General features: G+C 25.6%; 2 protein-coding genes across 3 annotated transcripts; one reads left to right on the forward strand and one right to left on the reverse strand.

Moving 5' to 3' along the window:
- Nucleotides 1-17,656: 17,656 nt before the first annotated feature.
- Nucleotides 17,657-55,567, forward strand: LOC135925424 (1-phosphatidylinositol 4,5-bisphosphate phosphodiesterase delta-4-like). Of its 2 annotated transcripts, XM_065460729.1 has the most exons (21): nucleotides 17,657-17,833; nucleotides 25,627-25,794; nucleotides 43,904-44,132; nucleotides 44,754-44,883; nucleotides 45,053-45,171; nucleotides 45,942-46,011; nucleotides 46,073-46,157; nucleotides 46,723-46,840; nucleotides 46,942-47,027; nucleotides 48,797-48,917; nucleotides 49,631-49,716; nucleotides 49,764-49,843; nucleotides 50,749-50,853; nucleotides 51,561-51,648; nucleotides 51,831-52,010; nucleotides 52,118-52,225; nucleotides 54,021-54,073; nucleotides 54,355-54,490; nucleotides 54,582-54,731; nucleotides 54,976-55,058; nucleotides 55,396-55,566. In XM_065460729.1, exons 1-21 carry the CDS (start codon nucleotides 17,755-17,757, stop codon nucleotides 55,540-55,542), a joined length of 2,421 nt encoding a protein of 806 aa, XP_065316801.1. In that variant the 5' UTR covers nucleotides 17,657-17,754; the 3' UTR covers nucleotides 55,543-55,566. The 2 variants fall into 2 exon arrangements, with proteins under 2 accessions (XP_065316801.1, XP_065316802.1); XM_065460730.1 differs by lacking the exons at nucleotides 17,657-17,833; nucleotides 25,627-25,794 and having other exon boundaries at nucleotides 43,913-44,134; nucleotides 55,396-55,567.
- Nucleotides 55,568-56,558: 991 nt separating this feature from the next.
- LOC135924396 (heterogeneous nuclear ribonucleoprotein A1-like) lies at nucleotides 56,559-57,083 on the reverse strand. The gene has a single exon (XM_065459453.1). It carries the CDS (start codon nucleotides 57,081-57,083, stop codon nucleotides 56,559-56,561), a length of 525 nt encoding a protein of 174 aa, XP_065315525.1.
- Nucleotides 57,084-72,089: the final 15,006 nt, after the last annotated feature.

The following is a 72,089-nucleotide window of genomic DNA, read 5'->3' on the forward strand; positions in this document are numbered from 1 at the left end:
TAAGTTTAATATTATATATATATTTTTTTTATTATTTAGTTTTAATATTTTTTAATATATATTTATTTACATTATATGCCCATTGAAATAAAATGAATTTTGCATTCAAATATTTTATTTTTAATATAAAAAATCGTTAAATAAAAGTATAACCTTTAAAATAGTATCAGATATAGAAACAGATGCTTTTTATAAGAGTATCTCTAGAAACAGATGTTTTTTATACACCTAGATACAGATACCACATTTTCATATCTAGATATAACAACTCTGGTGGCCGTATTGAAATAGATATCTAGAATATTACCTACTATAATATTTCATATTAAAATATCAATTGTATACATATCTATATAATTTACCAGATATATTTCTTATATTATCAAAGAAAGTGTAATTTAGTTAAGTTTTTCTTTACTAAATTCCGGATGTTCCCATAAAGGAACGACTATTTTTGAGAGAAATCGTATATTCTTAAGAAATGGGATTCTATTCCTATTTATATCATAATTATGATTTAATAAAAATCATTTTATAAAATATCGGGCAAAAATGATTTAAAATCTTATCAATGCCAGAGCTTTTAGAATTTGGTCATTATAAATCATTTTGGTTGCACAATGTAAACTGTTTCAAAAAGAAATTGAAAATATGAGAGGCAAATTAATGCAATAATTCATAAAGTCCTTTCTAGTTAATCGATATTATATTTTTTATTTTATTACATTAGATTATGTTCTAGTCGATTAAAAAAATTGGTGTTTGGGTTTGTAATTTATATATTTTTTGGTACCAGCTTGGGTTTATTTGATTATTTTATTTTACCAAGTCAAATAGGCATGGTACAGGCTTACCAAAACGTTATAATATATTTTGTCTGACAAAATAAGATTTGTAAGGATAAACAGCTAATTTTTATGTATCATTTGTCTATAAAGAATAGGCTAATTTAATTTTAATATTATTTTGGCAGATAAGACTCCAAAAATATGATAACAAGTAGAGATTTATGCACAAAATACATGCAGTATAATTTATTACAAATTAAATTTCTTACTTTATTTGACATTTGAAAAAAAAACCTCTTTACATTTTTACAAAAGATACAACTTTGTATAAAACAATGTTTTTAATAAATATTTAATTAGTTTTTGAGGTATAGACTTAAAATAATAAAGCAAAAAATAATAATTAATTTATAATTTGACTAAAATTAAAAAAATTCATAATTTATATTTTATTTGTCAAATTTTACAAAATTTTTAATCCTATATATTAAAATTTTATCTTTTTTTATCATAATTAGTTCCAAAGTTTCAACAACTAAAACTTTAAGTTTTAATTTCATCCAAAATCGGGGGAAATAATCTTTACAATTTAATTTTAGGGTTCCAACTCCACTTTGATCGATATAAAGGAGCGAGATTTTATTAAAAGAAGTTGCCATCTAGTTTATATTTTAAGAACTATATTATATTACATATAGTGTTGTTAAACAGCCCGATTTGGATCGATTTTAAAGAGGCCCGATTGAGATTTTAGGCAAAATAATATTATGTAAGCCTGAAGATTTGTTCATAGATAACAGAATAGTTTAAACATCTATTTGCCAAATATCGATGCTTACATAATATTATTCTTGCTAAAATCGTAACCTGGCCTTTTTTAAAAATTGACCACCACACTAATTACATGAAAACTGTTTAAAATTACTTTATGGCATTTTTTTTAATATAAAAAGGGTGGAGGGAATTAAGGATTGACAAAAGGAGGGAAAGTCTATATTTTTTAAAGATTTTACTAGATTTAATGAGTATATATATATGATTTAATAATATTCTACGAGAAAATAAATATCAATTTTAATAGAAATGGACAAATTTCAATTTTTAGTTAAAGCATGTATTATCATAATAACTTACATCACTACTTACACTTATAATATTAAATACATTTCTATTAATAATTTCGTACTTGATATGTTAATTATGGTCAACTATAGTTACATTATTTGTACTGTAACTATATGTTTCTTTCAAACTTGTAATTTCATGTCATGTAAAGCAACGAGTAATATAATTACCACATTTAAGGCTGTTAAATTATATTTTTTTAAAATTAATGTTTGAAAATTCAGTAGAGAAGGCCGAGGAAGATATGATGTCGGGAGCCTGTATTTCTAATATAGTATATTATGCAACAATATTATAAACTGATAAATATCAGGTGCGTCGTTGGGTATGTGCTGCAACCAGGCGCATAACCAAAGTGGGGGGGGGGGAAGAAATTTCACTCCAATTGCAAATTTTCCTGTTCTCATAAATATCATTAGAAGCTAATAGAATTTCTCTTTTGCACACCCCCCACCACCCTCTCCACAAAATATGTATACAATATATCATTATAAGGAAGAATTTGAAAGAAAAATTAGTAAAAGTTAATAACTTATTAAAATAACTACTATAATTCAAAATTTATAAATATTAATAAAAAAATTATTTTTTATAAAAATAGAATATAGCTAGACATGTGCGCCGACAGCATTTTCGGCGGCGGCGTTTCTTTTTTCAAAATGATCGGCTGACGGCGGCGAATCAATTTAGACGCCGCCACAAAAATCGGCGGCGGCGCGGCGGCGTCAAATATTTTTCTAACTTAAATTTTTTTAAGTAAATTTATAAATTCATTGGAAACACTTTTAAAATAAAATTTATACTTTATTATGTTTATAACTATAATTTAATGATTTTATTAAGTTATAATTATCATGAATAAATATTATTTTATTAAGATTTAAAGGACATAATAATGATCTTTTAGAGTTCAGAGTGAGCCCAGATATAGAAAATACACGCTCGCTGGGTGTGCTTGTAGCTGGAACGCACAGGACCTTTCTAGCTAATATTGAAAGTTTAGGAAGATCCAATGCTCTTATCTTCCAAAAATCTAAGACATCTTTTATCTCCAAATTATAAGGCGAAAATAATGAATAACACTCTTTTTCTAAACTAGTTAAATAGTGTTGTTGTTCCAGGTTATTGTTTTGATAGATGAAGGCTTCGTAGCCAATGACTTAAGATAATCGAGTTTTGAAGCAACTTCCGTCGTTTTACATTCGTTTAATAAGTCCGTGTAAGACCGTAGAGAGGTAGCGTGTTGACATAAAAATTCAACCGGAGTAATATTTTTTTCCTTTAAATATTCATTTACTATGTTTATTGATTGAAAACGAGGATCCAAAAGTGCTCCTAACACCTAAGTAAAAAAAATAAAAGAAAGAATAATGTATAAAAAATAATTTATGTATTTTAAAATACTACCTGAAGATCGGTTATTGGAAATCTATGATCAAATTTAGTAAGCATCTTTTGTTTAAGGGATGCTATGGGTGGACTATCATTTTCTTTTATAATTAAATGATTTTTAATTTCACTACGAAATAATAAGGCTAAATTTATAGTAACTCCTTTTTGGACAGATAAAAATTCAACAGTTTGTTTGAAGGTTTTAAGAAAATTTAAAAGTTCATACACCAAGTCCCAATCGGAGTTAAATAATTTGAGATCCGGTTTCTCCATTCTATTTAATAGAATATTTATAGGATTTTTGTTATTGCCAGTCACACTTTCCAGCATTATTAAAATACTATGCCAACGTGTAGGCACATTTAATTTTAAGGTTTTATGTTTTTTCTCATATGATTTTTGATTTTCGCTATCATCATCATACCCCAAACGATCTTCATAAAAAGGATCATTATCATCCAAATCTAAAATATCCGATGTATATGATATCGATTCAAAACATTTTCTATTTTCTATATCGTTTATATTTTCAAAATCCGCTGTTTTGAATCTTAAGGCAACTATAACTTCTCTAACTTTTTTAATGAGATTTTCAATTTTATTAACTTTTTTTATTCCATCGACTGTCACTAGATTATGTAATCCATGCCCCAAACATAAATGATGGTCATATTCTCCTGAACACTTTTCTTTACATTGGGTCCTGCATCCGTAACCATTTGAATTTTCTTGGACCCTAAATCAAATTCATTTTCAACTTTTTCTATTTCGGAAAGAATAGTTTCAGCGGTATGTTTTTGAGTGACATGATGTGTCGCCAATGTATAAAATACAATATTAAAATTATTATCTATTTCGTGAAAAGTAAAGGTGATATAATTTCGCCGTCTATATTTGTCTGTCCACATATCAAAAGTTATAGCACAAAATTTAGGACCTACATTAATTTGTTGGCATATGTATGCTTTCATTGATAAATAAACATCATCTAATCCACTCCGGCTAAGTGTAGTTCTGTCAGGTAATTCTTTGGCATCTGAAATAATGCCATATTTCTACATAATAAAAAAGTTAATAATAAAATATTATGCATAAAAAATTCTAAATGTGGGATGTTATAAAATAATTAAATATCTTAACAAATAAAAATTAAGATTGCCCTATAAAAAATTATAATGATTTTACAAATAACCTTTAGAAAATCTTGCATTTCAGTATTATTTATAGAAGAGAATGGCATTAAATCCTTGCAACACATGAGAACATAATTCCTTACCAGAATCCATTTTTTATCTTTTATAGGGTCAGCTGTATCTTTTACAATGGGTTTGAAAAATAACTTTAAATTTTGTTTAGATATTTCTTCTTTACATGATAAATCATGTTTGTCAAGTAAATGTTTTATTATATTTGATGTGCTGATATTTTTTGAAAAAGATTTGATTGGATAACTAATTAAAAAATTTACTAATATTTATAAAATAATTAAAAAATTTACTCTGAAAATGAAGAATTATTTTCATCCTCACCATCTTTATCAAGTGCTATTTGCAAGCATATATTACAAAAGACTTTATCTGTAGCAACACTGGTTCTCTTATTATTTGTGTCAGTTTTTAATATTAAGGATCCAAAATGTTTCCATGCAAAAGAAGGTTTTGCTTGCAAGGATTACTATATTTTGTTACAGAGTATTGCAATGCTGCATCCATTATAATTGTTTTAGTCCTGGTATTTTTATATATGTTATAATGGCAACAAAATAAAAATCATTAAATAAAATTTCTATTATGATAAAAAATAAATTTTATATAACGAGTTGTAAATTATTTGAATCAAAATAAAAGAATAAAATATAGATTTACCTTTTCAAATTTAATGTCCTAATCTTATTTTATCTAGCACGCTGGTCACAAACCTGCCCAAAGTGAGGGAATAAGGATTGTTACAAATCAAATTTATAGCAAATAATATTTATTAATTTTAAAAAATAAAATCGCATTTTTTAATAATTCAAAAAATATTTAATATTTTTCTTATATTCATAAATAATATATAAAATAAATAATAAAAAATATGTATCACGCCGCCACGCCGCCAAATTTTTACATCGGCGGCGGCGTGGTCAAAATCATCGGCGGCGGCGCATTTGACCGGCCAGCGCACATGTCTAAATATAGGCAAAGGCGTACAATAAGTGGACCTAAAGATCTCCAATAAAATTTATGGGGAAAAAATTTACCTAATAGTGCTTTCCACCCCCCTTAGCAAAATCCTGGATACGCCAATAGCTGAAGCACTCTCTTAAAATAACTATATCAATTTTGAAAAATAGCTAATAGTTTTGCACCCTATTTTTCAAAAATGAGAATCTAATTTTAAAAAAATTAGCACCAATTGAGGAAAATACATTATTTGGATATATACATTTTTTTTAAATATTGGCTTTAATTTAAATAAATATATTATTACTGTAAAGCTGATTTTTTAAATAATTATACTAATTTCCTTCTCCTTTCGCCGGCATGGTAACATACAAAAACACTAAATGGCGAAAAATTTTATTATAATCTTATAAGCAAATGAAAATATTGTAACTTTTAAATATAAACGATTATAATCGTTTTTGATTTAATAATCCATTTTGTTTCAAGCTACCATTTTGAATAAAATTGAAGGATTTTTATGGAAATACTTAAACTGTTTACTTTCCAAAAAATTTTATAAAAAAATGTACTGATTGCGAATAGATGTTTTTTACTAATTAAAGATAGAGGTTAAGGACGCATAAACAATGCACTCCTAAATTATTATTTTTTTAAAAAAATATCTCTTTGAATACAATGTGCATCCTTAATTAAAATTTAGTTTCTTTAACTTATAATTATCTTATTTTTTTAAAAAATTTTAGATGTAAATATGAATTCCTATCAATTCGAAATTAACTTGATAAAGATAAGATTCACTTAAATCTTGATATAAAATGAAGGGTTTAATTATACAATTGTGGCATATCTACAGAGGAATAAACCTTCCTCCCTCCTTTAAAATTCTTATCAATAGAGAAATAGAGAAATAAATAAATTAAAAAAAACATATTTAAAAAAAAATTTAAAATATTTTTTAAAATGTATCTAAAATTTCCGAAAATATCTATCACGACCGTAAAAAAAATTAACTTTGAAAAAAAAATTGTTCAAACGTATATTATATGGAATCCATGTATATCATTCACAGAGAGGCAATTTCAAAATTTTAATCTGACTTGACCGGAAATGTATTTCAACATGCATAGGATATTTTACACAATTTTTGCCATGAATTTGTGTATTTTTTTATAGTTTATATGAAAAACCTATATAAAAATTTTTAATCTGACTTGACCGGAAATGTATTTCAACATGCATAGGATATTTCACACAATTTTTGCCATGAATTTTTGTGTATTTTTTTTTAGTTTATATGAAATATAAAAATGGTTCAAAACTCATACTGTAAAATTGTCTGAAATTCACAATTCACGGTATATTCTATAAATACTGGAATACATTTCCATTCAAAACACATTTTTGCAAATTTAAATTATACCTTTAGTTAAATGATTTAAAATTGAGGAATTCAATATCTTCCATATCCGAATATACGATATTTATTAATATTTATACATAATAATAGTTTTTTTTGTTAAATTTAATTGATGGCAAATGTTAACAACCAAAACCGTTGTACATTTATCAAATAAATAGTAGAAATCGTTGTATGACATAAGTCTTGCTTAGCGAGTTTCAATCTTTTAGGCTTGCGAAAGTATCATATTATATATAATGGGTGTATAAGCTGCTCTATTCAGATAAAATAATTTAGGAGTGTTCAAATAAAATTAGAGTGTGTTCCCCCGAGATGCTAGTTCAATCCAATTATTGACATAAAAAATTATTCCATCACAAATAACGATTGAGGGTGAACAAATATAATATATCTTTTCAATACCAAGAGGGTATTTTTCCGATAATATAACTATTCTCAAAACCGTAAATCTTGGTTAAATATTATATAACATTTTGTAAGGTAAAATACCTATATTTGATCATCTTATTAATTAATTTCCTCTTTTTATTTTAGTTATTAAGGATTTTATTCGTGTAATGTTTAAAAATAAAATTCAAAAATAATGCATTAGATTAATTTTTTAAATAAAATGAGTGTGTACATTGAATTAATTCACTTAATATAACGTTAATATCGGGGAAAAAATTGGTGCAACTCACGTTTTAAATATTAATTGATTTTTGAGAATTGTAATGTATTAACTATTAATAATGCATATAAATACTTCTATTGGATGTGAATAAACTATTGGAAAGGGGTTTTATTAATCCCCCCCCCCTCAATACCCTAGTTTATAATTTATTCCTAAACATTTTATTAGTATGAAGCCGTTGAAAAAATTGAAATATATAAGTAAGTATTATATTTTATAAAATAATATTACAATATAAATTTTACTAAATGAATTAATATATTTTGAAAATATAAGAGGGTTTACAAAAACATATTAATTAGGTCGGATTTTATACAAATTAACAAACAGTCCTATAGAATTACTACAAAAAATTGTAATGATGATCAAGCGTACGTCTCATTCCATTCAGTCTTTAATTTTCAGGATGGTCACATCTCAAAGATGATAACTTTGGACGGGAAACGTTCAGGTCCATTCCTCCTAATTTTTTCACAGATATGTATATTTACTTTTACAAAATTTGAAAAAAAAGGGGCATTGTTGTTAAACGCTTATTAACTACTTTTAAAAAGTGGCTTTCAAAAATTCTTAAGCTGCTTTATAAAAATAATTTAATATATTTTTTATATATCTTATCTATGTCAATAAGAGTAACATTTCACATAAAAACATATAAAAATATTGATATAAAAATATAAAAAAGGTAAAATATATATATTATTAGTTTTATTGCATATTAATAATAAAATCATAGCTATATTATCATCTCCAATATCGGGGATCAGAAATTATAGGTTTTTCCTTACTAAATAATTGTTGTAGAACTTGAGGACAATGTGGCATTTAATTCACCTGCAGAGGTACCATTTGTATAGCCCGGCAGGATTTTTTTAAAAAAAATCTTTTTCGTTCCGGCCTGGGTTTTAAAATATACAGCCCTGCCAGGCCCCGTTATTTAAAAAAATTAAAATACGGCCTGGCCCGTGCATCCGGACCGGTCTTAGTGCCGGGCCTGCAGCTTTTTAATTTACTAAACTTTTTATATAAGAAAAATTATCGAAATTGTTCATTTGAGTATTTTAGATTTAAAAATGCATCAAAACGATTTTAGCTAATGTATCTTAGTTGGATATTAAGTTAATCAATATTATCAATGGCCTATTTAGCTGCTCTTTCAAATTAAGTCAATAAAAGATCAGAACATATACTTTATTTTACCTTCATGAGTCTCAACAATCTGTTATTGTGTAGATGTAAGAGGCATCTGATAAGTCTAATATTAAAGACTCTTTTATTTCTTGAAAATTATCCGACCATTGCTATTTTATGCATAATATAAAATTCTACATTAATTTTTTTATTGAGTTCAAAATATTCTGCAAATTTGGAGAAAGGTAATTCCATAATATCATTTTTAGTGAAATTATGTGGTTATAATTTTGCCTCAAAATTATCTTCCATGTCTATCTCTATAGGCTACATATTATATTTTATTTAACTTAATAAATTAAATTTATAAATATTGAAATATAACTTTCAATTCAAGATTATAAATAAATTTTAGTATTTTTTTTTAGTATTTATTTATTATGCAAAATTTTAAAGATAACGAACTAGCGCGCTACTTAGATCTTCTCCAAGAAAAAGCGCGCTGCCGCTATTTCTTTTAAAAAGAAACTCGCTATATGCTAGGTACTAAAAAGGTAGCACGTATAGTAGTGTGCTACTTTAATAACTCTGATATTAATGTAACGCAACGCTATAATATTTCGCAAAAATAGTTAGACAGTGTTTTCATTAAAATTTATTGTACATTATGAACCCGTTGATTGTTTTGGACATCATCCTCTTCATTGTCGATTCTCTAAAGGTAGACATTCTCGACACAGTGCAGTTAACAGCACCATTCTCCGTGCTCTACGTTCAGCTCAAATTCCAGCAACCCTTGAACCCTGGGGCCTCTCAACCGAGAATAATATACGGCCAGATGGTCTGAAATTAATACCATGGAGTAATGGAACTCCATTAGCATGGGATTATACTTGCATCGACCGATTTGCTCCCTCCTTTAATAACAACTCATTCGTGCGAGCTGAAAACTCTAAAATTAATAAATACACTTCCCTAACCAATTGCAATCTCAATCGTATCCGACACAACCAATTTTTTTGGAAATCATGCCCTAACCTTCTTCAAATCTCTTGGTAAAAAAATCCGCGCCATCACTGATGACCCACAGGAAGGCTTCTATCTCAGACAGCGCATATCTATTGATATATGTAGATCTAACTGCATTGCCATCCACGGCTCTCTTTCTTGACCTCCTCCCACCCAACATACAATTTACTATACTAATTTTTTTTTTTATTATACAGTTTTTTATATAGATTTTAATTTACAAATAGTTTACATGATATTATTAATATATATTTTTAAATTACATATATATGTTTTACTTTTAACGTTCAAAGTATTATTTTAAAATTGTGATATAGTTTTATATAAATCTATGATATTCCTAATATAATGACTTATAAAATGCTATTTCTTATTAGATATTTATATGCTTATTCTGAGTAAATTTTCTTTTCTTCCATTAATAAAAGCGCTTATTTTCAAAAGATGTTAGATAGTAATTAGAAAGTAATTTTATTTTTTAAGAAATCACTTTTTTTAACTAAACTCGATATATATATTTGTATAATAAATTGTAAAAAAAATATTTTGCCTTTTCCAAGTTTGAACATTATACAAACATTAACGCTAATATTGAGAGGTGTACCATAATAACTATTAATTTTAAGAGTCTCACTTGCAAAAATATTTAGGTTTTAGGGGTTACACTATAATATATTAGATAATATCTATAATTTAGGTTTTATAAGAAAATTTTATTCCACTCTATAGTCGAAACTATATCTTATTTTTTCATGTTATTTTTGAATATACTGAATCATGCTTATTCATTATATATATGGTAATAATCAAATGTGTGACAAGAAATGGAAAAATTATTAGAATTTTTAAAAATCCTACATTATAATTAGCTATAGAGTTCCCTCATATTTAAATCTAAATCATATGTTTACTATTTTTTAAGAGTGCTTCTTTTAAATCAAAATATGTTTGTTACATATACCATTATTTTATATGAATAGTGAAACGATTCATATGTATCATAAATCATACGAAATGTAAAAATCTATACTTTTTATTATCCATATCATATTCTATGATTTGATATCAGGATATTATTGGTCTTGTTTATTTATACGAATGCTTATATTATAAAGATAATAATAAGATTTTAAAATTTTGGTTTGAATAGTAAATTTTCAATGGACTTAAATGTCCAGAGAGTGTATTATATAGCTCGATGCCTTCACAGCATCTTAGTTTTTACAGAGCATTATTGGTAAAAAATAAAATTGTCAGAATTTTTATTATATATTTGCGGAGATATTAAAAGAAACTCTTCAAAGAAATCTAGATACAGATACCAATATATTGTCTAAAAATGAATCTAGATATATATACATAGTCTAAAAACTTAACACAGATAAATATATCTATACGCTATAGAGACAATTTTTATTATTCTTATGTGAGGTATAATTATAATAATACACCACAAAATATAATTGAATGATTATAAATAGTTATTAGATTTTAATAGTAAAACATTTTTAAAATACCATTACTCGTTTGTCTGTAAAGACATGTATAGCTATATTAACTTTTTACCGGGGAACATGACGGTAAAGTGGTTGTTATATTTAATGAATAACAACTATATATTGAGATAATCATTAAGATTAAAATCCCAACACTCATTTTTAAAAATATCATTCGAAATTGGATTAGTGTCAAAACTTATATCATTATTTATATCATCTAAAGGTGTCCAAAAAAATCGAATATTAAATTATTTGTTCTTTTCAGAGATTGTCTATAAATATTGATCTACAAATTATGATATATTTTTTAAAAATTAATATGAATAAATAAATTATAATATAATATAAAATTTACCAAAATTTGTCTGGTTTGTTTTTGTAATGAAATAAACTCGAACATTATATTAAATGAATTCAAAAATCTCTAAATAATTATTTCTCATATAATATAATGATCATATCATTTACATAACGAAATAAAATAAATATCTGCTTATAGTCTAAGAATCAGAGGTCAGCGATGCGCGGGTTTTTTCTGATATTTTCAGCAATGGGGGGGGGAAGGGGGGGGTGAAAAAATATTTAAAAGGTAATGGGCGAGCGTAGGCGAGTGAATTTTTTATATTTTTCGGGCAAAATGAGCATAACATACTTCAATTTATTAAAGATAATAGTTTTATTTAATATTGAATACAATTTATGTTTAATTAAAAATACATTAAAATAAATAAAGAGCCAAACCAGCCAATAATTTCTAAACATTATGCGGGCGGGTTAAACAAATTTAAAGACAAATTGACGGGCGAGTAATTTTTAAAAAAAATTTATAAGTAGGCGGGAGAGAAGGTCGTATAAATTTCAAAACAAAGAGTGGGCGGGCTTTCTGGCTGAAACCCATCCACTGCAGACCTCTACTATGCATAATAATAATTCTTCTAATTTTTACATTAATAACATTCAAATTGAAACATATAATAAATTTCATGAAATCACAAATAATAATTTATATACTACATAAATATGCAAATTATAATTCAATAAAAACTCAGACTATTTTAATTTTTTAAAAAAAATAACATTCAATCACAACAATTATTATTTTTAATATAAATGAACGTAAAATAAAATTATACCAAAATTTATCTACTAAAATTCAAATACCTCTATTTTTGTATCTAGACAAGACCACACTTTTGTATCTAAATATTTTAGGAACCATATTTTGACTCTGGTAGATAACTTTTTTTTAATTGTCTGTCCGGCAAGATCGAATTCTTATTTATTTTATAGTAATCAGTTATCACATTTCAGTAAATTTTGTCTTACAATTATTTTTCTTCTCTTAATTATTTAAAAGTATTTAAACTGAAGTTAATATTTTTCATTGTCAAAGGCTATATTTTTATTGATGAAAAATATATTCGAATATACTCAATATTAAAGATTTGGGCGACGAAAATAATTTCTTCCAATTATATTTATCCCTAATTATAATTGATATCATAATTCCTAATATATAAAAATGGGTATAATAGTATTTTATTTATTGAGCTAATAACTCTTTACAAAGTTACCATATATATATATAATTTAATTTATAAAGTATAATGTGTGGGAAATCAAAATATTGGTTTTGTAGATTAAATATAACTCAAATTTATCGTATATTAAAATCATGAGAAAGTTTCTACATATTCCTTATACTTGAGAAATATGATGTATTGTTATATAATTAATACCATAAATATATTTATTATCCTTTTAGAATTTTTTTTATTCTTATTAATCATATTATAATTTCTTCCAAACAATAAAATAATCTAAACTCTAAATAAATAACTCAAAAAAATTTGAAGTTACGATCTTATAATTTTTCTATAGCGAATTATGTCATATTATATTTTATATAAACCTATTCAAACCTTCTCATGATTAAACGTAAAGCGAGATCGTAAAAGATTTATGAAACAATGTAACTATTAAATAATAATATAATTATAAAACGTTTAATATTTTTATTTTACGTGTCTATATATATTTTTAAAACAATTGTGCTAAGTAGAAGCTAGAATTTTTGATAATCTTATATTTAAGCGTGGAACTCAGATCTGGATTTTTCAATAAATCAGTGATTAGACAAAATATTTGCTTTCAAAATATACTTATATTATTAAAGAGACGGATAAGGGGTATGGAGGGTACAACTCCCTATGGGAAATATGATAGGGATAAAATTTGCTTTCATAATTTATTTTTAATTTTAAATAAAATCCCCTCCTTAATTTTCTTCTTCTATTTCTATAAAATCATCTAAGAAATTTTTTCTTTCATTTTTAGAAAGTGCATGAAAAAATTCATGAATAAATAATATAGAATTTGTTATAAATTATATTAAAAAAATGAAAAACTAGACGTTCCCCAAATTTTTTTTATTAATGATTATAATTATTATATTTTAAATGAAATGCTCGTTTATATATTTTTGATCAAAAATTAACATATTTTATCAATTGCCTTGGGCTACTATATTTTTCCCTCTTTCTTGATTCTTGATGCTAATTTACTAAATTTTATTATTTTGCCTAATAACTTTTTTATATATACTGTCTACCAAACGGATAATAATTAAGCATTAGGATTGGTTTTATTTTCGAATGAGAACTTTCAAAAATAGGAACGAACTTCTTGCTTGAGGCTGCGCCTTAATATGAGACTTGAATTCATATGAATGGTAATTATAGCTCAATTCAAAACATATTGAAATTTTAACTATTTTATTTTATATCTAATAAATAAATAGAAAAGAACAAATAATCTTTATGATCATAAAATAATAAGATTTAGAAATATTTTGAATGGGGATTCGATATGATTGATTATTGACTCACTTAAAAATTCGTTATTAAGACGTAGTCTATAGCTTTTATTTAGCTTATAACTGATTTCTGTTTAGTCGTTGGCAAAATTGATTGATGAATTAATAAGAACTTTCGAGACATTAAATATTATCTTGGCACAATCCAAATATTTAGAGCTTATATTTCGATCTGGCATGATGCCAATCGTGACAATTTTTTATTTATTTTGCCAATAATGATTTTTTTTTCTTTAAACTCTCATCAAAAGGGTAACACTAAATGGTTGTAGTTAAATCCGCACTAATTATTTATATAAGCTTCCGAATTTATATTTCCAAAAGTTCTGCTGATTCACGCTTGGGAATTTTCAGAGAGAACTTTTTCATAAAGTGACTTTTGTTGTATATTTCCAACGATTTATTTTGTTTCCAAGTATAAGATAATAATTTGTTGAGTTATTTTTATTAAAATATATAATATTTTTAAACAAACTTGAATTTTCAGGGGTCCACATCGTTGTAAACCCTTTCACAAAGAAAACAGGCATAGAGTATGGGTTTGGAATTCTTAAAAAGGGTTCGGGTTCAGGGTTTGAAGAGCATGATTGACGCAATATTAATAAAATAACTTAATTTTTATTCACTCCATATAAGCATTATTCACTAGCAAAAAATTATTCAAGAATCATTTTTTATATTGTTTAACGGACTCGTCAAATAAAATTAAACATGCCAATAACAAACTTTTTATTTACAATTTTAATCAAATTAAATTTAAAAATTGAACGGATTTTATTTTCCTTTCTTGATTTTATGTTTTAGTCTTAATATTTTAATTTCTAAAATTGAAATAAAAAGATAAGCAACGTATTCCTACCATAGGCATATTAATATTATTGATCAGAGACCTGCAGGATCAGCCCTAAATATTAATTATTTTAAATATACATGGGCCGGGCTAAAAATTGATTTAAATACCCGGACCGGGTCATGTAGGCCGGGTCACAAAAAATACCCATGCCGGGCCGTGATATTTCAACCAAATATTCAAAATCGTCATTAGTTATAAAAATTAAAAGTAAATGTAATATATTTCAAAAAAATCAGGGCCGGGTCTGACAATATAAAACCCGGGCCGGGCCGAAAGAAATTTTTAAAAAAAAAAATTCGGGCTGCTAAAAATACCTCTGCTGGTCTCTGCCATTTAGAATGGAATTTTATTTACAAAATGATGCAATATATACTAAAAATTTCAAAAAATGGAAAGAAAATAGAAATTGATTACCAAAAAATCTCTTTTTGTTTATTTTTAAAGTAATTTTTTATATATTTTATATTTCAAGAAATTTTTTGAATATTTTTGATAACTTGAACCCCCCAATCTATAAAAAGGGCTTGAGTTCAGGTTCTTCGGGTCCATAGTACGGGTATGTGCATTGTATCCTAAAATGTTGTTCTATATGAGGAGGCAGAGGAAAATGTCATAAGGAGGCAGCTTCTGTAAATAGATTAGAGAAATATAATCTAAATGTGAGTATGATAAAATTACTACATGAAAACCAACTGTTCTAGAAAAGTTGTGCAGAAAGAGGTGCAAATCGAATTAATCAAATATGGATAAGTTTAATTATAAGATCGATCTTTTTATTAAGTTGAGGGATGCTCAAAAAAGAAAATTGATGCAAGGATTGATGAATTTTGAATGTATTTAACGCTTGCCTAAAGTTTCTTCATGAATTTAAATCATTTTAAGGCCATGTAAAACGAGTTAACAAAAAAACTTCCGGGGCGCATTTTTTGCATTTTTTTAAAAATTCTAAACAACATACGATTTCTATTATGTATACGACTTTTTATATAAGTGAACCTAGTTATAAAATATTAAATGAGCATAATTTATAAAGAAAATATGATATACATAAATTTAAATGATAAATTTTTGCAAAAAAGTATATATGTCCCCAGAAAGAAGACTATTGTGATTTAGAGCGGATATTATTTACACCATTTAAAGTACGGATGTGTGAATCCCGGCCCGTATCCATGGCCTGGCACGAAATGGGCTGGACCTATTGAAAATAATTTTGATTTGGAATAGGTCGGGTTTAATATTTTTTTTAAAAAAATTCTGGCTTGTTCGGATCGGGCTTCAATATTTTTAAATACGATATCATTTAATTATGTCAAATAAATTTATATATTTTTAAATTGAAAGAAACAAGACAATAACATTTATTATTTGTAGAATATTTTTTTTTACAATTAAAAAAAAATTCAATTTTTCTATATTTAAATAATTTAGGACCAGGCTGGGCGGCAAATAGTATTTTTAATTTTTATTTCGCATCAGGCTTGGTCAAATAAAAAATTTGTACGGGATCAGGGCGGGCTTGAAAAATAAGGCTAGATCATTAATTTATAGTATACATGAAAACAGGCCTAAATTATTTTCAATATGCCCATACAAAATAAGCAATAAATACACTGCTAATATTATTAAAGTGTTAATTAATAATTAATAGCTCGAGTAATTTTGCTTAGCTTGGTTCTCAAATTCTTTAAAAAAATTAATAATAACAACTTGTTTATTTAAAAAATATGAATAAAATTGATAATAAAAAAATTAAAACACCTTATATCACAAAAATATGGTTTTTAGAAAGTATATACACCTTAAGATGTGTTTGTTTTATATCGCTTTGAAAAGTTTGGTTTGGAAATGGTTTAAGATCATATACACTCGCAAGTGTTTGGAAATTGCCGATTAAAACGAGCTTGTTAATTTATAATTTATTTAAAGCAGCGCTGTAGTTTTGAAAGCTAAAATTTCTTTTCCTAAGAAAAACTGATTTACTCTTTCTCGAGTCTTATCTCTTATAAACCTTGATAATTAATAAAGTTAACCTGCCTACATACTTAAAATTTGGATATGTCAATAAATTTTTCGATGACATACGATACGGCTTACCGAATGACAGATGATTAATTTTTTTTCCCAGCTTTATAATTTTCAGAGCTCTAACATCCAAAAGACATTTTATATAATAAGGTTTCGCACGTTAAAAAAACTTTATCAAAATATATATTAATTTAAAACTGTATAAAACTTTTAAACTTATATATTAGACATTGAAATAAATAAAAATTATAAAAAAAATTTTTTTGTCACATTTGGCTTTAAAAGCCTCTTTTATTTCTGTCCTTTAAAAATTTAATCTATTTAATAATAATTAATAATTTAAAAATTTAAATATCTTTTAAAGAAATATATATTTTTGTTTTCGGCTTTCAATTTTTTTAAGAAAATAAAATAAACCTCAAGGATTTTATATTCCCATTATTATAATATATTCATGCTATTATTATATAATTAATATAAATATAAAAAATATTATTATTTTAAATTATTGTTTTTTTTTAAAAAAAACATTATTTAATTGATTTGTTCAAAAAATGTTTTAAATTTTTTTAGAAAAAATTAGATTTAATTATCTACAATTTATTGGTACTTTTTTTATTAAAAATTTTTTTTTTTAAATAAAAAATATAAAGTTAAAAATTATTAAAATTCTTCTTTTGAAATAAATTTTAGTTTTTTGAATGATATATTTTTTATTAATAAAAATAAAATTAACCTTTATTTAAAAAGAAGAAATAAGAAATTAACTGATTATGAGTGAAGAAATAAATGACGTTGTTGCAAAAGCAGATAATATTGTAGATTCTAAAATTATTCAAAAATTAAATCAAGGTAATAAAAAGAAACTAGATAGATTGGATTTTTTTTGGTAACAATATTTTAAGGAGTTAATTATTCAATTTTTTTTAATTATTCTCTTTAAAATTTTGATATATAATTTTTTATCTTTTATCAAAAATCAAAAAATTATATATATTGCAATAATTTAAAAACTAACCTTGATAAAAGAAATCGAGTATTAATGTCTATATAATATATATTAGGCTAAGGTCATACTAGAGCGTAGATAGTGACTAAGAATCGAGCATCTCAAAATATCTTTTTTTCAAATTTTTTTTATTGTCTTCTTATTAGTAGTAATATTGATTAATTTCTATATTTTAAAATAACAGGTTTATGATTATATATAATATATTTAAGTCTTTATAATTTATAACTACATATTTATTTATAATAGTTTCAATTTATATATATATAATGACTACCAATCGCGAGAACGCTTTTTAGATTTTTCATGTATATTAACTATATTTACAAAATACCGGAGGAAACTCATTATAGTATTAAATTGAATATATATATATTTATTATAAAATGCTTTGAAAAATATAATATTTTCTAGAATATAATATAAAATTAAAATTAGCATGAAATATTATCACTATTATAGTTGGATAATTGCTATATTTTTAGCTGTTTAAGCCAATTTTTAGCCAGAAGTCTTAAGCCGGATGCCAATTGTTAGCCGGTTATAAAAATCGGAAAACGCTTTGGGGTTTTTCTTAAAAATACAGTAACTTAAATTTGAAAGTAACTCGTATAAATTAAACTTAATGTTAACAGATTTTCTGGTACACGTCTATATCTTTAGCTGAATTAGCTGATATTTAGCTATAACAAGTTATTTTTAAAATGAACACTATAACTACAATCATAGACGATACTGTATCCTTTTACCTCGTTGTAACCTGAATAGAGTAAAAATTCCCAGATTTTAAAGTTTTGCTAAAACTCCTATGCGGAATCCTCATCATTGTAAATTTTTACCTCCACCTGAATTACCTTAATTTCTATGTATAGCAAAACTTCTGATTATAAATTATTTATAAATATTTGGAATCTATAGAGGAATTTTATTATATTTGATATATAAAAGAAACATGTTATCATATTTAACGAGGTCTCCGAATTACGTGAATTTAAAACCTATCTGTAGGCTCATATGTCCTTTCTACACTTCATATATAAAAATATTAAAAGTTTGCTACAAAATAATACTTAAAATAGGCAGTGTAAATTAAAACTTTTTCTAACATTATTGAGGATTTCATTATAATGTTGTAGACTGTTTCTGATAATTATTTTCACCCATATTTACAAAATGATATGATAGGACTTTGAACCATAAAAAAATTAGGACATACTATCACAACTTCTTTTAAAAATCGAAATATATCACACTAAACTCAACTACCATCTGTTTGAAATTTCTGAAATATACCATAAAAACTTCCAGAAAATCTCCCATATCCTATTTGTTTTTTAAAATAATATAAATTATTATATAAAAATAACATGTATTTTGTCCAAAAAAGAAATTTCAAAATTTAATTTAATTTTCTCTTTATTAGATTCTTTTTTCATAATTGTTATGTTTTATCTATTAACCAATAAAAGGATAGGGTTTTATATAATTAGTAGTCAAACCATATTAGCAAATTTGTATAAATTTCTAAATGATAAAACAATCATATAAAAACTTTTTTTATTAAAATCCCCCTTATATTTTTATAAATATTTGAAAAAGTAGCAAATAATTAGTATTTTTATCTATCACAATCCAATAATTTTGGCCTCTCTATTTATAAATAGTAATCACAAGAGAAAATTTTTCATTCTATTCAGGGTATTTTTGTGATATTGAATTCTATTCTAAAATTTTACTATTAACTTTTTTTTTCTAAATATGATTTAAATTAACTACATATTGAATGAAAAATTAAGCGAAAATTTACTAAAAATATTGTTATTAAGTATTCAAATTTTGCGATTTCTTATTATTTTTGGATAAAAATTAGGTTGAATGGTCATAAACTTTATAACTATATTTTAAAAAAAGTAATCTTGATATAAGATTAATATTTTTATATAATGTTATATTTAAATTCTCCAAACCCAAGGTTTATAAAATCTTAATATTGTTAAAAGCTTCCTTTGAGAGAATTATAAAAAAATTGCAATTATTATTTGGTTTTGAAATTTTTTCTTTATTTTTCTTATATGAATTTATTAAATAATCGAATTAATAAATTAAAAAGTATCTTAGGAAAGCAATTAGAATTTATATAATATTTCATTATTCAATTGTTTGAGAATCAAATATAATAAACATTTTTTAGCTTATAATTTATATGGGATTTCAAAAACCAGGGTGGATAGTGTTGTTAAACGGTTTGATTTGAGTCTATTTTTAAAAACGGCTAACTCAATATTTTATTCAGAAAAATATTAAGTAGGCCTAAAGATTTTGCTCATAGATGACACAAATGTTTAGACATCTATTAGCAAAATATCGATACTTAGTAATCAATTTTTGTATTGAGTCAGCTGTTTTTAAAAATTGGCTCAAATCGAGCCTTTAACAACACAAGTTCTGAACCTGACAAAATATTTTGCCCGGCATGGATTTAAGTTTAAATTTTTTTAAAAGGGGTTAGGCTCATGCGAGTTCATATAGGAACCTGGGTTCTGGGTTTAGGTTTGACATGGGTTTGGGTAATTTCTCAGGTGATACAAGCACTTGCTATTTAGGATTCTGCGGGAATGGTGAGGTGGGGGGCAAAAAATAAATCACATAATATTTTTAATAATAAACCCCATCTATAAATTAAAATGGAAATCAAAGTAGATACCTTCTTTTTTAATAGTGATAGCTCGTGTTACTCCTTTGATAATAGCGAAGACAGGAGTGCGCTACTTTTTTGAGACTCTCAATAATAAAATTAATGTATAATTTAATAATTAAGTTTAAAATTTCAATTTTACGATTAGGAGAAAAATTAAAAAAAAAAGACAAAAGATTTCAATACCATCATCACATCAATATAGATCTGTATATGTCGTGTGAAAGTTATCATGGAGAAAATTTTACTTTAACCGCCTCATATATTTCCAAAGTAGAAATTGATATAGAAATTGATTATGCGTTATATAAATTTATGTGTAAAAAGCGAAGAATATATATTGAAATATATATTAAAATGTTGCATGAGAGCTTAAACTTTAATCAATTTATATATTCAAAATTTATCATATAAAATTTAGTCTAGATACTGATCTAAATTATTAAAATCTCTAAAGAGGGAAGAATAAGCGAAATTATAATGAAAGAAGAGAAGTTATTATGTTCAATATCTGTTTAATCAGAATAAAAATTGAAATCACGTGAATCATAATTTTTTTTTATAATTATCCATTTTCCAGTTTGTTTATCATTATATTATTTTAATATATATAAGTATAAAAGCAAGTTTTCATGCAACATAGCCAAAGACCTGCAATAAGGGGACCTACTAAAGTTCCCCAATAAAATTTATGCAAAAAAACTCACCTAAAAATGCCTCCCTTTTCCCCCTTGGCTAAATCTTAGCAAAAGTGCCGATCACTATCGAGAGTAGTTCTTCCACTCTATTTGTTAATTAAAACCTATTCTTAGTTCAATAATGACACAAGATAAATTAAATAGTTTGGCAATACTTTGGATTAAAAATAATTTACTTAAATCATTAAAATATTGAAAATTTGGTTTCGGCAAAATGTGCTCTTACAATTTTGCTTTACATGCATTTCACATAAAAATTAAAATATTATAGTTTAAAATATTAACTTATGACTTAATTATATATCACTTAATAAAACGATAATTAAATCCCCCCCCCCATGGAAAATAGAGTAACCTCGGTGTATATTTTTTTATAAAATAACGGGTAATTGAGTAAATTAAACCATTTATTATAAAATTCTGCCTATCCCTACCCAGCTCTATTATCAATATAATTATAAGAGCGGAACCTAACGAATATAACGAAAATAACAAAATTATTCACAAAGTTAAATAAAATATTTTTAAAACAATTGTATTACATAAAAATTAATAAAATATTAACTAATATTCAATATCTATAAATTAAATGCAAAAAAATATAACTTTTATTATAATAATCCGAGTCATAATAGTATAATTTAATTATTGGGGAAATATTTAAAAAAAAATTTATTGGAAAATTTGATATTAGATCTTGAGTTTCCCCTATGGGATAAGAATAGTTTTTTTTTTAAATAGGTGGAAAATTAGATTTGAAGAGGGTGATTTTTTGCCTTATATTCAAGCATGAATTAAATATCCACACAATGCTTGAAGCTACCTAAAATAATCTTCATATAAATTGGGGCTCCAACTCTCTCATGCAAAAATAGCGAATTCTCTCTATTATCCCTTTTTTATTTTGATGCTTTTATCTCTTAAAGATTAAGCAATTCTTGTTTGTTACCTACTGTCATGATCCCTACCAATAAGATGATATTCATATTTGGGTAAGTAGGTAAAACTGGTATTTGCAAAAACCTACATCCTGACTCCAGAAAACTTGGGATATTCCAATATTATCTTATTCCGTTGATTCCCTCTAGTGATTCATTAAAATAATTGTCACAGTCGAGTTATTCGGAATTCTAAATCGAACTTTACGAATGATTACCAGTAGTTTCATTTAAAAATATCGCTCTTCTCCTCTTAAAGAACTACGTATCGTTATTTCACTTCGTTTTGGATGAGATGTAGATCACTTCATTCAAAATGTATTGATTGTTTTTTACCTTCAAATATCTTCTACATTATAACTATTCCAAAGGCCGCTTCCCAAGCACACAAAAATCAATAACTTATTCTCAAATGCCCAAAGAGCTAATATAAATACCTTTAAATCATACCTTTACTCAAGCAATAACAGAAGACCCGATGGTATCTGCCTAATACATATTTCAGCTGCTTGGGATTACACATGCATTGATTTTTCAGCATGATTCAAAAGAAGTACCCCTGCAATTAGTCCATCTTAGCTCTTGCGAATAAATATGCGGCCTCTGGGAAAAAGAAGAACATATTGCAAGGGATCGTATGAAGAGTAGAGCACGTTAATACGTTTTAAGGGACCAGCTATAGTTTTTAGGATAATATCTGGGCTATATGATCACTGCCACCAGGTAATAACCGTAATTTCAAATAAGGTAGAATACTCATTTTTAGTGAGGAATTCCTAAAATTTATAACATCATTAGGTAGAAAACTAAGCGAGATAATGATCGTAATGAAGCCTTCTACATAAAGCAAACTATTACGATAACAGTTCATTTTTATATTTTTTTAATTGTTTAATGTAATTATTATTAAAAAAAATTATATGCACTATATTTTTTAAAAGTTTTATATTGTGACTTGTTTTTATTATGTAGGGGAGATCGAGGTTATATTGACCGTGAAAAATTGAAATGCCATAAAAAATAAATGAAACAAATTTTCCAAAATATCTAAACGTAGTTTTAAATAATTCTTTTAGTTTTATATTACTAAATGAGTATTTAAGAAAAATGAAACACATCCTAGGTGCCTTTCACAATGCGCGTTGTAACGCTTCTTTATTTTTAGATTTTTAAAAAATATTATATAAATTTTTTATTCCTAAGTAAATAAATGAAATACATTGTCAAATATGATACCAGATTCATTCATATCATATATATCACCGGGAAGAACTTGTTGCCACTTAAAACGGCCAAATAATTTACAAAAAATAAGTCAACCATCTTCATATTGGCATTCGTGACCCTAAGCGTGACTTCTGGTGTTTATATAAATATAGTAGGATTTTTTTATTATTATAAATAAATCCCTGCTTAAAAAAAGCTAATACGTACCCCGCAAAATCTGCCCCAGGTTTTCACATTTAATTATAATTTAATTTTAAGATATTAAATTACCATTATGATCAATCTTTTTATGCATGATAAAACTGAAATTACTTTATCATTTGGAATTTCATAAAAAAAATGTAAAAAATTAAAAGGTTAATTTTGACGTGTTAAAACTTAAATTTGCCTTTAAAAGTTTTCATTAGCATATTTCTATGAAACATTTTTAGAACCATTGAAGCAACTTAATAAAATACACATATTGTTTAAATTTCAATTATCAAAGTTTTTTGTTTTAAAATTGTTTGAGAAGAAATTATCTGGCCGGGATAACCTATATCCGATCTCCCTTATCCCTTAGATTAGTTTTTAATAAAAAATGTTGCCAAAATATTTATTTATATTTATAAAAAATTTCAATTAATTTTTGTTATATATATTTTATTTTTCTTTAATAAAATTTGTGATTATTTTAAGTTGCAAAAATAATATCTATTACTTAAATTAAAAACTTATTAATTGCAAAAATAATTTCCTAGAAATTTGATCTTCATAATTGATAACATTGACACTATAATACACATTGATGCTAACATATATTTTTTTAATGTTACAATCATTGTTTTAGGGCAGGAAAATTTAATTGATATAATAAGTGAGGGATCTCTGGTATGTAACTTGTCCTTCCATTAGAATTATTTTTTTTCGCGAAGAACAAAATTATAATTTTGAAAAATGTGAATAATTCATAACTTTGTAGAAATAATATTAGTAAAAAAAGGCCTCAACCCTATATTTTAAATTAGCAATCTTAAAATAAATCTGTTTTATTCTAAATAAACTATGATGAATAATATAAAAGGTTCTTTAACAAAGAGTCTGATTATATGAAAATTAAGTTGTTAATTTTTTCCAAATTATTGGATTTAATAATTTTGTACATGTAAATCATTCATGATAACCAGTGATTTTTATACCATTTTTGACGCAAAATGCGGGTTACCTCCTGACTTCATTGACGCAGCATTTTTAAATACCCCCCCCCCCTTTTTAAAATTACTTTCTTTTCGTTTTAAATTTCCTTTCACCTACCTTATCTCCTCCCTCTTTTAGAAAACGAATTCTATAAAAGACGGTTTCTGTACATTTTACTGCATGAGAACACAAGAAATAAAAAAATTTATCTTTGAAATATTTGTAGATTAAAATAAATAAGATTAATACAAACATTAAATAAAAATATTTGAAATGAAAATATTTTATTATAATGCAACGCACAGTTGAATATAAACTGAAAATAAATTGATAAAAATTAAATTTGCAAAAACGGAATTTTTTTTACCTTCTTACCCCCCCCCCCCTTCTACCGAATGACTCAATTACGTCAATGTTTGGGCAAAATTAAAATATTTCTTACACCCATAAGATTTGATAAAGCCACGCCTGACCCCCACTTCTAAGGGTCTGATGACAACATGTTGTAAGTTAACTTTATTGCCCATATTTATTCAAATTCTTGAATTATTTTTTGACATTGTTATAGTTGATTTTTAACATGAAAATCGGGTGATAACATTTTATAAACATAGCTAAGAAAGTTTAATAAAAAAATCCTGATCATCCTATATAAAGGTACTATAAAAATAAGGAAACAAGAAGCTGATAAAAAAAATACGTCTCATCAACGTCGATTTTATAACTTCTTGGAATTAGTCGATTTTATAACTTCTTGGAATTAGTCGATTACTGAAAATTTTTATACATTACTGATCCGATCTTATATTTAAATGTTAATAAATATTTTTCTCATTAATTAAAAGGATTTTTTTAATTGACTTTCTTACAAATAACATATTTTTTTACTATTGATTTTACAGACAAAGATAAACACGATGATGATATGATAAAAATTCTCAAGATGGGTTGCGAGTTGTTTAAATACAAAAGGAATGGAAAAAAATATAAGCGACACTTTTATTTAGATCCTGACGAATTGACCATTAAATATACAGGGTCTAGAAAATTTTGGAGGGCACAGAAATTAGGTAAATGAATATATATTTTTTTTACAAATAAAATATTATCATGTTACTGAGAAATAAGTTTCTGGTAACCTCAAACGAAATTTTTATTTTTTAAAGCTAATTTATGTTCCAAGATTGAGTCTTAAGTGTTTGCATTTAAATAGTTTGAGCCTAATACACATTAAATATTTAAATGGACACGATACTAAATATGTAAAACTAACTTTTAAAGTATTAAATTTGGTTTCAAAAATTTATATTTAATTTTCTGAATTATACTGATTTTTGATAAGATTGGAAAGCTATGTATAATATTCTGAATTTTCTGATAGAGAAAACATGAATACGAAGTAAAAAGGTTTGTGTCTGTTCCTTAAAATTATCATTTTGATTTATAAAGAGCGATCTCTAATGTTCGGAGCATACAAATTTTTAGGAAAATTATTTCCGTTCTTAATTTTTTTACAATTATTTGTATAAAACTTATTAAAACAAATATTTGTTATGATAATATAATAACAAAATAATATATTCAAATTATATGTTTTTGGATAAATTATTTGATTAAATTTGCAAATTTACATCTTTCCAAATAATATAAGAATTTATTCAAAATAATGAATTTCTTTTTTTTTTACATTTCGTCCACAATTCAACAACTAAATTTGTTGTAAAAGAAAAATTACCTAAAATGGTAAATTTCATATAATGTAAATTTATTTCGTATTATGCATCCCTACAAGAAGTGCTTTTACATATTAGTTTTCAATAATAAAAGGAAAATCGAAATGAAATAAATCTTGCTTGGAATAAATTAAAATGAAGTAATGTTTTTCAAAAAAAAGAAGAAACTATAACGAGTTCAATTCAAATCCTGGGCAGAGCGGTAACTGTTAATGGCTTATTAAATGGTCATGATAAATTATCGGATCTGGAGATAGAAGCTAGATACAACAGAGAATTAAAAAAAGACCCAATTTTTAAACCATTTGTTAAATATTATATTAACTCTAATCAATATCTCTCTAACCTTTTCTATGCCTTGATCTCGGCTAAGAATCTTGTTTTAGAAAATTTAAACTTAGGACGGTGATCGAACCAGGGTCAAACATGCTAAATGCACATCCTAGATATCTAGATTAAATGTGCAAGGCAAACGAAATGTCTTCAAATGGCGTCTACTAAAGCCAATGAAATTGACAGCTGACTTCAATGTATATACTCTTACCCAGGATTTTGCTAAAGGGGAGAAGAGCACTATTAAGTGGGTTGGTTTGCTCCAGTAAATTTTATCGGAGGTCTTTAGATGCTATATTAGATTTTAATAAAATAATATAGGGGTGATCACTTTTTTATAAAAATCGTTTTTTCAACAAATTTTGAATTAAAGTCGATATTTAAAAATAATTAACTTTTACTCATTTTTTTTTCATATTCTTGTTCATTGTGATATATTGTATACATTTTTGAGAAAATGAAGAAGAGGGGGTTGTGGGTGTAGGGGAAAATTTTTATTAGCTTAAAATGATAACCATATTCCGAAGGGGGAATTTTCTTTTGTCCTATCCTGACTATTCCTATGATGCACTCCTTTAATAAATGGAACATCATTTTAGTAATAATACCATTGGCCTCCACAATCCAAGTCTCAAACCCTCCACAGAAAATATACTCCGGTTAATGATATAAATTTATCTTGAAGTGCGATGTTCACCAAAACTAAAACTGAATCAATTTCTATCATACTGCAATGTTATAAGAAGTAATATGCCTTATATTTGAGAAATTATTTGGTCAGCATGTGAAAAGCTTTAATTAGGTCAATATTATCTATACAGAGAAATATTTTTATGTTGATCAATAATGTTTTGAATGTATAGATACATTCAAAATTGTCTTATTGCTTGATTGTAAACCATTTTTATAATATATATTTCTATTATCCTCCTCACAATTGGTAAAGAGGGGATAATAATATATTTTTTGAATGTAATAATGGTATGGTTACCATTTAAAAAAAATTTGTAAAAATTTATTATAATATTGACTAATTGTTGCTCAAATGAAAGTTCTAACTCAATCATTTGATCATACTTGAGATCACTTCTGTGATAATAGAGTAGAATTTTATAATAATAGCTCCTGACATTAGGTGTAAGTCAAGTAGGCGCCTGGGGGAAAGAGCTTGTTAAATAACTGTTAAAACAAAAGATGTAGATTTTTCTGTAATTGTACCTAATATTTTTATTTAATAAATATTAATAATTAAATTTTGAAAAATAATCTTGATTTATTCCTATCCTAATTTTTAAAACATAAGATATATAGAATCTACTTAAATATTATAAAGAGCTTTTTTCTACTTAAGTTCTAGAGCCACATAATAATTTTATGATATTTGCCATTAAACCAATCGAAAAACTATTTTAACAACTTTTTAATTATTTTCAATATTTAAGTCGCTAAGAATTTATATTATATATAATATGCTCCTTAATACTTTAAAGAATTTACAAGCTTTAGAAGCTAATTTTAACTCAGGAAATAATTGGAATATGATACTTAATTCGAGAAGCTTAAATTCTCAAGTGTGTATACATAAAAAACATGGGCCAATAGATATTTTACCACATAATACTTATTCTTTCAAAACTCTTATTCTTCTACATATAGAGCCTTGCCTTGCAACGCTCAAAACAATATTTTAAATTTATTGAAATGGCGTAGGAGATCTACATCATTTTGTCGAAAATAGCAATACTGAAAAAAATATTTCTTTTTAAATAAACTAATCCTCTTATCTGTTTTTTAGTAGAATAGATTAGACAGGCCAGGTCAAATTTTGTTATTTTTGCTAAAACTAATTTGATATTAGACACGAAGTTCATCCAGTAAAATAAACCTAGAACTACTAATTCATTTTAGCAAAAATAAATCTTGACTAAAAGTAATGCGCGTCTCAAACCCGAGTCCTTGATAACCTTGACACAGTTCAATACTTCTGAGCCATTCATGCTATTAAAAATTATGATTTCTATTTTAATTTATAAATCTATGAAAGGGTATAAATATCCTTAGCAAATTCAAAGTATGTTTATTTCAGATGACGTAAAATAGAAATGGAAATTGAATAAATTATTTTTTTAATCGAATATGGATAAAATTAATAGGATCATTTTGCTATAAAAAAAATCTTCAAAAAGATTATTAAACTTTTTTTTTATTGATTAGTTTATTATTGTTTATACTATCATATTATTTAATACTTCTCTTTCTGCATGCATATAAAATTATATTTGCTTTCTTTTAATTAATAATAAAAAAGTTTTTTTAAAAAATATAGTACCCGAAGTTAGAGAAAAAAAAATATATTATGATCCTAGATATCTATTATATAATTTTTGAATAAAATTATAGTAATTAATTCAAATTGCCATAAGCATATCATGAGGCTTACTTAATATAAATCATAGACATTGTAGGGATTATTAGAGAGAGGGGGGAGGGGTTGATCTTAATACTGGAGCCTTTTTAATTCGACGTGTGATATTTAGTAATTTTCTGTTAATCAGATGGTAATTCCCTTTTGATCCATATTATTGAAAAGAGTAGGGAGAAAAGAAAGTCAATTAAGATGGATTTTAGGTTGCAAAACCTAAATAGGTTTTGAGATGTTTGCCTACAATCGTGTTATAAGTGTTGTTATAAGTGTTGAACTATTATTTATGTCCCTTTTTATTATATAGTTTTGCATTTTAAATTTCTGGGAAAGAGCATAGAGAACACTCCTATTGTGATCTAAGAAGGAAATTCGATAGAATTAACTACAACTATAAAAACCAAACTTAAAAATTTAATCTGTTTTAGGGATACTTATCTTTCAGCTAATATTGAAAAATATGTGAATGAAAATTTTGGAAAAATATATATTAAAAACAAGTTATAATAATGTAAAAGGAAGAATATATATTGATTTTTAACAATTATTTGGTAAAGAATATGTTTATAAATCAAATATTTATTTATATTTAAAAAATAAAACTTGATACTTGTAAAAAAAAATAACATATACATGTTTTCAATATATTATATTTTCAGAGTTTATTTTTCACTTATATTAAACCCTAAAAAATGATAATTTCACATAAAAAGATAGTATTAAACTTATTATCAGCTTTATAAATGTGATGCCCAATGTTTAGTTTGTCACAGATAATTATACTATTTTTTCTAACATGATATATATTGTTTGGTTTTATAAAAAAGAACTATAAAAAAATCTTTTTGATTTATAGCCATAAAATATATTATGATAAGTTTTGATGATTTTAGATAATAATAATAATATTTTATATTATAAAAATATAGATTTTTATTCTGGAAAACTTGATCAATTATTGCATAAAATTAATATTCCACACTCATTTTTTTAGGCAATATATTCCTTTTTTTAAATTTACCGATGGATCATTTGTCCTTTGAATAATTATAAACCTTTTATTTGTAAAGAGGAAACATACATGTTATATTTTGGATGTAATATCTATAAACATAATCATCCATTCCTTAATATTATTAATATAGAAACCGACTGGAGTAATAGTTAGGAGAGAAATTCAGTTTGAAAGCTCTTTGATCAATCATAAATAATTTTTTTCATTATTTACGATAAATCTGGTTAATTAGTAGGAAGGCATTATGCTAGAATGGAAAAAATATATAAAAACTATATATCTGGCGTACGCTAATATTTAGTGCCTGATTAATTCTTTAAGTCCTCAAAATATAGTGCCACAAAAAGCTGAGTGTTATAAACAAAAGGAAAACTATGACGTCAGCTTTAAGCGTGAAGTTAGCCAATTTTTTAGAAAAATCTGAAACTTATATTAAGCCATTAAGTAGGGCTTTATTAGAACATTTTATTGTTTTATTCAGTTTGGTAGATGGTTTAAAGGGGAAAAGAATTGTTGGTAAAAAATTGTCAAAATTAGCATCATGGCAGAATAAAGAATATGGTAGCCTTATCTCTGATAATTAGGCTAATAATTAGTGCGTATTTTATACTTTTTATTTCTTCAACTGGTTTGGTAGAAAATAGAAAAACATTATTGGCAAAATAAAAATAATTTGCTAAGATTGACATCATTAGAAGGAAAATTATAGAAGCAAAGAACAATATATAGGCATGATTAATACCTAGTAATCCAGCAATCAGTTTTTCTAATCAATAAGTAAAAAAATAATACAACACGCCTTAGGCTGAGTTTTAAATATCGAATTTTAAATTACGATTCAAAAATCAATTACCTCTAAATATATTAAAGTTTTTATCCGATTTAAAATATTTTTAAATCTTATGATTTCATGATCTTTATAGATGTTACTTGTTCTTTTCAGTTTATTTAATAGATATTTAACGATATAAATAATATTAATAAAATTATAAATATCTTATTTGTTGTTTAGTATTAATTTTATTTTTCTATTTTTTTTACCGTTTAATAAAAATTACTTACAATTACATATCTTTGCCATTATTTTCGTGCAATAAGTTATTATATATGATTTGTTTCTTAATTGATGTATATTTATAGGTTTAATATAAATTAATATTATTTTTTTTTCCTGGGAATTTTAGCGTTTTGAAGCATTTATATTGACCATTTTTAAAAAAAATTTAAAGGCTATATTTTTGCTCGAATTGTATTTTTTCGACAAATCTATAATGAAATCTAGAATCATTTTTAACTAAAATCATTTTTAATTTAAATTGGTATAAATTTTTATAAATTAAAAGTTAATCCCATATATTATATAAATTATTTATTTTATAAGTTCATCATTATAATTTATAACTTTATAAATGGATATTACCATTAAATTTTTTTTTTGTAAAAATATGATATTATTATACATAGATAGCGCTAATTTATTCAAATCATAAATATAATTTTTTTTTTCCTCATTCTTTTATTATGTAAAATGTAATATTAAATAAAATATTATTTTTGACAATATAAATTATATTATTAAATTTTATAATTAATTGTTTTTTTTAAAAAATTTTAAATAAAAATATTTTCGGTGGATATGGAGTGGGGTTTAACCCCAAACCTTCCCTCCATCTCTTGTCTATGCCACTGGCTCTTGGGCTCTTATTTGCTCTAGTCTAAAATAATTAAATTAAATTGATTGTTAGGCGGAGGTCAATTACTTTGAATAACATAACATTCAAAGGAACATGTGTAAAATATCTATTTTTTTAAAAAAAATAAACCAATTATATCTATAAAATATATAAAAGCCTTGTCATATTGTGACAGTCACACTTTCACAATTTATAATATATATTTAAAAAATGGTTAATATTAAAAAGTGTCTGTGGCCCAATCGGCAAGAGCGTCGCTTACAAATCTGATAGACTTAGGTTCGAATCTCAACAATGTATTTTTTTGATCATTATTTTTTCTTAATCTAACTTGGTGGTTTCATTCTTGGGGAGATGATAATACTATCTATCTATAAATATATAAAAGCCGTGTCACAGTATTTAAAAAATCGTGAATTTTGAAAAGCGTCTGTAGCCTAATCGGCAAGAGCGTCGCTTACAAATCTAATGACTTTGGGTTCGAATCCCAGTAAAGATCCTTTTTTTTAAATCTAACTTGGTGGTTTAATCCTTGGGGATTTTTGGATCATAGTATAATATAAAATATAATCTATCAAAAATGGCGGATGCAATATAATAGTAAGAAAATAAGAAGGAAAACAAATGAATTCGACTGCAGTATATATATAATAATATTGCGGGGGGGGGGGGGGGGGTGATTCGTTCTTAGCGTAAGTTGTTTTGGAATTTCGATTTATTCAGTATAATTATTCTTTTAAACCATAGCTTATTCGGTCCAATGATAATATCACATATCAAACATTCATTTATTTAAGCTACCATTACATATATACTAGAATTCTTAGTATCAAATGTGTAATTTGTTTATTTTTCATTTGGACAAATTTATTTTTTGAAAAGCGTCTGTGGCCTAATCGGCAAGAGCGTCACTTACAAATCTGTTGGCTTTGGGTTCGAATCCCAGCAAAGATCATTTTTTTAAATCCAACTTAGTGGTTCCATCCTTGGGGAAATGATATATAGGAAGCCGGACTTGACCACGTTATTCCATTATAATATCTTCTATCTATCTATAATCATAGGTCTGTAATTTTGCAATTTGGTAAATCAATGGGTTATCATGGCATGTGATTATATATGAAATTTTTAATGATGATTATACCCAAGATACCTCACCAGAAGAAAAAAAATATAGCCTAACCATTTCATTAGAGGGTTAATATTTAGATTTTCACAGTATCAATGTTTAAATTATCAAATATTTCTTACAATAAAGATTTTATTGAAGAATGGATATATTTTAATTTTATCTTTTAATTGTAATTTTTATGCATAAGTAAATATTTGCATTTATATGATTACTATCTGATAGATCATCAAGTTTGACAAAAAATTAGAATTTTCTCCTTAATTTGATGATGGATGAATTAAATTAAAAGCCATGCTTTATGAATTATCACTTTTATGAAATATCTTTAATTTTGCAACTTGGTAAATCAATGTGATTGTTATTATGAAAGTAGATTTTGGTTTTGTTATAATACAACTGATATTTTAAAAATTTTGCCATTTATTATAATGTTGGCTTCGTATAGGCTATTCTAGTGTTGTTAAACGCTCGATTTTTAAAAATGGTTAACCCAACATTTTAGCCAAAAATATTAGGGAAGCCTGGAGATTTTACTCCCAGATAGTAGAATTGCTTGATCATCTATTAAAGAAATTTGGAAACTTGTTGGAATAGCCGCTATTCCATATTATTCATGCAACTTTCAACTGAATACCTCTCTTATCTTTTCTGAAGATGCCTTTTTACATGCATTCCATAGTTTTGTATATTTTCTCATCACTTCATAATTGTTGAATGTATGTTATTCATATAACTTATTATAACTTTTGATTAAATGTATAACCTTTTTGTTTTACTTACATATAATTTGATTATGATTGAATTAACCTCCTATTATTTGTTAACTTAGAATATCTTTTTATTTTTTCTATTGTAATTTAAACAAGGTCTATTTAATTTTATATTTTGTGCCTAAGTAATAAATCACATATTATTTGGAGGGGTAGTTGTCTGTTTAAAATTTAAATTAGGATGAACATATTTTCACTAATTTATAAAAGGCACGGTACTTTAATATGTATTCATGAATTCATAAAAATGCCAGGAGTTAACCAATAGAATGATGGGTGGTAATATCCCCTGCATTGAGGGATAGGTTCTAAATCGCTAAAACAAAAATCGCTAAAAATTGGGAACATGGCTTATATCTCCTAGAAAATTTTTAAAGTAAATTTGAAATTAATATTAATAGATACTAGGGGACTAAACACTTGTATTTAAATTAAAAAATTTTTAAAAATCGCTAAAATGGAAGCGATTTAGAAAGGGAACCGCATTTGATAATAAATTATTTTGAAAAATTTTCTCAATAATATAGAATGGCAAAAAAATGTACATATAAGACAGATTTAATTCTTATAAACCCTTACATCGGACCTATTTTTCTGGATCCAAGGAAAAAATAGTTATTATGGGTTTTTCTGGGCTTGGGAAATATTTTTCACAATTAATATGGGCTTGGACCTGGCTTGGGAAAAAATTTTCAAAATTAATGGTCATATGCTTAAAATTTTTTTAATTTTAAATATGGGTTAGACATTGGCCTGAAATTTTTTTTTTGGAAACATGGCCAGGCCTGATCAAAAAACCAAGGCTTATGCTCAAAAAAATAGTATTCGCTCTTAGTCTTAATGGGTTGGCCTTGGTCTAAAGTGAGCGGGGTTAAAAAGAATAAAGAATAGAGATGATTTTTAGAGATTTGCCTAGCTCCAGGCTGGGAACAAATTTTGAAAATTACTATGGATTGGGCTGGACTTGGAAAATATTTTTATAAATTATTTTGGGCTGGACTTGGGGAAAATTATACAAAATTATTATCAGCTTGGACGCTTGAGAATTTTTTTTATTATTAACTGTAGGTCAGACAGTGGTCTAAAACAAATTTTTTTGCAGGCCTGGGTTCGGTCTGATCAAAAAACCAAGGCCCATGAAAATCTGATTTTGAATGTATTTTTAAATTCATTATGATTTCTTAAATATTTTTTTTCAATTCTCAACTAACAAAATTATTATGATCTTTCATTGGGCTTGGGACAATTTTTTCAAAATTATTATGGCGTACCTTGCTTGGGAATTATTTTAATATTAAATATTAGGTAGGTGATCAGTAATATTTAACAAATGATATTGATATTAGAGATCTGCAAAGTTAGGCCCCCCGTACCCGGCCCGAGCCGGGCCCGAGGCCTTTAAAAAATCGGGTTCGGGCCGGGCCTAATATTTTTAAAAAAAATTCGGGCCGTGTCGGTCTATTTTTAAAAAAAATTCGGACCGGGTCGGGTCGGATCTTAGGAATTTTATTAAATACATTTAAATTTATCAATTTTATATTGAATTTTTTATGTAAAATAATAATTATTGATTTAATTTATTGAAACTAAACGCTATATAACATATGTCTTTTATTTTAAGTAATTATAAAAATTAATTTCTTTATTTAAATAAATTCGGGCCTGGCCGGGCCTGTAAATTTTATTAAAATAAATTTCGGGTTCGGGCCGGGCCGGCAAAACTTTTTAAAAAAATTTCGTGGGAAATTGTTTATGTTTAGCATATTAAATATTAAGGGAGGCTGGGGTTAGGTAAACCCCGTGGCTTGGCAAACCAATTATTTCGTTTTAAAATTAAATAGACTAGAAGGTTTAAATTTTATCCCAATATAGTATTTATTAATATGCATTTATACGCAAAAAATCTTTTGAAATAATTAATTATTAAATTTTATTTAAGAAATTAAATTTTGATGTCAAATTCAAAAGATTTTTACATGACAGAATTTTTTATTAAGTTATATAATCATTTATAAATAAATTAAATTTTATATCAAAGTTTAAACCTTCTTTTATAATTTGAGAAAGTTTTATGAGTATTTATTTTGTCTTGATAATATTTCAATCGGGATTAGTCAATTTAGAGCTAGCGGGGTTTGCCTAACCATACGCCTCAATTTTGGCAGTTAATAATGAAAAAAAAAATATTTCAAAATCTTGAAAAGATAATTTCATGGCTATGCATGATTGGTATTTAGGATTTATGCCAAGAAATCATAATCTCTCCTTAAGATCCTTATTTTTATCTATTCAAAATGTTTATTAAATTTACCAAAATTAAGTTTCAATTTTTATTTATAATTAGCTTCAATTTAAATGTATTATGATATTTAGAACAATAAAATAATTCATACGTATTATTATTAATAAATAAAAATGCATTTCAATTTATTATACCTAAAAAAACTAGTGGCTTAGGAAGCCCCTAGCAGTGTGTTCCAACTTCCAACCCCGATATTGGGGCTTGTGGTCAACTTTTACAAAAAATAAAATTTCAAAGATATGATTATATTCTTAAAAATATTTATAAGGAACCTTTATAGAGTATAGTTATAGGTATCGATTCAAATATTGTTCTTCATAATATCTAAAAAAAACACAGGAGTTATAGCTGATTTTGCAAAAATCTATTCGACTAACCCCAGTCTCCACTACTATATGCGTTCTAAACTATTTGTTTATCATACAAATTAGTTATTTGTAGATACATAATTTTTTAATATGGCTGTCTACCATACAATCTATAGCTTCTTGCATAAAAAATATAGCTAAGCTAGCTATACTTTAAAAAAAAGGAGCTATGCTACAGAGCTACTAAAAAAGTAGCAGTGGCTTATTTCTTTTCTACTGTCTAATCTTGCTTCAGTAAAAATGAACTAAAATATTTCTTACCATATCTCATGATATTGTTATTATTTTGGAAAAACATAATTATGATCAGTACCTATTTTAGAATATTGATTTTTTTTTACTGACAATTATATTTCAATCTATAAACATGTTTTTATATTGGAAATTTATTGAATTATTATCTCAACTCTCATCAAATTATTTTATTTTTCACACATAGTTTTTTTATCCCTTACTTTTGGAAATGATCTTTACAATTATTATCATAGTTTTCTTTATCATTTTAGAATTAATATGATTGAGATGTCCAATTCGTATCGATACAATTCTTTCGATAATTAAAAACAATATTATGCTACATTTAAAAAAATATATATATCCTTATACATTTGATAATCGTCAATTAATCTAAACTATTAAGAATATTATTTTAAACCTGATAGTTATTAATCCTCCACTAGTTGTTAATTGTGATAACACTTTATAAATAAAAATTTACAGTTTTATTGATTAAGAAAAATTTATTTAAGTTATATACAGTTATGGTTATCAATGGATAATTTTATTAAAGAGATTATAGGCTATGATAAATTTTTTCCTTGAAATTTAAAATTAATTTAGTTAGCTATACACAAATCATGCTCATGGTTAGAAATATTTAAACCGAGCACTCCAACTACCTAAATTTAAATTTTACAATATCTTCGTCGCTTTAGAATCAATATTCTCAATAGACATTTTATTTGAAAACTGAAAATATGTATTAAATTTTTCTAAGAATAATTTTATAGATTAAATAATCAACAGAAATTTTTGATAAATCTGCTAAATTATATATTATTTTATAGAATTTTTTTTTAGTTCTTTCCAAAGTTTTGCGTTTCAAATTATTAGAAAGAATAAAAATGTTTGGCCCTTTCTATAAATAAAATTTTGATATATTAAGTATTTAAATAGTCATTCTTTTAGCGTGACTAAATAAAGAGATAAATATAATAATTTATGTAAAAGAAGATAAAAATGGAGAATTTTCATAAAAGTTTTTCAAGATATTTTAGAGTAGTCCTGAACCAGAACTCATACCAGACTGGAGTGCGACAAATATAGTATCAACTTAAAATTCAGGTCAGGTAGGATTTTAAAAATAAAAAAAGTGCAAACCCTGTGAGGCCTAAGACTATTTTTTTTGTTGTAAAGCTCGGGCTAGGCTGATCAATTATTGAAAGTATATCCATACATTCCAAAATTTTGGGAAATCAAATGGATGATATAACATTCATTTACTGCTCAAATTATTAAACAATTTTTATCTAGCTAAAATTATTTAAGAAATTTTAAGTTATATCTTTGTCTTCATCATCATCACGTCTGATGCGATAACTTCCTCTGAAACTCCTAAAGATAATCTTTTAAAAATTCAGCATTCTGCATGAAAATCTCATAGCATTGCCGAAGGTCTTTTTACCCACCGTCTTAACACATGTGAAATTAAGAATTTACATGAGTCATCAAATTGGATGTGATTGCGTTAAACCATATTTATGTAATAAATAGGTTAATTTCAAAGAGTGGCAGAACTTAACAGCCTACAGTATATTGTAGTTAAGGCATGAAGGGCATGTAGCAAGTTACTTTGATAATTAGCCATAGTTGTGAGAACTCGAATTCTTCTGATACTAGACTCTCTTGAGGCTGCAGACATATCATAAGATGAAGAACTAAGGCTCGATTGGATAATTTCAGTAGGGAGTCCTAGGTTATATGACATGTAGGGTAAAAAGGCAAACCTTTAACACTTTTCTTTAGGGTTAATTGTTTCAAATTTAGTCAAAAGATGTATTTCCTTATATACTATCAATCACAAGTTCATTTAGTAGCGAGCGGAGACTCTTTATCCAAAAATATATTTATTAAAAACAATTTCTAGCCCGTTTTCACTAACTTCTCTACTTGGTATTATTTGTTTTGAGGCAAAGTACTCTTTTGAATTTAATAAATTATCAAATTTATTTATTTCCCAATGTCTGAACTATCAAATAGACTTAGTCCTAGATTTATATCATCTAGAAATAATTGCTAGAGCCATTTAAACCTCAGGGGCGTAGCAAGAGACAAAATGGCAAATTTGAGAAATCAAGAATTTCCTATGACAATGACTCTACAAAATAGTTTAAGAGAGTTTTACTATGGAATTTACCCAATAAATTCTAATATTTTTTATTCATTCTATTTGTGATAAATAGTGGACTCACTATTGAATCAGGGAGCAGGCACTTCTACCAGAAGGGGGAGGGGGGTTGGCATGGCGTAAAATTGTTTTTGAAATATAATAAGAGTGGAAGGGAGATGATCAAATCGGGTTGGAGGTTATTTTAGCTAAGCAAATTTTTATGTACCTATTTTTGCTAAAAATATTTATCAAGAAGGTGACAAAATAGTTTTTTAGAGGAGGGGAGGGGTTGAAATACCATTTCTAAAGGTGTAATATTTATTAAATCGATTAAAGTTTAAAAAACGATAATGAATTTTATTTTAATTCTTTTGATATATATACATTTATATAATTATCCAATTTAACTTCTAATAATATGCAATTTGATTAACCTCAATAATATAATATTACATGTCGGAAAGTTATAATATAATATACAAATAACGTCCTTTTAAAATATATAACGTGACCTTTTAAAATATATCTTAACCTTTACAATAATAAATATTCAGATGTAACAATATTGTCATTCAGTAAAAATTACGAAGATTTGATGTAATGCATTAATTGTACTTAATGGGTATATCCTATTTGTGCCAGGAATGATCTATTTTAGGTGTATCCTTCTAATTTTTTTGGGTCGCTGGTAAATAATAAAAAGCAAGACTTCTACTTAATCCTAAAGAGCATCATTTGACTATTAGAAAACTCCTGTATTTTGTAGTATAATGGTGAGGCTTATCAATGATACAATTAGTTTAATTTTATAAAAGTAAATCGCAAATGAGCAAAACACCTGCCATATAACCCCTATCTTCCCTACCTTTTCTTTAGGTATGTAATTGATTTGGGACTTCACGTGCGTTTCTCTTCTTTTTTTTTATGTATTTTTTTTAAAAAAAATTCTAATTTGATTTAGATTCCTGAAACAAAAAAGATGAAAAAGGTAATACTAAAAATATATATAAATTCAATTTTCAAATTTAACTTCGCTTTTTTCAGTTCTAACTCCCGTTTTTACAAAATGATAAATTTTATTTTAAAAAATGTGAGGGAGTGAATAAATAAATAATATATTATGTTGAAATTTAAGAAATTATATTATATTATAAATTCAATACTATTTTTTTTTATTCTACAATATTTGTTCTAATGAAGGTAGTCTTATAACAAAAAGCTTTCTTTAGATTATTCTCTAAGGAGTGCTTAATAAATAATAAAATGAATTATAAACAAAACACAAAATATTTAGTATTTGTGTGCAGAAAATCTTTTGATTTTTTTTTTAGAAAAACCGTGTTTAAAAATGATTAATTTCACTACACTAACACCCCCTCTTTACTAGCTCACTGGCTTGGAACGCTTATCCACAAAACAGCATTTTAATTTGTTTATTTTCAATATGTTTTAAAAACGAATATGAATTCTTATTCGATTCTTTTAAACAAATCAAATTATTTACTATTCTTATTGCGAATAATATAATTTAACTATTCTTATTCTTTTAGTATAATTGCATATAGTATATTAATCGATCATTTTAAAAAAATCATTCGAAATTTGATTCATATTTGTAACAAATGACAAAATTTTTCTATTAAACTTCTTTTTTCTTATCGTATAATAATTTCACTTGACGTGAATAACTTAATATATAATTTTTTTTCAAATATTCCCCATAGTCGAAAAATTTTATATATTATATTATATCTAATATATTTTGTTAAATCTGGAGAATTGTGGTCAGGTGCCTTTTTGTTTGTACGGATATATGTTTTGACCTAGGTATTTTTTTCCAAAATATTTAGTACGGAACTTTTTGTTTATAGATTTTTGTCCGTTTACCACTTTAAAAAAACTCTATTTCAATTATTAAAATTAGGGCTATTGATTTTGCATAAATATGCCAGCAATTAAATTATTATGTCAAATTTTCTGGGTAATTTAATGTGCTCTCGATAAAGAGAATCATCAAAAGAATTAATATTTCAAAAATATTAAAGTTTTTTTCGAAAGATTTATCTCTACTTGTAATATAAAGAATTGTAAAAGTTTTCTCATCAAATAAATATATTATCATCTTTTTTACAAACCGATGGTTAAAAAAAATTTTCTTTATATTGATTATTATTTTTTTCTGAATAATTATAAAGAGTTTATTTAAGTAAATTTATCCAAATAAACGTTTTCACTCTCAAAGAATGATTTTAAATAACATTCAAATAACATTATATTACACTAGGATATAAATAATGTTTATTTTTTTATATTGTATATGATGGTTACAACGAATATATTTCATGTAAATATAATTTGTAGTATACAATTATACACCACTATCACAAACAAATATACATAACAAAAATTAAAACTTAATTTTTAATGTATAGTATTTAATTTGGAGGCAATTATTGAATTACAAAAAAAATATAATTGATTTTTTTTTAAATTTTAAATTCAAAATCGATAATAATTATTAAATTTTTATAAAATTAGCAGAAAATGGGGCAGGAAGATGAGCAAGTAATTTTTACTTATCTATTTTTGTGAAGATAAAATTTTGAAAAATAAAAGAAACGCATCATTTAAAAAAAAAAGGAATTATATTTTATTTGTAGCGTATTTAGTGAGTTCTAAATGCAATCGACAGGAGTTTCACTTTAATTTTATTTTAGTTTTTAAAGCAAAGAAATCAATCTAAAGTATGAATAGAATTCCAACAAGCTAAGTAAAGTTCGAATTTCAATATCTACTTACTCTTAAGAGTAGCCCGAAATTCTAGGAAAATATATTTTTTTAGAATAAACAATCATTAATTTATACGGGATGGGGAACTCGCACTTGGCAGATTTATAGAAGAAATAGATATAAATGCATTTTCTCAATTTTTAATTCTTTAGTTTTGCAATTTGAATTAAACAATGGCTCTCTAGATTACAAATAATATAGGGAACTTAATTCCACCAATTTAATTAGAAAGGTGGGAGTTTTTATTCAAAGTGAATCAGTACCCCTGGAGTAATTACATATGTCTAGTCATACAATAAAAACAAAATGGGAAAGGAATGAGTCACATGTATAAAGTGCCCTGAGTGGCAGAGGGAACTCACCGAGAAGATATTTAGTCAAAATCCATTTTATAATAATTATCTTATATTTTAGTCATAAGAGAAGCCTCGGGACATTGGCTTAAAAGAGTATAGAGGGATCTGCCCAGTGGATGCAGTCAAATATGTCAATTATGATGTTTTTAACATCTCCCAAATTTTATAAAATACTATCTTTTTATTTTTTGAAATATATTTCATCAAATTTTGAATTTATTTAATAAAGTTTCTAGATTTTTTTAGTTTTGGCATTTTTTTTTGTTATTTAGCTTAATGTTAGATAAACTTTAGCAAGATTTCCCCATAAACTTGCAACATTGCCCTGTATGGGGTAAAACTTGCACAAAAAAATAAATTGGAAATTTTATAACTTTCACTATCAAAATATGGCATGTAAAAGGTTCCAAATTTATAACAAATTTGCTTTGAGTCTGTAAAAAAATAAAACTGAAAAATTAATTGAATTCTTTGGGAAAACATCGACAACTTTTTGGATCGTCAAAAATCAGCGAAAAAATAATACGACAATAAAAAGATTCAAATAAGATTACCGCCATCTATAAAACTAAATATTATTTAGTTATTTTAATTTTTATCAACTTATTTAAATTATACATAATATTTTCAAAGTCATCAAAAAGAGGACTAGCTACAAAATATAAATATTTTCCTTTGACAAAAAAAAATATTATTACAACTTAATAACATTTATTATAATTTATGGTTGTATTTATTTTTTGCTTTTAGATTACTTCAAAAGTTCATTTGGATAATTTATTGAGGAGACTGGAGTTAGTCAAAACGATTTTTACAAAATTGGCTATAGCTTCTGGTTTTTGTTAGATAATATAAAAAAATAATATATGAAGATACCTAAAACTATACTCTATAAAGGTGCCTTATAAAAAAATTTATGAAAATAATCATTATTTTTATATTTTATTTTTTGTAAAAGTAAAAATTTTGCCCAACAAGCCCCCAATAGCGGGGTGAGACAAACCACTTCAAGGGGCTTCCTAAACCATTGGTTTTTTAGGCCATAATAAATTGAAATGCATTTTTATTTATTAATAATAATAATGATACGTATAGAATAATTTTATTGTTTTATTGTTCGAAATATCATATTACTTATATATTGAAGCTAATTATATATAAAAATTAAAACTTAAATAAACATTTTGGACATAAAAAATATAAGGATCTTAAGGAGAGATTATGATTTCTTAGCATAAATCCTAATTACCAATCATAAACAGCTATTTAAATTTTTTTTTTAATATCAACTGCCATAATTGACGTGTATGGTTTAGCAAGAATAGCTCTAAATTGACAAATGATTGAAATAATATATAGATATAATAAATAACTTTCCCAAATTATAGAGAGTGTTTAAACTTTGCTATAAAATTTAATTCATGATTATATATTTTAATAAAAATTGCAATTCTGTCATGTAAAAATCTTTTGAAAAATTTTATCAAAATTTAATTTCTTAAATAAAATTTTTAATAATTAATTATTTAAAAAGATTTTTTGTCTATAGATGTAAACTAATAAAAACTATATTAGGATAAAATTTTAACTTTCTGGTGTATTTAATTTTTAAATGAGATTAAGTGGCTTGCCAAGTCCCGGGGTTTAACCCCAGTCTCCCTATATTTTGTCTAGCCCTATTCTTCAGTATAAAATTTTGATATGCAATTAGCACATGTATTGTATTATGAAGTTTTAATAATATTTATAAATAAATAAAATTAGAAATTTAAAGCAATAATAATATTTATTGATGGTGATATTATTTAAATACTTGATTTTAATGTTAATCCCAAAACTTTAAAAGTATTTCATTGAACTATTATTATTTTTAAGTCGAAATACCCGATATTAAGGAGATACGAATGGGACCAAATACCCATACTTTTCGCGCTCTCGCTAACAAAGTTAAAGCAAATTTAGCATTTTCACTCATACTAGGAAACAAGCACGATAGTCTAGACCTGGTAGCAAAATCCCCTGAAATTAAGGATCAATGGATCTCTGCCCTAAGATATGTTGTATCTCGCTACAAAAACATGGAGCAAGAGAAAGAACACGAAAAGTGTTTAACAATTATTTGTGTTTTAGGGTAATGATATTGGTAGTCTGAGTCGTTTTTTTTTAAATTATTAAGTGACAACCAAATTTTATCATTTTTTAAATACTTTATTAACCCAGTCTACATATCTGAAAACCATTTCCACAGGAACCCTCACTTGTTACGCCTCGCTTCATATGTCCATATTTTTAACTCCCCTTTGAGCTATTAAAATACGTTTATTTTTTTGTATATGATTAATCAAACATCAAATAATATTTATTAAAACGGGGTTTTCTTTCGACATCTCTGACTATTAATATCATTACTCTTTTTTTTAAATTCATTTAAGTATATATTTTTTTAATAATTTACTATTATATTTCTAATCTATTTGGCTAGAATTTGGAATATACCATATTGAATATTATTAAGTAATTTTTTTTTAAATATATGTTCAGAATTTTATAATTCCCGTCCCGACTCTTAAGATAATTATTATTTAATACAAAAATTGATATGTGGCTTATCTTATTAAAGACTATATTATAAATTCAATTATTAGCATATTATATTTATTTTGAGATCAAGCTATAATTTTATGTCCAGAAATGTAATTAAGCTTTAATTATATTCTTATATTAGGTGGGCGATAGACCATTTTAATAAAGCGGACATTAATAAAGACGGTGGCTTAAGTTTCGAAGAAACCCTACAATTGCTCAATCATATGAACATTAACATGGATAAAAGATATGCCAAGAAGTTATTCGACGTAATCTTATTTTATATTATTCTAAGTTAATAAAATCATTGTAAAATTCTTAAATATCAATTTATAATAGGTTTACCATTTCAGTATACTATTCTTCAAATTTTAAGTGAAATTATATACTATTGCATACATGGAAATTCATAACTTCGGGTTTATAAAATATTTGCAGGTCTCAGATATAAACATGACAAGAACTAAGACTGGTGAAGATGTTTTGGACCAAAAAGAATTTTTAAATTTTTATAGATTATTGATAAGGCGACCTGAAATTGTCGACATCATACACAAGTTACCATGAATTTGATTTTAATTAACACAATGTATAAATATTTTATAACAAAGTTGAGGTGCTATATTATGTATGCGTTTCTTTAAGCCTGTCCTCAAATCTAGGTTTACTTTTAAAAATTCTGATTTGGATAACTTTTAAATTAATTTAAAGTGTATTTTAAGAACTCTTTAACTAAAATACTAAATCTCTAAATAATATAGTTAATTAACAAGACATTAAATAAGTTATTTTTAATATGATCCAATACAAATACAGTTCAGAATACAGTAAAGAAATCAAACACAATGATTTATAAAACGGTTGTTAGAAAAATAGATAGCCATCCAGGAGAAATATATGAGCCTTAATTGACATTGAGAAAAAATTATATATAGATTATAGTATAGAATAGATATTAAAAATATGATGGCCGAATTCATAGAAAAAAATTTAACGATCTGGGACGGGTCTGACTTTTTATAAATTTTGGAGGCCTCGGGCAAATTTGTTAGAAAATTTCGAACCGAGCCAAATTTTGGCAATATCTTTTAGAAAATTTCGGGCCGGCTTCTGGCAATTATTTTAAAAAAATTTGGGCAGACTTCGGACATTTATTTTAAAAAATTTTGGACCGGGTCAGAAAATTTAAAGGATGGCCCAACTTATGCGAAAATTCTTAACGGGCCGGGCCTTGTAAACTTCTAATCTATATTATTCCATTACAAAGGTAGCTTAAATTCACACAGAATAATATGATTGTTTAATGTTAGCCAATTTTTATTCTAAGGTATTCAAAAAATGGGAGCAGTTTTCTAGAGCCGGAAGAATTACAAGAATTTATGATCAAGGAACAAAAAGTTTGAATTTAAAGAATAAGATATAAAATTTCCATTTTATATTTATTTTTTTTTAAAAAAGCAAAATGACATAAATCTTGAGCAATGCAAAAAATTAATTCAAACATATGACAAAACCACTAAAGAGGGTACTATGAGTATTGAAGGTAGTTTTTTATAAAATAAATGCCAAAAATGTTAAGTATTGTTTTTATAAATTTTAACTATTTTATATTCCATGATTCAGAGGAAAAGGGAGGTGGGAGGAGGGTGGAAGTTTTCATTAAGGAATATTTTAAATTACAATTCCCTCGAAGTTTAATTATTCACAGTACCCCCTATTTATATTTTTGCACTATTTTGCAAAAAATTTTAATAGCTAATTCTTAGGTAATTAATATTGTAAATAAAAATTTGACACATAGCTATAACTCCTCATCTTAATTTCTTATTCTGGATCTGTAAATTTGAAAATTAATACAAATTACTTTATGTAAGTACCAAAGTGACACGTCAAATTATCTTATTAAATTTATATAGTATTTGATTTTGCCTTTCAACTTGAAGCGTATCATTTTCTTACCACCTCAAACTTGCAAAATACTATTTTAAATTATATATATATACACTATTTGATAAAAGGACCCCTCCTCCTCCCCTCATACTTTTTTTAAATAAGATCATAATAATTTATGACAAATAAAAGCTTATTTTATTTTTATGAATTTAAAGGTATGAGATGCATGTTGGTATCAAGGGACCAAGCATTATTCAATAAGAATTACTTAGAACTATATCAAGATATGACCCGACCCTTATCAGATTATTATATTAATTCTTCCCACAACACGTAATTTGGTTTACATTTTATTAGTATAAAATTAAAAGTCATTTTTAGGATGCAATTGCTATTTACATAAATTTTAATGAATATGCATATTTTAATGTTAGGTACCTAAGCGAGGACCAATTGATAGGAGAAAGCAGTGTTGAAAATTATATCAAAGCCTTGAGAGAGGGCTGCCGATGCGTTGAAAGTTATTTTAAATGATAATGCTATACTATACCATATAATATAACCAGAGATGCTACGTATTCAGCCAGTATATTCGTAATATATTACAAAACTGTCTGAAATTGATAGGATAAGTTAATTTACACGTGCTAAAATGTATTTCTGGTAAATTTTTCAAATTTAAAAAATGTGTTAAATAAATGATCTCATCGCATAAAAGAGTGGACAGACGTTTGGCTCCAACCCTTGAATTTAAGACCTTCTTTTTTTTATAAATATGTATAATTTTTACATTCCATAAGCTTTAGGCTCATCATCTTTATAAAAGAAAACTTCTACTAGGCCAATAAACAAATATTCTGTCTAATAGCGTTCCAATCGGATAAAAATACGAATCTTTATATTTATAATCGCCAATAAATGTTAATCATATTTATCCAATAGTATTTTTTGTTATTTATCTTTATGCCAACATTCTTCCAATGATATTGATTATAGCAATATTCCTCCAATAGTATTTATATTTAATATATGTCTATATAATATTGATCCAATAGCTTAGTTGTTTTTTCATGGCTTCATAAGAGTAGATATGCCCAATATCCATTAATCAATAGCTAACCAAATATCTATTCAACTGGAACTGGAGGTCAACCTCTTTCCTATAATGAGGGGTAGTGTTGTTTAAAAACGGCTAGATTAAAAGTTAGTCAAAATAATATAACTTAGGCCTCAAATGGCAAATAGAGGCCCAAATATTTCTGCTATCTATGAGAAAAATCTCCAGGCATACGTAACATTATTTTTGATAAAATCTTAAACAGGGCGTTTTTATAAATCGACCCAAATATTAATGAGGAGTCTACTAGGCCTTGGGGAATCAGGAATATTTTTATCAACATAAAATATCGATATAGGTATCAAATAAAAAGCTAATTTTTATATAACGGAAGGGAAGTAAAAAAAGTACAAAATGAAAAAAATTAATTCTTCTTATTTTATTTTTATAACTACTAAAAACTAAAAATTTTACAATTTTTTATATATATATAATACAATTTTTTAATTTACACTTTTTACATAAGTTTTTTAAAAGGTTAAATTTTAACAAATTCGTCCTTAAAAAGTAAAATAAAATTTACGAAAATTAGGAAAATATAAAAGGTCATTTAAAATGATTTTACAAAAAGTAAAAGAAATATAAAATTTTTTATATTCAAAAAATTATCTAATTAACACTAATTAAAATATTATTTGACTGAAATAATAATTTTCATTCTTAATGTTGTTTAATATCACCTTAAGTAGGCAATCTTTGGAAGTAAGAATTTATAAAAAAAATTCTAATATAAAATGAATATGGGTATTTGTCAGTCAAAATTAGTTATTTGGCCAAAAAATTGAATTTCATCTAAAATTATAGAGGGATCATAATTTAATAACCCATCATCAAATTAAAAAATTCTGATTCCCCGACATTCTTGACTGGTTATCAGCTAGTCCATTGATATCAGCCTAATCGAGAAAGATAAAGAAACACAATATAAATCACTGTATCGTCTACCCTACTGTTCTGCCCCTCCCCAATGGACATTTTTTACCTAAAAAATTTTGAAATATAAGCTATAAAATCAGGGGTTTAACGAACTGAGACCGTATCTTTTTTTCAATAAAATTACAAATTTTAAATCCAATTCTGGCTCTTTCCTAGGATTTTAACTGAAAAATAGTTGCCCCTTATATTTATTTTTAAATTTTTATCAACTGTATATATAAATTTTGTTTTATTAGTTGATGTGTGGAATGGGGTAGATGGAGATCCCATTGTTTATCACGGGCACACATTGACTGCAATGATCAAATTTGTCGATATAATAAAAGCCATATCTACTTACGCCTTCGAAACATCACCGTAAATTTTTTCGAATAAATTATCTATATAAATAAATCAGAGCATACGACCTTAATCCGGGCCATCATGGTATGATTTTTAAAATCCGAGCCGATCCGGGCTTGAAAAAATAAAATCCGAGACAGACCGAACTGAATAAAAAATTAAAGTAAATAATATCAATTAATCGGTTGGAAAATGTTGGGAAATCATATGACGAAGCGTATAATATACAATTTATTGCTCATATTTTCAATTTCTCTTTAAAAATATTTGCAAAATACAGTCAAAGTTATTCAAAATAACTACATTTTAAAAAATTCGAGCTGGGTCTAAAATTTTGACCTATGCATGTCTCTGAAAGAATAATTATAGTCAATGCTCTTTCACATTTGGGTATTTTATACGAAATGAGCAACTGTATAAATTTAACCTAATATTTTTGCCCTATACCACAGTTCATTTTCAATAGTTTGAGTTAGAAACTTGAAAGATACAAATCTTCAACCCCTGACCAGACACGATTCGTAATCATTCCCCCGCCCCACGAACTGACTCGAAAATCATAGGTTGCTGATTTTTAGGCATTAATTTTATTACTTAATGATTATATTTATAAGCAGAAATATTGTTGGACTATATAAATTAAACGGGTAATGACTATCCCATATTTATACTTAAATTACAGTTTTTTATAATTAATTTCAATTTTTTTAATTTTTGCAATTTATAAGGTATCCGCTAATTCTATCGTTAGAAAATCATTGCTCAATTGACCAACAAAAATTAATGGCTCACTATTTAAAAACTATTTTAGGAGGTTTTTTAATAAAATTCTCAAACCTATACTATGCCCTTGTAAATTAGATAAAATATATGCAGAAGAAATTATGGAAGGAGACTTTTTACCATCTCCTGAGTCGCTCAAAGAAAGATATGTAATCAAGGTATATTATTGATATTAGTTTTTATATATCATTTTATCGCAAATAATTAAAAATCATATCCCATACACGTTAAACATTGATATTTACTAGTGATCTGCATCGGGCCTATTTTTTCGGGCTTGGCCCATTTTTTTAGAAAGTTTTGCCGGCCCGGTCTGAACACAAATTTTTTTTTTTTTAATTTACCTAAATATAGAAATTAATTTTTATAATTACTCAAAATAAAAGTTATATGTTATGTGGCGTCTAGTTTCTATAAATAAAATCAAATATTTTTATTTAACACAAAAAATTGAACATGAAATTGATAAGTTTAAGATATATTTTAAAAAAAATTCAAGACCCGACTCGGCCCAAATTTTTTTCAAAATATTAAGCTCAACCCAGCCCGTACCTGATTTTTTTCAAAAAAATAGGGCCGGGTTTGGGCCGAGCCTACTTTGGCAGATCTCTAATAAATACGCTCTTATATTTATAGATTTATTTGGTTACATTGTCGCATTTGAAGCATCTAGTTTAGAAAAAGCCTCGATTATTCTATTCGCTCTATAAAACATTTTCCTTTTTTTTAAAAAATAATTTTGAAATTAACAATGTTTTAAATTATTTTTAATTAAAATTGTTTGATATTTTATGAATATTTATACGCCCTTTTTACAGTAAAAATAAATAATGTTTCTAGGGATATAAAAAAAACAGCGAAAAAACAAAAAAAAACGTTTGCCCCCCCCCAACGGTTTTTTTATCTGTCTCTATCATAAAGCTGTTAAAAAACAACCTGTTTCTGTATAATATAAAAGACCAAAAATTTTAAAATGTTAAAAAGAAACGGTATAAACTAAAAGGTTATATAAAGTTTAAAAATTATTTTATAAATTTACTAAATTAACAATATGTGCTTTCAGGGTAAAATGTTAGACATTCCCTATAAGTCAGAGGAGGTTGTCAGTGAAGAAGACGAGGCCGCCGAAATCGATTCTGAGATAGTCCTTAAAGATCTGAAAAAGAAAGTAAAGCACAACTCTTTGTATTTAGTCTTTACAATATATGATTAATTAATTTATACTGTCTTAAAAAAAATTCATGGCTAAATAGTTTATTTATTTTCTTTTTGTAACAATAGATATCAAGTTGATATTTTTTTAACCAATTCTTTTAGAATTTGATTAAATAATCTAAATGAAGATAATTATTTATTTTTATTTGTAAAAAAAATTTTTTAAAGTTCATCTCCGGTTGATATAAATAATTCTGTATTAGTGTATATATTATATCAATGAGATGACTAGCTCTTGTCAAATTTAGCCATGCTTAAATTAAATTTTGGAGTGCTGAGAACTTTTTTCTTTCCCTTGGTATAGCTAGGTATTCGTTGGCTAATTAAGCACAAATTACAGAGACTCGCCAAAAAGAATCCACTAAGATTAGATGCATGGGTTAATTTCTTTCCAAGGTTAAAACTATCTTTTCAATGAAAATTCAAGATTGAGGTGATATTATTACTAAAAATAGGTTTAACTGATTTTGGGCGAGAGGCTAAATAAATTGAGCTATTACCCAATAAACTCCCTAGCCTTACTACTCTGATGATATATTATAATTCATATTTTGTTACACTGACATGGTTCGGGGTTTTATAACAATATATGTATATCCTTCATATATTATTGTCGATATTGGATGCAGGGAATCAACAATATTATTTATTTATTTTTAGCCACAGTCCAAGATGATCAAACTAGCTAAGGAACTATCAGATTTAACATTTTTGAGATCAACACATTTCAAAGGCGTTGGGCAAAGAGGTATTTGAAAATTTATCTTCCAAAATTAAATAATTTTAACCAATCCTTTAAATAAATTTATAATAAGAAATGTTTTCTTTATATCGTTTCACATTTGAAATGATTTAGATAAGTACTAGTAGATACCACTTTTTTGCTTTTTCTGAAAAATTTTATATATCATGTCTGTTTTATAAAATAAGGTAAATGCAACTGCATATGCTCGTTCTCAGAATTGAAAGCGATTTCTATGATTTCTGAAGATGCAAGATTATTTGCGGATTACAATACTACGAACTTAAGCAGGATATACCCAAATGGCATAAGGACAGATTCTAGCAATTTTGATCCCATGTTATTCTGGAAAGCTGGATGCCAAATTGGTACCATCAATTATAATTAATTTTTTTTATAGTAAATATTAAGATTTATATTGTTTAATAAAGTATTCTGCAATAAATAACAATTTTAATATAATCTTAAATTAAAGTTGCTATGAACTACCAAAGCGATGACAAAAAAATGCAGCTTTATCATGCTAAGTTTAGGGATAATGGAGGAATGGGATACCTTTTAAAACCAGATTATCTTCTCTCAAGTAATGAATACATTAATAAGTTATAAAATTAATAAACTCAACAAAGAAACCCGCATGCATGTTACATTACGATAACAATAGGTGAATATTATAATATCATATAAAATAAAGTTTTTAGCAAATATATTGTGCAGTCAGTTCTTCTATCACATTGGAGGTAGTTAGTTGACTCAATAATTTATTGATAGAGGGTATGGGGTATTCTGATTTTTCAAGAATATCATGATGGGGGAATACGATACCCTTTCAAATAAACCACAAAAATTTTAAAAAATTATAGAATGTTGAATAAAAATCTATTTCGATTTACAAAAATTTTCATACAATTCTTTCTTTATTTAAGTAAATGTATCTCTAATATAATATTCTTTTAGTTTATCTTATTTCTTACTTTTGATATATCTAGTTTCCCAAATCTTAATAGAAAAACTTGTTAACTACTTACATTTATTGAAGCGTTAGTTATTTTTGATAATAGTTTATTCGAGCCCCCCCTCATACTCTTTTTTTAACAACGACCCGATTTGGGGCTTTGGCGATTTGTGTTCTTGGATATAATATCCCCTCCAATATTAACTATATTTAAATGTACCAAGTCATAATTCATATAATCTTGAACAAATGAAGCTAATCTTAATTATCAACTGAAATTAAATATATATTTATATTGACTTATGTAACATTTTACTTGTGTATATTAATTTACAAAGACCTGCAAACAGTTTGGATATATAACCCGGCCCGTAATTTTTTTTAAAAATATTCTTCCTAACATGGTCTGCCTGTATAAGATCCTATAAGAAAATCCGAGTCGGATTAGATTTTTTAAAAGAAATTTGAAATAGCTGGGTTTGAAAATTTTTTATTTTAAATCCGGATCGAGTCTAAGATTTTAATATCTATAAGTCTCCCGATTTATGTGCTAGCTAAGTATCTGCGACTATATAATTTCATAGTAAAGTATTTGACCCGAGCAATAAAAAATAATTATATTGTTATTGTTAGTTAACTTTTTTTCTATTTCCTGATCAATTAATGAATTTTATTATATTATCATTTTTTCAGAATGTTTAAAAATTTTATTAAAATACCACAAAATCGTTAGATAGATTATGATAAAAAAAAGAGATTTTTTTCAAATTTAAAAAGCGTAAGAAAATAATAAGGTGTAGGATAATTTAAGAAATAAAAAGTGAAGCAATGAAATCTTCAGAATTACAGTCAAGGCGTGAGATCTGACAACCCTGTTTCAACCCTATAATCGGCCAAATTAAAGGATTTTGAGCTTTGGTATCGATTAAAATATGGTTCTATAATTGGGATTAGAGAGTCGCTTCAAGGTGAATTAGCTATTAATTGAGCTATAATGGGGTACCCTTTAAAGGGTCTCATTTTGCTTAGGGAAATTTCAAAGGCATTAAAGCGAGTTAATATATTCTTTCTTTAAATGGTTTAAAGGTGACTAAATAATATTATTTATAATATCAAAATACTCTTAGTTATTAAATTCTATTTATTGTTTCACAAGTATCATTTAGTCGCTAGCTCTTATCATACAGTCGTGCTAAGTTTTTTCAAATTTTTTATTTTGGCCTGCTCAAAAATATTTTATCCAAATGTAAAGTATTTCAGACGTGTACAGATTAATTTAGGTCCTAGGGATAGGGATACTAATGATAAATTTTTTTACAAATAAATTAAACCTTTTAAGTTTTGGTTGGTAATATTTTTATTTTATGAATTTTTTATTTATAATTTATCGTAATAACAAAAATGCCTATTTTTTTGAAAATAGATTATGATGAAACTTCTCCAACAGAAAGACAAGAAAAGTTATTGAAACTCAAAGTAATATTAAAGAATAATTATCAATTTATTAGTTAATTAAAATAATTATTATTTATAAATTTTTAAAAAAATATATATGATAAAAGTTTGGATTTATTTTGGATAAATAAAATGTGAACATCGAGGTTTTTGAATTGATCATAAAAAACTAAATTATAAGTTGCCCCTCTTCCTTTAATAAAATTGTTTGGTATCTATAAAAATTAAAAAATCATGATACATATACAAATATGTATATACATATATACTAATATTTTAAACTATTATTCGTTTAATGTAAGATAATAAGCGCTCAGCAATTACCTAAACCGTATAGGAACGTACATGATAAGGATGTTATAGACCCATATGTTAAAATAGAAGTGATTGGCTTCAAAACTACTCAAAAGGCTAAGACCAGCATAATTGCAAATAATGGTTATAAAATTCGCTAATTTATTCTACAAAGAGCAAAAAATTTGTATCGAATTTTATATCGAATTATAAGATATATTTTAAAATATTTTAGGTTTCAATCCTGTGTGGAACGAGGCCTTTGAATTCGTAATCGATGATCCTCAGTCGGCTATATTAAGATTTGTCGTCAAAGATTTCAATTCATCTTCCAAAAATGATTTTATAGGCCAGTTTACCATACCTTTTAAATGTCTAATGGAAGGTTAATTATTTTTTATATTGAAACTGTTGAAAAAAAAAAATTTTTAATCACTATTTTTAAACGGGCCAATTTATGGCTAAATATAAATTTAGGATTCAGTTCGAATACTATAGATAAAAAAAAGATAATCTACTTTGCTCCACTGCAAATTAGATCTAAATTTTCTTATTTATTGATATTTTAATTTACTTCCCTTTTTAAATAATAATTTTATTCCTTTTTATACTATTTAAAAATGATAAAGGTTGCAAATTTTTCAAACTTTTAAATAAGCACAATCAATCGCTTTCAATGGGATCGTTTATATTGGTGCATGTTGACATCTCCGTATATATGACTGATTTGAAATTGCTTGATTAATATTAAAATTCGAAATTTTTTTTTATAAAAATTATAATATTGAAATCTCACCTTTTTAAAAAAAATGTCAGTATTGTGATTATCATTTTCCATATTAAAAATTTATCGATATTGCATGTTATCTCTCATTGTCAAAAAAAATATTTTTTAATGTGATATTCGAAATTTCCATATATCAAAAAATAAATGCCAATATCTGTTAATGTGTTTTCATGAAAATTTAGCATGCCCTTTATTTTTTATATTATAATTTATATAATTATTTAATAACAAACCTTAATATATTGAAATTATTTAAAACCAGGTTATCATCACGCCCATTTACAAAATAAAAAATGTAATGCTATACCGCCTGCTACTCTCTTTATGTACACGAAAATCGAAGACTTTAAAAGGGACAACTTGCCAGAATTATCGAATTATAACCTATTATCGCAAGATAACTCATTAAATAAAGAAGTAAGCCAACCTATTCTCAATAACATAGTTATGTTGGATAAATCTCCTAGAAATAGTAGAGATCGTATTTTTAAACCACATGACAATCTTTATAAGGGTCCACCTATAACATCAAATGTTCTGAATCATTCTCAATTAGTTAAAACATCAAATCCCGATTATAATGAAACAGAAAACTTTGAAGAAATGTATCTCAAACTCAGTACCAAACCCAAATTACTCACAGATTTGGATACCAAAATAGTTCAAGGAGAGATATTAAAACCTTCAAATAGCGGATACATCGAATCAGAGAATATTTACAACAATACGAAAGGGAAGATGCCTTTAAATAAATATCCAAAACATTTACATATTACATCTACCCCAAATTTAAATGAAATAGATATTAAGCAGATATTTAGTGTTCCCTTGTATAATAAATGCCTAGAAACCTCACTAGATAATCCAAGTTATAAGGATCATTTTGATTTTAAACCGATCGCTACAATTCCGTTAAATAAACAATGCAATGGATTCAATAAAAATTACACTCATTTTTCATATATTTATTTGCATGGAAATGATATGAATCAGGATAATCAATATATAAATGGTAATAATTTCTACAAAATACCTCAATTATCTAAATATAAACAAGAATTAAGTTATGAGATTTAAATGCTCCTAAAGATTACTTTTATATTATGTTTTCATATCCCCTTCAATGTATATCAAACATAATCGTCTTTTTAATAAATTTTATTGGTAAATTGTTATAGAATGGTTGCAATTTATTTAGTTAAAATATTCAACAATAAATATATTAAAAATATACAAAGCCGTAATATAAAGTTTTAGGTAATAAGCTTGATGACAAATATATTCCATTAATTGATAATTAAATAGCGGTATAAACAAATAAATTCTGTTATAATTAAAGCAACCTATATACATCATGTTTATAAAAAATAGTTAAAGGCAGTTTTACTGCAGTTTATTTTTAGTATATATTATAATGGTAAAAAATTATCTTCTTTTCCGTCTTTTACCAAAATTTCCAAAGTTAGAGAATCCCGTGGGACTTCCGTAGACCGAGTTGAGTGGGTAACTCGAAAATCTTTCTCCTTTGAAAGAACGAATGGGATTGGACCACGAGTTCAAATTTCCTCCCTTTCCCCACTGATTACCTCCACCCCATTGATTCCCCAAACCAAAACCACCCTTTCCTCCACCCAATCTGCCTTTACCACCACCCCATTGATTTCCTCCTCCCCATTGATTTCCTTTTCCCAATTGATTCCCTCCTCCCCATTGATTCCCTACCCCCCATTGATTCCCTTTTCCCAATTGATTCCCTCCTCCCCATTGATTCCCTACCCCCCATTGATTCCCTCCCAACCATTGATTCCCTCTTCCCCATTGATTTCCTCCGCTCCAACCACCATTATCTTTACCCCATATATTACTACCACCCCACCCACCTCCACCTCTTCCGCCATTCCATATATTACTGCCGCCACCAAACGCGCCTGGTGAATGGAGTTGTCCCATTATAATTCGATTTGTTGAGAACTGTTTAATATAATTGGTAGAAAAATATAAGTTTCATACATATCAATTTATATGTCTAAAATTTATGATTGAACTTAAATTATTTAAATTCTAAAATATAAAGGGTTAAATAAATATTTTGATAGTTAAATTTTGATTGGCCTATAACAAACGTTTCTCATAATTTAATTAATAGTTTATATTATTAAGATGTTCACTTATCTAAAGATATAATTATTGCAATGTAAAACAAAATGTATATTGATAATGATAATAAAAGTATACTCAAAAAACAAATTTAATTAAAGTTTGAATAAAATTTACAAGGCCGTCACCATGGGAGAGGGTGAATTATATTATACATGAAAAGGTAACGAACTATTGAATTCTTTTTCCTTTTATAAAAGAAGCTTAAGTAACTCTTAGACCAGAGATAAACTGGATTACTTATTATATTTTTCTAAAATAAATCTTATCTCAGGCATAAATGATTTAGTGGAAGCTTCTGCCTATTATTTCATAGTATTAATATAAATCAGAGACTTGCAGAGGTACCATTTTCATAGCCCAGTTCGGATTTTTTAAAAAAAAATATTTTCGGCCCGCCTTGGTTTTTATATTTTCAGGCCTGGCCTGGCCCGGATTTTTTAAAATATATCATATTTATTTTTAATTTTTATAGCTAATAATAACGATTTAAAATATTTTATTTGGGTATTTTTTTATAAAAATTTTTTAGATCCGGCCCGGTTATATTTAAAAATTTTAAATACGGCCTGTCACGTGTACCCGAACCGAGCTTAGGGCAGAGCCTGCAGGTCTCTCTTATAAATTGTTATTTTAAGGATTTTAATTTATGATATTTTAATAAAGATTGAAACTCAATAATTATCGTCAGTCTGTAGATAATAATATTTTTGATGTAAATGTGGGGACTGACTATTATAAATTGGCATGACCGAAAAAGAAACTAAGTGGGAGCACTTCCTCTTCCTTTTAAAAAATTTACCGGATTTTATCTATTTTTTTAAGGATTTTTATGTTGTAGATATCTTAATAATTATTTTTAAAATCGCGAATCTTCTGATAGCACCTTGAATTGTTCATCTCCAAGGAGACTAAATTAAAATTCAGTGTTTTGCAATGAGGTGAGTGTCTTGCAATGAGGTGGAAAAAAATCTAATCAACTATTCATCTGAAAAATTTTATAAAAATATTTTTATCTCATATTTAAAAAATTTAATTGCATCACTCGAATTACGATTCTACGAAAATATAACAATAATAGATTTCAATTATTTTGGATAAGTTTTATAAAATGGTAGCAAAATTATTTGATCTTAATAATATAAAGAATTTTCAGGTATAGGCGCAAATTTGGTATGAAATATGAAAATAAAGAGAAAATAAAACATCACAAATCTTAAAACGTCTATGAAGTTAATATTTCTGAGTTATTAGAAGACTATACATATTTAAAATAGATCAATAGGCATTATTAATTGTCTTATCACTACCTATTATGACATACATTAAAGAAGTTTTGGCACTATGAAAGAGCCAAAAACTAATTTCAAAATAATTATAATAAATTTTCCTTTTATTGAGGTTCAAAAGTTTATTATTTAAATTTCTAGTGTATATAATAATTATAAAACTATTAATGGTTATTAATTATATAAAATTCATATGCTCATTTATAAAATATATCATTATTATCTTTAAAAATAGTGCCCTCTATAATTGATTTATCTATTCCTAAAATTATAATAACTAAATAAATATAAATTTTTAATTTCTCCGTTAATGTTTATATTTAAATATACTGGTAATAAACATATTTGATTAGTTTCTTCGTTTCAAACGCCCTTTATAAATATCAATCGCCATCACATAAATTTTGTTCTTAAATTATATCAAATTTTGCAAATGTCAAAAAGATTGCAAATGTAAATTTATCATTTTAGCTTATAATTACATTTTATTTTTAGGATGACAATGATTTATAATTTGGTGTTTTTATACATAGTTTGTTTTAAATATAAATTAAGATATTCAATTAATATCGATCGAGCTTATAATATATATTATTATTGTAAATAATTATATATTTTTAATAAAAGCCTAATAAACTATGTAATTTTTTTAAATAAAAGCTGCCCCTGTCATTTATACCAGATTTTATAAAAAATATTTATGACATACCCTTGTAAAATTCCTGCGAGTATATCAATATATTCAAATATAAATATATTGAGATATAAAAAAAATGATCAATACCTTAAACGAGTAAATTGATTAATACACATGTAGTTTACTCCTGGAAAATCTAACTCAAAAGGCTACGGAAAACCCAAAAAAATTTATATGATTTTGTTGTTTATTTTGATACTAAAATTAAGTTTTATTGTGAATATGATTTTAATTGTAAAACTAAGAGGGATTTCTTATGAAGTTATAGATTTTATTATGAAATGTCAAACGGACTTGAAGAACTCTCGAGCGATCGAATATCGTTTTCCTTCACACCACATTTCTCGCCACTCGTTATTTCACTCGCCATTACTTTAGGAATCCTTGTTAGTTTCTTTTCCTAAAGAGAAATTTTGCAATAATGATCACTAGCTCATTCATTTAGAATATTATCGCCTTATGACCGCATTTATTTTATCATGAAAAAATATGCACAAATATAGTATCGGAAACTTTAAATTTTTAAAATAAAATTTCCAAGTCAATGTTGCTGATAAATTATCAGAAAGGCAAATAAAGCAAGATATCATAGAAATAGGAGTAGCCTATCAAAGCGCAGCGGCTCTAATAAATGGAATGTCAACATATTTCTGTTATGCATGGCTCTCAATATCTATAAGGATGCTAAATTTATTGTTAAAGTCATGTGGTAATACGGAAGGCCTTTCATTGATGATTTTATAACAAAAAATAAAACGCACCGTATAATTAAGAGTATTGCAATATTTTCTCATTGTGACTAGGGGAAACCAGGGATAACTAGCCAAGTTTTTTCTCTTGACAACGAAAGTTTTAGATTTTAATCAAATATATTTGACATGAACGTGTAGCCTAAACATTAATCTATAATATTTAGTTAAAATCAAACCTATATCACTAATAGTTTTTTCACTAGATTATTTTAAAAGAAAGTTTTCTGGTCAAATAAGGTATTGACTGGCGGCATACCATGTGTTGACTGGCCATACTATTTTATTTAAATAAGTTATCACAAATATAAACTATAAAGGTATAGATAGAATAGATATTCATAATAATCCAAAGCAACCCTAATCTGTTATTTTTATCTGAACCCGAATCCATAATCATTTTAGTTCAGGTCCTGGCTTAAATTAACAATGTTTACTATTTATAAATATTAAAAACCATATTTATAAAAATATTTTAAACAAGTTTTTTTTAATATATATATAAAGATATAATAGTTATTTATAATAGTCATTTATAATCTTAAAATAATAAAATTTTGTAAAAACATTATGGTCATTCACTTATAACCTTCTTAGCTATTATTATTAAACGGTTTTTATATAGTGCTAAATAAAGCATCTAAATTTCTATTTTTTTGTGGATATAGCTTATTTAGTTATATAAAATAGTATAAATTTAAATACGGAAGTTCTTCGCTAGACAAAAATTTGTATAACGCGATTTTTGTTCAACTGAACACTAAAAACGTTTTTTAAAATATTTTTTTACTAGTATTATTCATATTTATAGAAATTTCCATGCAAAAATAATATTAAATAAGAAGTTAGAGGGGCATCAATCAACCCCTATGCCCACTTAACCCCAATGCCTCTTATGTTAATATTATATCATTTCCAATAAAAGTTTCAATAATTGAAATTATTTTAATATTTAGTCTGGGAATGAGAAAAGTATATATGACGAAACTTGGCCTAAATTTACTCATAATATTCCTTTTTTCAAAAAAAATATTAGTCCTCCTCTCTCCCTTTCTCGAGTGAAAAGTTCTGGCTACGGACCAGATAAGTTAAAAGTATAACATTTATACTTATTAAAAATAATGAACATATAAGATAGTATAGATATTTATAGCTTGATAGAAATTTATTTACGGAATAATTAAAGTTATTTACAAGTTTCAATATACCCTATTTGCCAAAATAATATCATATGTTTTCTTAATGATTCGCCTATCCCGTAAATATAGAAAAAATTTTTTAAAATTAATTATTTGATCAGATTCGTGTTAAACTAATGTTAGTAACTGAAAATTATTTTAGGCAATATGTATACACCATTTTTTAAATCATAAACTCATCTCTTACCCTTTTTGGTAAAATCAAGCAGATGAATGAGATAAAGAATCTTTTCATTAATTTAAAAATTGTGAAATATAGAAGAAACCCTTCGCCAACATTCTTTGTTACGCCCATGTCTAATATATACTATACCCCTTAGCCTAGATCAGACCTTGGCTCAGATGTAAAATCCTATTCCCGACACCGGTTGCATGTAACATGATTCAATTTTGCAGACAAAATATATTTTATAAATAACCCCCAAATTAAATTAAAGAATTATACTTACCAAAATGTAAAAGCTGAATAGAATGACAAAACAAATATGTCTGCCTTTCATAATAGTGTAAACCAAAATCTTTAAATAATGGCCAAATACATAATTCTAATTCGTGTTTTAATTTTGTAACAACATAATAAAGTATACTTTAAAATGTTTGAAACGATGATCTATTTATACAATTCAGTTATTTCCCATGAATTTTAAAATTAAAAGGGTAGATGAAAAAAATATTTTTTTCGGTAGCTTCATCCCTTTATTGGTTTGATTACTTATTTCACTAATTTTATTAATTAGATGTGAAATTATGACAGTTATAATCTTGAATTGCATATTATCTTAAACATTATTATTATTATTAAGTTATGGCACTAATATTTAGGTATATAAATTGTTAAATCATTTTCAAATTTAATGACCTTTCATTATATATTTATTATACACTCTAAATAGGGGAGTGCTATTATTTACATGTACCCGTTAAAATTTCCAGATACATTAATTAACAAGAACTTGTATAAATTATTAATAAAAATGTTTCATCCTAAATATTTGTGGTTTATTTTGATACGTAATAGATAGTAAATAGTGCAATGAGTCATGGACTTATTGAAACTTTAAATGTAAACAATAAGTACTTACAAAATTATATAAAGATCTTCAAATATCTCTCATAATAAATAATACGATCTCCTTATTGATAATTCAACATACCCATAAAATATTTGCAGCGAAAATATAATAATATCAAAATCGTGCAATGCGAATTATTAAATATTGTCATTTTATAAATAGTAGTGCTGTAAAATAACGTTGTTTTTATGGAAAAAGAAAGCTATTCGTTACTTCTTCCATAGGGTAACAAACGTGTATCACGTTTCTATGTTTTTAATATAAGTAACGTGAAACGTTACTCTTGCTTTAAATTTTTCTATATGAAAAAAATACAATTATTTATTTTATTTTATTAATATTATATTTTTTAATTTTAACCGAGCTTTTAATTCAGACAAACCACCAAAGTTCTTCTTTTATTATGTAAGCCTGGAGACGCAAAGATGTAAAACAGGTTTGGACCTATATCTCGAGTCTTACTTATTATTTTGGCTAAAATTTTAATCGGCCGTTTTTAAAAATAGACCCAAATCCGTTTAACAAACGCTAATGTTGATCCAAAAAAATTTTAAATTTAGATTTATTAAAAAATTTTTAAAATAATTCTATTATTCATTTTAAAAATATATATTATGTTTAGGCCAATTTTTTCGATTATAAAATAATTAACAAATTTATTGAGAAGAAAAATAAAGATTAAAAATGACATTAAAAGATTAAAAAGTTAGAAATGTGTGTAAAGGATATTACTATATAAGGGAAAAACATCATACAGGGTTTCCCATTCAAAAAAGGGAAAGTCATAATTAAAAAAGGAAAGGGGTCGATCATAAAAAAAAAAGACCCAATCAAAAAAGGAAAAGTGTTAATCAAAAAGAGAAAAGTCCCAAAGGCTTAGGAAAAAGTCTGATCAAAAAAGGAAAAGTCAAACAAAATTGAAAAGGTCCAATCTAAAAAGGAAAAGTGCAAATCAAAAAAGGAAAATTCCCATTCAAAAAAGGAAAATCGTTATTTTTTTGAATATTTTTTAAAAAAATTATAAAATTTTTTCTTGTCAATTTTTCTTATTCCTTCATATTTTATTTCTAACTTAAGTCATTTTTAATATTCATTTTTCTGATCTTTTCTCAATTTTTTTTTTCTCATTTTTGATAATTCTTTTTTGTAGCTATTTTTAATTTTCACTTAATTTTTATATCTCATTGGCTGACAATTTTTTTATTAGAATTTTTTACATATCAAATTATTTAATTACAATTACGATATATAATATATAATATATTAAGAAACAAAAATTTATATTAATCATTAATAATCTCCCCTCTTCTACATTTTAGTGTATAAGTCTCCATATTTCTAAAATAATTTTTACATTCTCCCCAGATATTTCTTTCTCCATGCTCTATAAAACGAATTAATTTCTCCTCGTTACTGGGATTTTGATTTCTGACAAAATCATTGAAAAAACACATTTTCATTGGGATAGATAAGGACTGTAAGGTAGTAAATATTTTATTGTATGCCCTTTTCTATCGATTCCCTTAGTTGTATGGTTATGATAAAATGGGACATTATCTATCACAAAAATCATATTCATCATGTTACTTTCTTCAAAATAATTTAATATTTCATTTATAAAGTTGTTAAAGTGTATGACGTTGCAGGGGTCATCAAAAACTTCGAATCTGAATGTTCCTGCAATCATGAGAGCAGCAATGATAGTATACTTCATTTTCTTCATCCCTTGAACATTTTTAATAGCCTTTTTATTTATTTGTGAATATTCATATAACCGCCTCACTGATACTGAAAACCATCATCTATTAACTTTAAAACATGATGCTATATTTATGATACTATACTTTTTAACGCGTCAATTATTAGAGCTTTTGTTTTATTGTTAATGTTTTTTCGCCTTGTTCTTACCATATCTTCATAATTTTCTTTATTTAAACAAAAAAAATTTCTTTTTAAAATATATACTCAACAAATGGAAGGAATGACAAAAAAGACTAAAATCCTTTAGATTATAACATCCTCATTTTATGTTTAATTATTCATAAATCAAAAAATATAGTATTAAGAATAATTACAAAAAAATTATTTACTGCTCAAAAGTATTGAATTCTGCTTGCATAAATATTAAAATTTTAAAAATATATTTTATTAATTTACATATCATTTGGTTTTACAGTTCATACTTATTTAATTTTAAAGGTACATTATAACTAAATGATTAATTTAAATCAGCAATTATAATTAAATAATTTGATATGCAAAAAATTCTAATAAAAAAATTGTAAGCCAATGAGAAATAAAAATTAAGTGAAAATTAAAAATAATTACAAAAAAAGAATTATCAAAAATGAGAAGAAGAAAAAATTGAGAAAAGATCAGAAAAATAAAGATTAAAAATAATTTAAAGAGATTGAAAAAGTTAGAAATGTATGTTAAAGATAACAATAGAGAAAAATAAAAAATCATAAAAAGTCAAAATATTGTTATATAGGATGAAAAAAGAAGAAAGAATTGTTTAAAAATGACATAAAAAATCAAGTAGAAGAAGTGAAGAAAATTAGAAGAAAAAAAAAATTGAGAAAAGATTAAGAAAACTAAAGATTAAAAATGAGTTAAAGAAATCGCAAAAATGTTAGAAATAAAATAAGTAGGAATATAAAAATAATGAATATTTAAGAAAAATTGATAAATATAAAATATTTTAAAAAATAACGATTTTCCTTTTTTGAATATGAATTTTCTTTTTTGATTGACACTTTTTTTTTTGATTCACTTTTACTTTTTTGTTTGATACTTTTCTCAAAATTTATTTTTTTGTTTAAAACTTTTCTTCGGATTTTTTCCTAAGTCTTTTGGATTTTTCTTTTTTGATTGACACTATTCCTTTTTTGAATGAGAAACCTGTATCTTTAAAAAATATTTCAGCCCACATAGATATCTTTATAAGTCGCCCTATGATATCAACTAACATGTTGTTAAAATATAGTTCTGGATGTTTAATTATATCATACTCCGTTCACGAAGAAATACATTTTTAATTCAAGGAATTCTAATAATTTTCAACCACGGATTAAATCGAACCTGAACCGTAAAATTGATAATGACCGTTATTATTTAAAAACAGTGGTGTAGACAAGGAAAGGTTGAAGTTGAACCCCCCTTCCTATAACCTCTTAAATTTTTTTTTTAATCCATTGAATAAGCTGAATAGAACAAGCAAAATCTATAAAAATCATAGAATCATAAGATTGGGAAAAACTTTAATGTATTTAGATGTGATTGATTTTTGAATAGTAATTTTAAAATTAGATATTTATGTCTCAGCCGAAGGCGTGCCGTAGTTTTAATTTATTGATTAGAAAAGATTGATGAATTATTTATTATAAATCAGGAGAAAATAATCTTATATAAAGATTATTATTTCATTGAAAATTTTGGATTTCCTTACAATGTGTTATAGTTGATGAATAAATTTTTTTTAATTTCTCAAAATGTTATGTGACCGTTTAATCAATTTTTAGCATTAAAATATTTGTTTTACATTGCAGATAACAAATTATAATCTGATGTATTTGAGTTTATTTTAACATAATATTTTCTTGAGAATATGAAATGCGTGGTATCGCGTCATTACAGAGATACCATTATATAGAAAACAATTATAGAGAAAATATAGAGAATGTGTCGTTTATAGAGAATTATTTTATAGAGAATGTTTTTTCTAGAGAAATTTTTATAGAGAAAAAAATTATAGAGAATGTCATTTATAGAAAATGATTTTGCAGAGAATGATTTTATAGAGAATGATTTTCTAGAGAATGATGTTACAGAGAATGATTTTATAGAGAATGTCATTTATAAAAAATGATTTTGCAGAGAATGATTTTATAGAGAATGATTTTACAATGAATAATTTTATAGAGAATGAATTTTATAGAGAATTATTTTATAATGAATGTAAATTTGCTTATCTTTAAGGTTTTTCGATAATTCGATGAATTAATGGTAGAACAAAATTTTGATATGATTTGTAAGGAATTTTAAGAAATTTATTTTTAAAGATAAGAATACAAAATAAAATAGATAGATTGTTAAAAGTTACCTTGACAATGTAAATTAAAGAATAAGATTAATACTATTTGTATATGAAGTTTTTATAAAGATAAACCTAGATAATCTACTAAATAAGAGCTTAGCAATATCATTTCGAAATATCAAATAAATTTTTATTCATAAAAAATCTAAATAAACATAGTATAAATAATATACCAATATAAAAAATACAATTACATAATTAAATTAAACATTTAATATTTTGGGATAAATCCCTTAAATAATCCCGCATAATTCTTGAATGAAAATCTTTAACAATTAGAAAAATCTTTTTGTATCTTTCGCGATATTCTTTTTTTGACATTGGTGTCAATAGTCCTAAAGAATATTGTTCCAATTTGTCACAATTCAGGCTAACATAGTCTTTGAGAGCTAAAAATTAAAATTTATAAACTCTATATAAACTTCCAGATCGTTGGATGATGGGAACTTATTTGAGGACGAAAAACTTAGAAGCCAGCCCTCTACTGAATTATTTGTATTTGGTTCACGAGTTAGTGACAATTCGTAGCAATTCCATAGAGAATGCTAAATATTGGCGTTGGCGACTTCCTCTCCATCGCTTTTCCAATCCTTGTCTCTTCAAAGTATTCTATCAAGGGGGCGAGAATATCATTATTTTCTTGATAGAATTCAGAGGCACATAATTCCTAAGAATCCATGAATTATATCCTCAACTGGTTACATATGTCAGTGACATTAACATTTATATGTAAATAGCAAAATTTGTTTGTGTTTTGTATGCATTGCAAATTCAAAGTCGATCATGATGAATTTAGGATTTAAAAAAAATTTGGAAATTTTTTATTTGATTGAAAATATTAATGTAATCTTGTTGGGAGACGTGATGCCATCAGAAGATAAATAGCAAGGATAATAGTTTTATGTTTCATCCCGTGGAGCCCCCCCCCTCACCCCTGCTCTCCCTTACACTTGGGCTCAACAAATGTAATTTGTTTTGCATATTTGCTCTAAGGCTTAATATCAGAGATATATTTTGTTGGAAGATAGGAGGGTATGTCTTGAATGTGCCATCTGCATACCATTTATCGCATGTTGATAAAAATTGTAAATTTTTGATGGTCGAAAATATGATACATTGGTTGATCATGATGACTACTATCATATAACAAATATTGCTCATTATTATTGGATTATTTTTGTATTCTTATCTTTAAAAATAAATTTCGCAAATTCCTCACAATTCAAGTCGAAATTTTGTTCTACCATTAATTCTTCTAATAATCGAAAAAACCTTGTGCGAGCAAATAATTTTCTGTACCGATTGTAATAATTTTCTTACAATAAAAACTACCCAATTATTCGCTTATATAAGGTAATTCTAATGTTTAATATTATTTCAAATACTGTAATTTTTTCCCCTATGACTATATAGTGCCTAAGTATTAATTACACAAAAATGTTATATATTATATAGATATAATATTTTTTATAAAATAATCGTATTCTTTAAATAAATTACTTTATAAAATAATTCTTTTTAAAATACATTCTCTATAAAATCATTCTTAATAAAATCATTCTCTATAAAGTCATTCTCTGTAAAATCATTTTCTATAAAATCATTTTCTATAAAATCATTTTCTATAAAATCATTTTCTATAAAATCATTTTCTATAAAATCATTTTCTATAAAATCATTTTCTATAAAATCATTTTCTATAAAATCATTTTCTATAAAATCATTTTCTATAAAATCATTTTCTATAAACGACGTTCTTTATAATTGTTTTCTCTATGAGTGCATTCTCTTGTTTTGTTTCCATTATAAAAGTTTCTCTGTAAAACACATTCTCTGTAATGACGTGGAACTGAAATGCATAGTCAATCTTATAATATATTTATTTTTTTGATAAAAAATATATAGATTTTTTATTATGAATTTTGGAGAAATATTTAAGAATATATAATGAAAATAGTAGTGTTGTAAACGAACGCGTTCAAAATAAACGCGTTCGTGAACGAAGTTCGTTTATTTTGAAAAAAATGATGAACGGCGTTCCTTTAATTTTTGACGAACTTTGAACGTGAACGCGTTCCTTTTTTATGACGAACGCGTTCAAATTTATCGTTCGTTCAATTTTAAAAATATTATTTTTTTTTATTTGAAAAATTTAATATTTCCGAATTTTTTTAAAAAATATATTATTTATATTTTTTAATCGGCTGTGTATTTCCTTTTCACATTTCAATTTTTTTAACACATAGTTTATTAATTTGAATATTATTGTTTATATTTTAATTTAATAGATTTGCATAAGCATGCAGTGACCCCTACACTTTTTGAGGGATAGAAGCAGAATACCCCCCTAAAGTACCCCCCCCCCCCATTGTAAATTATTTTTTGACACCAATAAATTTCAAAAATAATTTTTATTGCATCAATATTTATTATAATATAAATATAATGTAAAAAATATATGCTTTAAAAATATTATTTTTAAATTAATAATTTAGATAAATTAGGGGAAGAGAAAGCAAAAGAATTTATAATTTTATCAATATTTAATTGTTTAAATAAATTATTTTCCATTGATAAAATGGTTAAATTATTAAGAAATGGATCTTTCATGACACTACGAAGTCTTGTTTTAATTAGTTTAATTTTACTCATGACCCTTTCGGCAGTACATGATGTAGTAGGAATAGTTAATAAATATTTATATAAATTGTTAAATTTGGGAAAGCAGAAAAATTTATAAGCAGATGATAAGGTAAAATAAATGAATAGTTTCTCCAGTCTGAATCATTCATCTCAGAATTATTATCATCATCAGAAGAAGCTAAATAATGTATTAGTAAAAATATTTTAATTAAATAAATTTACAATTCTCAGAATCTGACAAATCTTCTTTAACCTCTAGGTCACGAGTAATAATTACGTCCCCCGTTTTAGCCATTTTATAAATATTTCTAAACATCAACATTTCCTCAAAAACTTGACTTGTATTTAATTGATAAAATTCACAGATATCCTTGATATCATCTTTAACAATTGCCTTTTCCGCCATTCCCTTTGGGGTAAAAAATGATGTTTGACTCAAAAATTTTATCGATTCATCGTTAAATCTTTCACTAAACTGCATAATAATTAAATCAAGTGCAGCATAAAACACACTGATTTTAAAGCTAAAATAAAATATTATATTTAATGATGAAAGTATATATATATATCTCCTTTTTGGATTAAAATGTTTGAAGTCTTGAACTTTCAAAATCAAAAGGTAAATTTCTCTTCTTCATAAAATCTTGGGCCTTTGAAAAGACATCCAAAAATTCAGTGTTATTATCTATTTTAGGATTATAAAATAATAAAAGATAATAATTTAAATTATACTTCTCATATTAATCAGGCAATCTTTTACCAATTGAATTTGATTTATTGCAAACCCTATATCCTTCGAAATGGTTTGCAATTTTGTAAAAGCCAAGCTTGTTATCAACAATATTTTATCCAAAACACATAGTGATAAAATAAAATTTTTCTATTCTATAGACTATAGCACTAGCCATAGTGGAAGTGGCAGGATCTTCAGAATCCTTTAAATTTGCCAAAGCTGCCCTCAAAGCATCATAAAGTAGGAAAAAAATTACAATCGCCTTATATGATGTTAGCCAGCTTCTATAAATATAAAATAAGCATTATATATCGAAACAATTAAGATAATATTACCGAGTGGTATTCTTGATGCGTAGAAATCTATGTGATTTTGTCAGTAAATCACTCTGACATGTTTTGAGTACTTCATATCTTTTAACACCATTAAAATATACGTAAATTTCGTCTAATATTCCCAAGACATTTCGCAGCTCTTTTACTGATTGACATTATTGAACAACTATTAAATTTAATCGATGACAATAGCACCAAATAAAAGCTGCCTTTTGCGCCTCCGCTCTAATCAAAGCCTGCATTCCATTAATTCTTCCACTCATGTTTGAGGCGCCATCATAGCTTTGCCCCACTAGGAATTCGAGGGGTAGATTCATGGAGCCAAGCTTGGATATTATATTCTTTTTAATATCGAGGCCCGTTGTATTTCCCGTACAATAAATGTCTATCAGCCTTTCAACGGGCTTAGGTGTCTCGCTATTTTCAACATATCTCACTATCAAAGCTATTGCTTCTGATTTCGATACATCATATGTGCCATCAACTATAATTGAATAGCACCTGTTGAATTCAATCTCCTTTTTAATTTTTTTTATAACCATATTTTTCATGGTTTCAATAAGAATATTTATGTTATTATATGATAACAGATTTGAATATAATTTAGATTTTAATCCCTTAATTTTTTTCTCACTTCTTCTTTCTTCATTATCTTGTATATACATTTTAAGAACAGGCTCAGAATCTGCAATAAGTTTAATAAGGCTCATCATATTGCCATCTTGTTGCCTGTTCCCCCAGAAGGCTTGATTGCGAGATAAGCATTTATATTTTTTTTGGTTAATATTTTTGGGCATATTTTGACAATGATCTAAAAATTATAAATGATTATATATAAGATTTAATATTTAAATTTTTACTATTCCCTTTGATAAAATTTTAATTTTGCGCCAAATCTTGAAAGTGGGAAAATAATTTTATGATAAGAAATATCGGATAACAAACTAATTTGCTAAACATCGACCATAAAAATTTTTAAAAAAATAAAATAAGTACCCCCATAGAAATTTATAGAAGCAGTTGCTTCGGACCCCCCCCCCGTTGTAGGGGTCACTGTAAGCATGGATATTATTATTTAATCCTCCTCATCTGATTCTGAAAATCCAAAATCAGATGAATTATCATTACTATGGCCAAATATGATAAATGTTTTACATTAACATCTTATATTGAAGGAACTAATCCAATGTTTACCAAGTGTAAAGCCAAAAAATATTATATCGTCAAAATCTTTAGGTTCCAATTTAAAACGACATTTGATTTTAATAAATTACTTGATTTTATATGATATAACTAAGTTAAATCATTAAATTTGAAGAAATAATGGATTTGGGATATTTGACCCTAACAATTACGATAGTTATTTTAAAATTAAAAAAATTAGTGGCCTCAAATATGGTCAACCATTGATAGACGCCGTATTAAATGGGATTTATAAAAGGTATTAAACCTATTACTCTCAATTAATTACATATATTTTATTTTTTTTAAAGATTTGAACATATATATAAGGATCAATATGTTCTTTCTGCAATTATACATCCTCAAACTTCAATGGCCATGGATAAAACTTCCAAAGAACGAACCTATTAAAAATAAACTTATAGCGTCATTGAAAAAAATGCTATGAAAACCCTAGAGAACTGTTAATTTCGAGATATCATTTTTTTTGTAGAGTAGAGAATGGATTGGAGGAGGATAACTTATCTCAATTTTTTGCAAATAACAAAACAATATGTTTTAAATTAATTCTCCACGTTAAAAGAGCTGTTTATTAAGTATAATACCGCAATCCCCTCATCTGCCCCTGTAGAGCGCGTTTTTAGTATAGCTAATGCCGTATTAACTGCCAAGTGTTCCTGTCTATCAGATAAATATTTTGAAAACAATTGTTATTAAAATTTAATAAGAAAAATTTTTTATAAATAAAAATATATTTTTATTCGCTATATTATATTATATTTATAATTTATTATATTATCAAA

This window comes from Gordionus sp. m RMFG-2023, chromosome 2 (genome assembly GCF_954871325.1).
Source record: "Gordionus sp. m RMFG-2023 chromosome 2, tfGorSpeb1-WG-v2, whole genome shotgun sequence".
Taxonomy (NCBI): Eukaryota; Metazoa; Nematomorpha; class Gordioida; order Chordodea; family Parachordodidae; genus Gordionus; species Gordionus sp. m RMFG-2023.

Coding starts and splice junctions, on each gene's coding strand:
- LOC135925424 (XM_065460729.1), top strand. CDS start 17,755: ATGAGTGAAGAAATAAATGACGTTGTTGCAAAAGCAGATAATATTGTA. Junction 46,158..46,722: donor GGGTACTATGAGTATTGAAG/GTAGTTTTTTAT, acceptor ATGAATTTAAAG/GTATGAGATGCATGTTGGTA. Junction 54,074..54,354: donor AAAAGTTATTGAAACTCAAA/GTAATATTAAAG, acceptor GTTTAATGTAAG/ATAATAAGCGCTCAGCAATT.
- LOC135924396 (XM_065459453.1), bottom strand. CDS start 57,083: ATGGGACAACTCCATTCACCAGGCGCGTTTGGTGGCGGCAGTAATATA.